The sequence below is a fragment of the Talpa occidentalis genome, unplaced genomic scaffold, assembly GCF_014898055.3.
Source record: "Talpa occidentalis isolate TD23 unplaced genomic scaffold, MPIMG_talOcc4v2.1 talOcc4.6, whole genome shotgun sequence".
NCBI classification, from domain to species: Eukaryota; Metazoa; Chordata; class Mammalia; order Eulipotyphla; family Talpidae; genus Talpa; species Talpa occidentalis.
Window position 1 is genome coordinate 89,974,085 of NW_023604972.1, and position 72,089 is coordinate 90,046,173.

Consider the following 72,089-nt stretch of genomic DNA (forward strand, 5'->3'; position numbering starts at 1 on the left):
ACGAAAGGAATTTACTGGTTCATGTTTAGGATGTCCAGACATGAAGCTGGCTTCAGGCCAAGCTGAATCCAAGGATTCAACTGTAAAAATGAAAATATTAGTGATTACTTTCTCTCCCCCTCTCTCTCTTTCTCCATCTCTTCCCTTTTGTTTTCCATCGCCTCCTCCTATTTCTTGACCTCATTGTTTCCTTCTGCAAATAAGCTTCTTTTTGGGACCAAGAAAGGAACATAAATGGTAACGCTAGACTGACCTGGTCTCACTGAGCATGCATCTATCTTTCCACGCATAGAGATCAGGGAAGGAGTGGCGTTGGTGTTGCCGGGCCATGTATCCAAGCCAAACCAATCACATGTGCATGGAATTGGACTGTAGCAGGGGAAGAAGAAAAGCATACCAGATGCTGTCAGTACCTCTTTCTGTGTTTGGCCTTTCTGTGTTTACCTGCCACACATCCAAGTGTTAGCCCCTGTTTCTCTTTGCCAGAGGACTTTTGTGGCCTCTGTGGAAGATAAGCTAGAAGTGCCTGTATCTTCAACCACGAGTTGGTGCATAAAGATTCCACGGCTTGTGCCCCTTATCTGGGCTCACTCTGAGTCTCGCACTCTCCGTGCTCCTCAGAGTTCCCTGGCAAGTGTAAGTTCCAGGTCCACAGTGGCCACTAGCTTGAAGACACGGCCTTTATTTGATTCCTTTCCTCTCCTGTTTCAGGTCCTCAACTGCTTCACCAGTGTCTACCGGACTTGCCTCACAAACTACTTATGCTTGAATCCAAGCATCAATTTCTGGGATTTCAAACTAAGATGGAAGTAATCCATGAGTAACACCTCCAAAGAATAGTGGCATATCTAAGACACTCTCCCCAAGGAAAGAAGGTGTTGACTGACCAAAGCCACAGAGAACTCCAGGATCAACTCTTCATAATGAGCTCCTGGCTCCTCCAAAGAACTGTTCTTTCTCTCCCAGCTTTCAGAGTTAAGTGAAAGATCTCACTTCCAAGATTCCCATGATCACTTTGTCCTTCTGATGTAGCATCCTAAGTTCCTACTCAAATGGCTTTCAGAAAGTTGGTCTCTACTCTCTTTCTATGACAAAATCTGAAGCCCAGAGTGGCTGGACTACTTACCCTGGAGTGAGCTCGCCCATTATCTTCCCTCAATCAGACAGTCAAATGAACATTTGATTTCTAAGAGTTTCCCCCAAAATTGATATTTAGGAAATCTGTTTTTAATATGCTTTTTCCCCCTCACATTGACCCTTGACACTAAGAGACACTACACACTTGATTGACTCTCCAAACGAGTCAGCAGTAAGACTTGTTGGTAATCCAGGGACAATATACACACATAGTATCTGCCCTTTTGTATTCTATGAATGATCCTGGGTTTTTCTCAGGTTCTGGTTTCTGCTTACGCACAGTGGTTGCAAATCATTCACAGGTTGCTTTTTTTTAACATTAAAATTTCTATGAAATTCCTTTCAAATAGCTCAGCATTTTTCAGAGAAAGCAAAGCCCAAAGTAATAAAAAAGAAAAAAAAAAAAAACAACAACAAGCGAAAAACAGCCAAACTTGTAGCCTAACTTTGGGTAGATTCTCCCATGTCTGGGGCTCTGGCTTTGAAACATCAGCACAAAAAAAAAAAAAAAAAAAGGCAGGAAGTTATTCTATACACACAAAGTTCAGAGAAACCTTCAGAAACCTTCAGTCTTGTAGGGCACAGCACCATTCTATTATGTTGAGCTACATCTATAAAAACATACTGGCTGTGAGGATATAAGAGGATGTGCTCCTTTTGGCCCTAGGCAAGTAGATGGTAGTAACAGTGACAGGTACTCCCTATGTCTTTCTTAATAGAATAACTTTTCTATTAATCTGCTGTCATTGTGGTAAATTATATTCTATAGTTGTGAATGTAGAAATTTAAAATTTAAGAATTTTAGAAAATTTCCAATTAGAAAATTTTACATTAAAAATTTAAAACAACAGTGATCATTGTTTTGGAAAATGTTGTTCATATGCTTGCATTTTCCTTTGCCTTAAAGAAGGGATAATGATTGCTTTTTAATTTCTATTTATTGATTCTAATTTCATGATGATTCAGTTATCATGATAAGCAGCCATTATATCATCATCATCTTCTTCATTATCATTATCATCTAAGCTATAAGAATGTTCTCAAGAGTTTTCATGGTATCTGGAATTGTCTGATGCTACCTTAAATTGTTAATTATTGTGAAGTCCCCTCCTTCTGCTCCTTTCACTACATCTCCTTTTTTAAACTTTTTAATATTATTCCCTAGCAGACTCTCCTAAAACAAAGGGTGCTTTTTTGTTTCAAGGACATTTTAAGGGACAATGGTAAACAGGGCCTACCTGGTGGCACAGGGGTTAAAGTCAGCACTATCAAGCTATTGCCATTCTCTGCAGCACGAGTTCAATCCTTGGCCAGGGAGCTAACCCACATGGTGCAGCAGACCTCTCCTGTCTCGCTTGCTCCTCCCCTCAGCAGTGTATTTCAGTGGATCCACCCGTTTTGCTCCCCATTCTGTCTTTGGTGAATCCTTTCATCAACCCCCCTACCCCCAGCACCTCTGGTCTACAACCCAGTTCTTGTATGCATAAATAAATAAAAATAAATCTTAAAAAAAATCAGTGCTTTCTATTGCTTTCAATAACTAACTCAGCAACAATTTACTTAACAACTACTCTATGGCCAGTAGTATTCTAGATACTAGGACTTTAGCAGTGCACAAAACAGATCAAGTCTTTGTCCTCATGGAGCTTGTATTCTGGGAGAAATGCCAATTTGTCTTCTTCAGTCTTCTTGGTTGCTTGTCAAGTCCTTTTTTCATCTTCCAAATCAACAAAACTTAAAACTAAATAGAATTATGCTTACAACGTGAGTAAATAAGCTCTGGACAAGTGTGCAAGGGTCTAATCCATGACTTATCTCTTGCAATTCAGTGCATGTTCTAAGCAATATGAATTTTTAGATATTGAAACTCTTATTTCTGGTTTCTCAGCAGCGTGCCAGATGGTTTAACTTATGAGACAATGGTCTCTGGAAAATTGCCATTTCATTTGATTCAGATAAATATATGTTCTGAGAGAGCTGTTACCTCTCTTCCCCGTGAAAGAACAGTGATACATTACATAATGAGTCTTATGAACTTAACGTTCAACAGAAATTGTACCGTGGATGATAAGAAGATGTGCATCACGAGGCCAGTTTTGCTGGTGCCTCTGAGTTGGTTTGGTACTGAGCCTTAGTTTTAAAGTAGAATTCCAGACAATAAAAACCAAAAGTCATTTTCTAGCCCTATCCCAACTATGCCTGCATTGCAGCTCAGAGCAGGAGTCAGACCCCAAGGTCAACCCTTACCCTTTGGGTTGTCCCTGATTTTAGGAACAGCCTGGCAGCTGCCACCTGGTCATCCCTCCAGATTCTGTGCTTAGAATAGGGCAGCTGGCCAACCTGCCACATGAACACAGTTTTTCTTTGCTGACTTGATCACTGATTTTTATTTTTTTGTATTTGTGGTTTTCTCATGTGTTCAACTTTGGCCAAAAGGGAAAAAAATATATAGTCTTCAGTTATCCAAGTGATCACACTACGTGCATGGGAGGGAGAAAGCCTGAGTCCTTTTCCTGGCTTCTTACCGATGGCCGTAAATTGTCCTTCAACACGTGTAGAGAGAGTGGAGCCAGAATTCCGAAGAAGGACTCCAACTCGGGAACTTGGGCCTGTCCCACGTCCTAGAGGGCAGCTTGCTGGTTTCAGGCCCCCTTGCCAACTCCACGCCCCAGGAGAGACTTGACTTATCACTGCTGCTTTTAAGGAGACATTGTTGTCTTCAAACAGAAGCCAAATGCAATCCAAAGGCTCAGAAGTGGGCAGAACTTTTGAAAAATGAGTGAAAAGTAAAGGAACTCACACACTCTCCGTTACCAAGGCAAAAAACAAAGGCCTCTGGAAATCATTTTCAAAACCAGACATGACGTTTTATTTCTCTAAACCATTTACCTGTAAATAATGTAAAGTGATCAATTCCCACACTCACCCAGAAAGTATATAGTTTAATCCCACAACCTGAGTATTTGAGGTTTTAATTGCAGAAAGGTAAGAGGTAGAAAAAGCATTCATGGGGGTCCTGCTGTCTTCCCTCAGCACCTAAGCTGCTGAGAGCCCCTCACTGCTTCAGCAGGAGAGACGCAAAGAGCCCCTGCAGAGCTGGCACCATAAGAACTTTTGGTAGCACAAGATATGAGACTCTTCTATGAGAGTTTTGCAAGAGAGAGCATCCACAACCCCTCTACAAATTCCATTACGTTGTCAGACAAGTGTCAGATCCAAACCAGGACAATACCTCTTTCATGTGGGCCAACCCTACGTAGACTGGCAGGAAGGAGGCCCCACTCAGCTAAGTTTATGTTAGGCCCAGTGGCCTTCAGCAGGAGGAGGCAGAGGCTGGTTTGCCTTGAACTCTTCTAATCCCAGCATGGGGTCAACAAAGTAAACAGGAGTCCCTCCTACCTCACAGCAGCACACTGGCCAGAGGGAGATGGGAGAAGCTTTGTTCACAAACTTGAACCCTGGAATCAACAGTAAACTTGAAGATTCAAGTTGAAATTTTCAACTGGAGCATTTTCCCATTTCCCATCCCCTGGGTCCACCTTTGTACCCTTTGAGAACAGGTAAGAGAAAGACAATTGAAGGGTGATAAAGGATGTGCACTGAAGAGAAAAAAGTGTGAAGGTGTGATAAGGACTTGAAAAAAAGCCAGCTGGTCTGTGCGCCTTTTTCTTTGTCCACCTCCACAAACTCAGAAGGATTTTGTGAGGCACCACAGCCCATTGATTAACAGCCTGGGGCTAGAAAACACATCTGTCAAGCCTGAGTCTAGTTGACTACGAGCGTGATAGGAGCAGTCACAGAGCAGGAACGTGAGGACACAGGTTTGTGGCAATCTGGTGAGCATTTGACATGCTGATTCAGGGTCCCCAGGGAGCAGCAGCAACGAGGTCCTGGGAGAAAGGACACAGTTGGAGATCATGAGTCTACTTGTTCCACTCAGTGCTACAAAGTTGAATTCTGTGTTCTCCACATGCATTTGCTGAGGGCTTTCCTTCACCCCAAACTCAACCTTCAATCCCACACAGACCCTATAGGCTATGTCTCTAGTGAACCACACACATACACTGAATGAAGGACTGAGTGACAGGTCAGTGGAGCAAGCAGAAAGAACATGGACCTAAAGTTTCGAAAGATCTGGGCTCAAATTCTGCCGGGTCACTTGTTGTTTGTGTGAGGCAGCAAGTATCAAGTCCCCAAGTCTCACCTCAAACTAGGAATAACAATGCCCACAGGGAAGGCCTGTTGGGACAGTTAGATGAAATGATGGCCAATGCCAGTGCTTCACCACTGCTTCTGCTTCCTTGAGGGTGTCTGTTTGCATCTCAGTTCTCTGAACATCTCCACAGGGATGGATGCCCACTAGCCTAACCAAAACTTCAGGTTATCTAGAGTTTTTGTATACATAGTAATGACACATCCTTAAGTTATCCACTGTCCTAAAGAAATAAAGCTTTAAAAATGCAGTTTATCCTTCTACAAATGATGAGTCATTCCAACGTTGGGATCATGGGAATTTTTTTTCTTCTTATTGCCACTTGTTAAAAAGCTTGTAATGCTTTTCTTGACAGTGGTATACTCACCTTTGCAGTTCTAAACCAAGTTCCACTTCAAAGAAATGCAAAACATCTCCTCCTCCTTCATATACTTAACCAGGTTTCCTAGCACCATTTGTTGAAAAGCTTAACTTTCCCTATAGATTTGTTTTGTCATCTTTGTAAAAATCAGTTGACCATTCACACAGATCTGGTTCTAAGTTCTTTACTCTATTAACCTATCATGCACCCTTATGCCAGTAGCAGAATCTATTGATTACAGTAGCTTTATACTGTGTCTGGAAATCAGGGAGTGTGAGTTCCTCAATTTTTTTTTTTTCTTCAACATTCTTTCAGCTGTTCTAGGTCTTTGCTATTCTGTATAGAATTTAGAAAGAGCACTTCCAGTTTTACCAAAAGTCTGCTGGGATTCTTACTTGGGTTTCATTGACTTTACAAAATAATATGAAGAAAATCAACCTTAAATTATCAAGTCCTGCAACCTATATAGTTTTCAATATAATATTATTGAATATAAGAAATTTTTATGTCTTTTAGATGGGTGGATAAAGAAGATATGGTCTATGTATACTACGCAATACTACTTATTTACCTCAGCTGTGAAAGGAGATGAACATTTGCAACAACCAGGGTGGAATGGAGGAGATTACACTAGTGAAACGAGTCAGAAGAAGAAGGACAAATACCGAATGATCATTCATTTGCAGAATATAAAGTAACAAAACAAGGGAACAGACAAACTGAACACACCCTAGAATTGCAGAATTTAGGCTAGTAGCGGGGGAGGGGAGGAGTGGAGACCCAAGGGGTAGAAGCATGATGAACTACAGTGGAGGACTATGGCTGCCTGCATGGTGGGTGTGGCGTGGAAACATATATCAACATCAAAAGAGGTTTGAGGGCCTCCCTGGTGGTGCAAGGGGTTAAGCACCGCACTATGGGGCAATCCGCAGCCTCTGCAGCACGAGTTCAATCCTCGGCCCACCAGGGAGCAACCAACATGGGGAAGCGGCCCTCTCCTGTCTCACCTGCTGCTCCCCTCAGCAGTGTATTTCATCAGTCTGCGTCTTCTGTTCCCTGCCCTGTCTCTGGTGAATCTTCTCACCCTCCCCAGCATCTGGCCTGTACCCCGGTTCTTGTATAAATAAATAAATAAATCTTTAAAAAAAAAAAGCAGTTTGGACCTAAACCTCTAAATCATATGCAATGTCTAAAACCAATGTTAACTCAATTTTCAAAAAAGAAAAATGTTTAAAATAAAAAGGTGGAATAAATATTGCTCAGAAAAAAATATTGCACATCTTATATTACATTTGAGTACAGCATGCTCCAAGCATGGTGAATTAATCCTTTCTGAGAGAACCCAGTGGCACCTATTAACTTAGCTCTGTCCAGCTTCTCAATATCTGACCAAAAGCAACCTCTCCCTCTTGCCATGAGACAGCACAGACTGGGCAGGGCCTTCCTCCTGCATCACATTCTCCCTTCTAGCCCACGCTTCTCCAGTGAAGATACAGAGTGTCAAGTGCCCATCAGAAATCCTTCTCCAGAATGAGAGTTTAAACAGCTTCATGAATCTATATTTAGAGCTCAAATTTTTATATGCTGTATATGGAGTTCACTAAGCTGGAAAATGGAATGTGGATAAAGAATAAATGAAGCAAGGGGTGAGTAGGAAAGGTCGGTCATCCATTGTTGCACCTGCTCATTCATATCCTTTCGGTATCAAAAAATCTCCTTTGTTCGTCACCCACATCCTGCCTCCCCACTTACACTCGACACACATTCACTCCATTTTTGCCATCTGTTCAGAAATGTTAGACTAAATACTTAAATAGATTAGAAAATCTCTAAAATGCTTAATAAAAGTGTTTAGCTATTGCACAGATGAATAGGACACCTTGTGAGAAAAATATGGCTGGCACGGTACTGTCATTATGTCCCTCACCATCACGATTCCACACCTGCCCATCTGCTCAGGCGGCGCTGCTGACAGTTGGCAATGCACTTGGGTGCAATTTGAAAGACCCACAACTTCCAAGCAGCTTTCTCTCTCGCTTTCCACGCTTGATGGTGCCTTTTTGATTATTTTCCCATCTATTTCTATGGCTTAAATGCAGTCTTACTTCTTTTCCCACCTTGCCAAATGCTCTTTTCTATCAGTATCCATTTACGAGTGATACATGAATAGATTTTATGATGTGTATAAATGAGAAGACACTTCAAGCTGTGTAAAGAGTCAGGGTTAAGACAACTGAGGGGACTATTGTACAGCCCAATGGGCCATGACTTGAAAGCAGTATGGTGGAGTTGTTAACAACAGGCTCTTAGTGGGGCTCCGTGGGTTTGAATACTACCTCTGTCACTGGGAGCATTGTGACTGCTTCCCTTCACCCTAACAGGGTTATTGTGAAATTAAAAGGAACAGGCTGGCTACACAGTTTGCAAGACTTAATGCAAACTGCTAATGCAGGAGCCCTTGCTCAAAGCAGGAAAAAATTTCCATGAAAGGTACTAAAATGCAAATTCCCCCCCCTTTCTTCTGTGGTTAGTCTAAGCACAGGATATGTGCTAGGGAACTATGAGCCCTCACAGATGTCTGTGAGCCCCTCCCTGTGACTTGGCATCTGCATGTGGCCCATTGCTGCTGGGCTGCCCCTCCTGCAAGCTGTTAGCTGGAAGCAGGGAAATAGATTCAGGCTTCTCCCCTTCTCATGGGCCCACAATTCAACCCAGAGCACATGGGTGATTCCCAGGGATGGCAGTCTTTTCAAAAGGACCCACTTAGTACCTGAATTATGGTGAGACTATGTCTATTCCCAGCAGTTACCGAATGGCTATTCATGGGGTTGCTGGCCCAGGGTGGGGATGGTGACTGCCATACTCTTCTCCAAGACACTGTGGAGAACACGCCATAGACCCCACCCCTTTTTGTGCCAGGGAGTGGAAAACCTCAGCAATTTTTGGCAGGGGTAGAGAGGCATGGCAGGTTCCTGGGCACTGGGGAACAAGGGAGTGGGTGGCTGAGAATCCCTTTTAATGGGGAGGCAGGGAGTTGGTGGGAAGCAGGAAGATATTTAAATTGAGTCTTTAAGACCCTGGGGCATGAGCCTTCATTTCATTGGACTCACAAAACACTAATTCAAAGATAAAATTGTAAAGAATTTCAAAGGAATGTAGATCATTAAATTCAAGTACAGGACTCCTGTGAGCCTAGGACTCTGCACAATTGCACTTTGGCACCCCATGAATCCAGCACTTGGTATAATGCCCAGGAGGCAATAAATATATGTTATTATTAGCATTATCATTATTAGCTATTTTTATTTTGGAGTAGAATAAGCATTACATAGGTCAGGCATATCTATGGATGGGGGTGTGTTGCTATTTGAGAAAGCAATGAAAAAATTATGCTTAGGGAATGCAAATCAAAACTACAAGGAGATACTATCTCATCCCTCTGACCAGAATGTTTCTGGTCAAAAAGACCAGAAACTAGTGTTTGTTGATCCTTGTGAAGAAAAAGGAATCCTCATACATAGTGTGATTGTAGACTGGTCCAGCCCTTATGGAAAAAAATGTGGAGGTTTCCCTAATAAACAGATTTGAAAATAGACCCAAAAGTTAGTTTGAAAATAGATCTACCATATGATGCAGCAATTCCACTTCTAGGTGTCTACCGAGGAATGCAAAAACAGTATTTGGAATGGATGTGTGCACTCCTGTATGCACTGTAGCACTATTTACAATAGCCAAGTTATGGAAACAACCCAAGTGCCCAAAGGTAAATGAGTGGATAAAAAAGATAAGCTATACATGCACAATGGAATACTACTCAGGTATGAAAAAGATGAACTCTTGCCATTTGTGACAACATGGATGGAGCTGCAGGGAATTATCTTAAAGCAAATAAGTCAGGAAGAGAAAGACAAATATTGCATGGTTTCACTTACAGGTGAAATATAGAGAAACAAAAGAAAGGATTGTATAAAAGTAACCAAAAACAAATCCTAGAAATCTGTCTGAGGAATTAAGGCTACTAAGCAGGAGGGTAGAGAGCAATGTGTGGAGGAGGCCTGATGGACATGGTAGAGGACTATTGATGCCTTGGTGGTAGGAGTGAGCAGAGATATACATGAGAAGAGGTGTAATCATATACCTCTGAATCACATGGCGTTGTAAAACAATATTACTACAATAAAATAAAATAAAAATAATAAAGAATGCTTAGAGTCCTAGGAGCGTTGTGACTCTTGGTTTCCCAGAGGACTGTTGATCAATCCCCGCATTGGATACCCAGTCACACGCACATGGACCCAGCAACCAGTCAGTGAAATGCTTGCAAATGTTTTAATGATTTGAAAATGCCAGAGGAGCTACATGTATTTTAGGTAAAGGAAAAAAAGAGATTTCTAAAGTCGGATGCTCAATGAAGTACAACCTCAACTTTTTGAAAACCAGGCCCAAGATGATGGGTTAGTCAGCATGGGATTGAGCTAAGCCTTCTCAGTGCCCTCTGGTTCATATCTGCAGCTTCATTCATCCTTGCTGGGGAAGTGACTTTGAACTGCTAATCTATAAAACAAACACATCCTTTGGTAAGAACCATCTCAGCAACGTGTCAATCAAACTCTTGCTGGAAGCCACTCAAGCCCAGGTGAGGGGCAATCATGCACCATCAAAGCCACCAGACTTTGAAGAAGGCAGTCTTCCCATAAGCCTGTGAAAGTGAGTTCACAAGCTTTCTAAGCACATCTTAGATCCGGGTCATCAAAGCAGCAGGCTCATTCTGAAAGCTTGATTCCTCCTTTTTCTGTGTGCACAGATATACACATGCTGTCACAACTGCCCTGGGTGTGTTTGCGTAGGTATTTCAAATGTTTGGCCCAGGATTTAGAGTGATAGCTATCACTCAGACAGAAGGCTGGACTTCCACAGTCAGAAATCAGGAGGCATAAAAGGAGGTATAAAAGGAACTACCAGAGAAGAAAATCCATGAACAATAAGAATTTCTCTTTGAAAATAAGATGGGAAAGGGGATCAAATGAGAAGGAAGACCCTTTGATTCCCTACCCAGTAATTCATTTAAAAATAATTTTCTGCCCCTGTAAATTCCCTCTTTTGAGAGAGTTGGCGGCCTCATAATTAAGTTCAACAACCTATTTCCCTTATGACCAAAGGAGGCCCCAAAATTCTGTTCTGCAAAACAATGAGTGTAAAAAAGTGACGAGTCATTCTGTAGGGTTCTGAATGGAACACCAGTTAACCATCAGAACTGAAGTCGAGCATGCCTGCTGTGTGCCAGGCACTGTCCTTTCTGTGACATAACTCACAACCTCACAACCAGAGGGGGGAATTGGCTTAGGGGAGCTTGCCCCAGTAATGGCAGGGCAAAGACTGGAACCCTCTGGCCTGTCACTACTGGCTTCAAGTTCAAACTCCAGGAAAGTAAAGAGGTTTCATTAGAAGACTAGCTTACTTTATTATAATTAGGTTTTTCCTGGTCCCTTATTTAGGTTTTATAAATTCCTGCTATGAGTGAGATCATCCGGTAATTATCTTTTTCTTTCTGGCTTATTTCACTGAGCATGATCCCTTCCAGCTCCATCCATATTGCTGCAAATGGCATGAGTTTATCTTTTTTGATTGCTGAGTAATATTCCATTGTGTATATGTACCACATCTTCTTGATCCAGTCATCTATTTTTGGGTATTTGGGTCAACAAGCAACTATAAACCAGAGATACACTACAGGGTGGGAGGAGGGAGTAGGATCAAAACAAGGAAGGTGGGAATTGTATGGAGACTATAACCAAGATGAAAATGCATACATTGTGCAAAAATGAAAAATGACATAAAAATGTATAAAATTAAAAAATTTTTTTAAATGTAAAAAAAATAAAAATGAAAAATTGAAAAAAAAGACTAGCTTAAAGGAAGTATTTCTACATTCAAGTACTATGATATAGGAATTATGCTTTGTTGGTCTTTTTACAATAGAGTTTGTTGTTTATATACTTACATATAATTCATGTAATGGTCACTTGTTATAGATGTTTAAAAAACAAAACACTGGGCCTCCCTGGTGGTACAAAGGGTTAAGACACAACCTCTGAAGCTAACAGCAGCCACTGCAGCATGAGTTCGATCCCTGGTCAGGGAGATACCCACATGGCGCAGCAGACCTCTCCTGACTTGCCAGCTGCTCCCCTCAGCAGTATATTTCAGTACATCTGCCTGTTCTGCTCCCCACTCTGTCTCTGGTGAATCCTCTCACCGCCCACACCTCTGGCCTGTACCCCAGTTCTTCTATGCATAAATAAATAACTCTTTAAAAAAACAATACTATGTACAAATGGAATTGCAACAAAAGCTTAAGCCAGGACATACATATTTCCAGCAGTGACGGCACTGGGAGGCCCCTCCCCTTATCTCAGGGCCACCCCTGGGTGATGCTGCACTGGAACAAAAGGCTGTGGGACCACCCGGGCCACTCTAATCATCTTGTGAAATATAGATTGGCGAGAATGTAAAAGGTGAAAGACCAGCAGAGAAATGGTTACAATCACCCAGTAGGAGGATGATGCCAGCTGAGACCATGGCGGTACGGTTAAGGACAGTGCGAGGTGGTTGAATTCCAAACATATTTTAACATTAAAGTCAATAGGATCTGTTGAAGAGTTGCAGTGGGGTATGAAAGTGAGAGAGAAATCCTGAATGATTCCCAGGTTTTTGACCTGAGTAACCAGATGTTGAAACTGCATTGACAGAGAGGGACAAAGCCATGGGAAGGTCAGGCTTGGAGAGAGATTCTCAGGAACTCAATGTTGACTCCATTAATATTGAGTTGCCCATTAGCCATCCAACAAGGAGATAAATTAGGCAGTTAAACGTATGCCTCCGAGGTTAGGGGAGACACCCGCCCGGAGATGTAAATCTGGAAGTTTTCAGCATGTAGGAATATTTAAAACTCCAAACTCAGAATATCATCACCAAAGTGAATAATGATAGAAAAGCTAGGCAGTGTTACTCAAGATACAATCCACTGATCAGTATCGGCACCACCTGGGAAATGGTTAGATATGCAAATTCTTGGGCCTGCCTACACCTATTGGATCAGAAACTCCTGGGGTGGGCCCTTCACTCCACGTTTTAACAAGCCCTCCAGGTGGTAACTTCGCCTACTAACTGCTGAGACACACTGATTTAGAAATTAGGAAGGGAGGAAAAACCTGATAAGGGCCAGCCAGAAAGGAGGAGGAAGGCCAGAGAGTGTGGTGTGTTGGAAACCAAGCCAGTAGTCATGTGCACCATGTCACATGCTCCTGAGCGCTGTCCAGTGGGTTGAACAGCGTGAGGTCATTGGTGCTGTCTGCAGGTTTTGGTGGAGTTGTGTGTAGACGTCATGGAGAACATAATGGAGATAAATGGGGGTGAGGGAGAGCAATTGGAGACCTTAAAGATGGAGGAGGAGTTTTGCTTTAAAGATAAGTGGAGGGCCTCCCCGGTGGCGCAGCGGTTGAGCGCTGAGCACCGGTTCGATCCCCGGTTGCTCCCTGGCCACCTGAGGAGGGTCCCACATGGCGTGCAGACCTCACCTGCCGCCCGCTGCTCCCCTCAGCCCACTGCTCCCCTCAGCAGTGTACTTCGGTCCTTCTGCCTGCTCTGCTCCCCGCTCTGGCTCTGGTGTATTCTCTCACCCTCCCGCGCTTCTGACTGTACCCAGTGCTTGTATAAATAAATGAATAAATCTTTAAAAAAAAAAAAGATAAGTGGAAATAGGCAGAATCTGGAGAGGGACAATCTAAGTGTGGAATTGAAAAAGAACTTATTTTTTTAAGAAGGAAGCAATAATAGTACATTTTTATGATGGTGGAACTGATCCAGGACAGAGGCAGAAAGCATTTACTGAGACTCCCAAACTTGGCTGGGACTTGATCAGGCTGCAGAATGGACCCTGCAGTGGCCCACTGGATTGGCATCTTCCTTCCCATTAGACTATCCTTTCCCTCCGTCTGGGCAGCTTTACTATTCTGAGGGTAAAGGGTGATGCCTAAGGGGATGGAAAATGCTCTAATTAATTAGATATTTATCCAAATCTTTCATTTATGTCCTGGACCTGGGTTTCTGGAAGGTAGAAACTGAAAGTTTGATGTCCTTGTCTTCTTTGCCTGGGAGGTAGCATCATCCTTTCCAGGTGGCAATAGAGCAAAAGACAGTGCACAGACAGTTGCAGAGGTGGGGTGAATGTGGGAGGAATCAGAGCAGCAAAAAGCACCTCAAATTTATCCTGCCACCTGGGCATGGATACCTCATTTTACCCCAAGTGGCAAAACCAGCACAATGACCTACATGCTTTGGTACTTGCACTTGAGTGACTGCATGTTGATGGTAAAAAAGACCCAGACGCACCAGAGGGCAGAAGGAGGGGTCCCGAGGCAGGAGCCTGAGGGCAGCATGTTCCCATGTGACTCCTGGCGTCTTCTCAGAGCACATGCTTGTCTGGGGAGGTTTGCTTGTGCACTTCCCTGTGACAATCTACCTGGGAGGCCTCATCCCACTTGGCATTGACCCACTCCAAAGAGGCCCCACTTGAAAACCTCGTTTTTCTTACAACAGATGGTGGGTTTCAGTCCAGATGCCTTAGACATGTTTCCAGTGTATGTGCGCGCTCTGGTCGGGAGGGAAACAGAGCCAAAAAATGCTGGGAGAGTGTGCAAGTCCCCCAAACCCCCCTCCAGTTCTTTGAACAGGTTTGTTTTCTCCTACACTCTTGGCTGACAGCTGCCAGGTTGCTCAAGTGCAGTGTGTGAGCGGCTGAGACTGGCGTCTGGATCCCTTACAACTTTCTAGGGGGAAACACTCCTCAGTACCTTAGGGGACTCTTGCATCTCTGGGGTGGTTTTAGGTGGAACAGCAATTTCTAAACTTTCCTTAGTCAGAAGTCTATCAATAATGCAGACTTCCAAGTCTTACCCCAAGATCTGGGCTGTGGTCTAAGACCAGTGTTTTAAATCAGCACCTGCCCACGTGATTCTGACACAGGTGTTCCCAGACCACTTTTTGGGAATCATAGTGGTGGGGACTCTGGTGGTTCTTCATGAGGCCAGTGGTGAGGACCCCTGGGTTTCAATCCAGTCACCTGCCGGGTCCCTGTCTAGAGATAATTCCTAAATCCCAGAACCCACCTATTTCTCACTAATAAACAGCCAGTGACTACAGAGGCCTCTTAGATCTGCCTTCCACTTTCCCACGCAGCGTGTGGGCAATGTGAATTGCATGTGTCCACAAGACCTCACAAAACAGGTGTCTGGAAGCTGATATGTATAAACAAGGAAAAAGACACCCCTGGGCTTGCTTTCCCAGTGCCGAGGCACTTACTGGTCAGCCTCACACTTGTTTATAGACTGTCCTGCGTTTGTGTTGCTTCATCTATGTGTCTGTCTCCCAAACAAGCTAGAGTTTCTTTGATTGGGGAGGTGGGGAATGTCCCCACTAGCGTGGGAGTCTGTTAGTTTTGCAGCCCCCATGGATCACGCCTTCTGGAATTCATGCCTCTGTGCAGTCTCCTCCCTTGTGTCTAAGGCATCTGGACTGGGGGGGAATGTCTTCATGCCCCCTCACCTGCCCCATTTACCCCACAGCATCTACTACGTAATTGGTGCTCAATATAGAATGTGTGTTTCTAACTTATAATCAGGTTGCTTCTAAAAGTTCATTCTGAAGTCAGTTATTGGAATCTTGTTTCTCATTAGACACTGTTATAAAGGTAGCTGCATTCCCAGGCCAGCCTCCAAATGTCTATTTAACTGGCAATGGAGCTGAACTATAGTTCTAAGAGCACTACAGAACCTATAATCATCTATACTGTTGCCTTTATGGGAAAATGTGTTCCAGATTCCAGTTGAAGATGCCAGGAACTCATTTTTCTGGCCATGGTTCCAGGACAAGACTTGACCCATTTGCCATTAGGATGCCCCCCATATGTATTATGTGCACACACCCATTGGGCTGTTTTCTCAAGGGGGGCTCCAAAGGTAGGGAAGGGGTGGTGCACACATCTATTGGGGGTTGAATGGGGAGAAAGAGCAAGGCCTATTCTTATCAGAAGTGCTTCTACTAGGTGTGAGTCAGGAGGAAGGATCTGGATGAAAGTAGATGTTAGGGCTGGCAGGTCAGGGGGTGGTCCTGACATGAGGGTGGAGGATCCAGAGGACACTAACTTCCTGGACTGTGGTAGCAGAGGTCAGTCAGGGGGCTCACAAGCTGTGGCTGCCACCTTGGCCAGGGTCCCAGCTCAAGCCTATAGATGTGTTTGGCTATTTATTGCACAAACCACCCCAAAAATAAAACAACCACCATTTTTATTTGCTCATGAGTGTGCAACGTGGGCTCGCTGGTGGTCATTGAGTGGCTGCATTCAGCTGCCAGGAGGCTGTGGTCTGGATGCTGGACTTACTGGACTGTCTCTCTTTTGGGAATTTCAGGGTTTTCTCCTCCTCTATGCGGTCTCTCCAGCAGACTAGTAAGATTCTTACATGGCAGCTCAGAATATTTGGGAAGCAAAAATAGAAATTTCCAGGCCTTCTAAAAGCTATTCTGACCACTGGCACAGCTTCACTTTTGGTTAAAGTGGTCACAGGGTAGCCCAGACACAAGGGAAGGGACTGCACAGAGGCATGAATTCTAGAAGGCATGATCCACGGGGGCTGCAAAAGTAACAGACTCCCACGGCTGGTGCCGTTCCAGATGTGCGAGAGCCTCCAAAACCAAGAGTATTTACTAAAAAGTCTCCATTACAACCACTACAACCATATTGCTGACATTCCTAGAAGAAGTCTCTAAATACTGTTTTTTTAACTTGTCATTGCTCTTCATGTCAAAAAGTGATTTCTGGCTGCAAAATCAATCCCGTCACTTTCTCCTTTACATCTTCTCAGCCTATTCTAGACACAATTACCTATTTTATGGAGGCGGTGTTCTCAGACTTAATGTCATGACACCTTGGCAAATTACAGTGGGTTTTGAACTATCCCCCCATAAAAGTACATAAAACCCCATCGTTTGCAAATGACTATTTTAATGGTCAACTAAAGGAGATTCAAAGTTGGCCCTAGAATAAGGGTCCCCTCAGATTCATGCACTTACCTGAAGGGAAACAGAGAAGGAGTTGGTGTTAGTACTTGGGGAACTATATCAGCCTCCCCCAATCTCCTTTCTCCTTTAAGTAAAACTTGTTTTATTTTGGGGTGTCAATAAGGCCAGCCTCTCTTCCAGCTACTGTGGCTATGTGACTAAATTCTGGCTCGTGAGATAAAAGGGAATGTCTGGGATTTCTAGAAAGATGACTGAAGGACCTTGATTTAAACAGGAAGGGATTCCTGGGTCTTATTTTGGATTCCTTCTTCCTGTTGTCTATATTATGAATGCAATGACTGGATCTCCACCAGGCCTGTGGAATCATGAGGTAATGCATTAAAAGCTCATTTCCTTTTAGTGCTAAATGATATTCCTTTGTCTGCCTGTACCACCATTTATATATACACTTGCCTACTGAGGGACATTTTGGTTACTTTCAAGTTTTAACAAATATGAATAATACCTCTATAAACATCTGTGTGCAAAATTTTATGTTTATGTATGTTTTCACCTCCTTTGGATAAATACCAAATGGCTCAATTGCAGGATGGTGCAGTAAGAGTATGTTTAGTTTTGTAAGAATCTGCCAAACTGTATTCCAAAGTGGCTGTACCATTTGGTATTCCCACCCGCAAGGAATGAGAGTTCCTGTTGCTCCACATCCTTACCAGCATTAGATGTTGACAATATTCCAGATTTTCGTCATCTTAATAGGTTTAAAATTGTATACCATTTTTTAAAATTGGCATTTCTCTTATGACAGATGACATGGAGCATCTTTGCATGTGCTTTGGCATCTGTATGTCTTTTTGGTGAATGATCTTCTCAGGTCTTTGGCCCATTTTTAAATTGGGTTATTTGTTTTCTTATTGTTGAGTTTTAAGAGTTCTTTGCATATTTTGTATAAGAGTCCTTTACAGATGTATCTTTGACAACTATTTTTTCCAAATCTGTTACCTCTCTTTTCATTCTGTTAACATTATCTTTCAAAGAGCAGAAGCTTTTCATGTTTTTGAAGTCCAGTTTGCCAAGTCTCTCTTCCGTGGATCAGGCATTGGTGTTGTGCCTACAAGTCATCTCCTTACTCATATCATACAGGTTTCTTCCTGTGTCGTCTTCTAGAAGTTTCATAGTTTTGCATTTTACTTTTAAGTCTATGATCCATTTTGAGTTACTTTTTGTGGATAAGTGTAACATCTATGGATTCATTTGTTTGCCTATGGATATTTAGTTATTATAGCAACATTTATTGAAGGGACCACTATTTTTTTATCTGTATTTTTCCTCATGTATCTCCATCGAATAGCTAAATGCCTGACAAAGTATAAATTTAATAATTATTTGTTGACTGCAGGAATACATGAACCCTCCTTGAGGTTTTGCACAGTCTGGAATGCCTTTCTCTTTCCTGTTTACAACTACACTTCTCTGCTATATGGCCTGTGTTCACCATTTCCAAGGCTAAGACATATAAGCTTAGTGACCAAACTCCTATTAGAACATGAGCAATACTTGCTGAATGGACAGTGTGTTTGTTTCATATCAAAAGCAATGTTTTACTTGGGTACAGTTAGAAGAATAGTCTTACTGGAAGGGGAGGGGCCATTTGCCACAACCTTGTCATTTTTTAAGGCAGACAAAGGTGGGCATGTGACTTGAACAAGGGGAGAGAGAGGGAGAGATGGAGGTGACTAGAAAGTTGGTTACTCTGGGCCCACCTGGTGGCTCAAGGGGTTACATCTCAGCACTAAGAGGTTATCCATAGCCACTGCAGCATGAGTTTGATCCCTGGCCAGGGAGCTAACCCACATGGCACAGCCGACCTCTCCTGTCTCGCCCGCTGCTCCCCTCAGCAGTGTATTTCAGTCAATCTGCCTGTTCTGTCCCCCACTCTGTCTCCTGTGAATCCTCTCAACGCCCCATACCTCTGGCCTGTACTCCAGTTCTTGTATGCATAAATAAATAAATATTTTTTACAAAAGAGATGGTTACTCGGTAATTGAGGAAAAGGGATCTCTCAGCATTGCCATGAGGGAGACAGGGGCTGAGGGAGCAGTTCCCCCAAATTAGGAAACTGAATGCAATTTCCATATGGATAGAAAACCAATTTGGGTAGTGATAAAATCTATGCCCACCCCCCTGCTACCCCGGAGGCATCTGCAATGGGGCTGTTTCTCCATTCTTCCCATATCACTTTATTGTGGTTATCAAGTGGCCCCGTAACCACGATCTCTCTATCATTCCTGTCATTTCCCCCATATTTTCTTGGTTACAAGGAAAACATCTTATTTCAGTTATTTGAAGCCTGAAAGTAGAAACTGATCATACATAGTAATTTTCTTTTTCATAACCCAGACAGTTAAACTGATAGTCCCTTACTTATTTTATTTAGTTTTTAATCTAGGCCTTTATGAAGACAATAAAAAGGCTTGATGAGAGTAATTGAGCTAATACTCCGAAGTATTAGAAAACAGTTGAGATATTAATTGCATGTCATTAATAAAAAAGTACATCCGGAATTCACTGAGGCTCCTGAATTGCCTCTCACTGAGGCTGGAGACAGCCTTTCACCCTGGGGCTGTGCTGGTCTATCTGGAGCTTCCTGAGGGGCCCTGAGGATTTTGTCTCCAGAAGTCTCATCTGGATGGAATGTGTGTTTCCTGCTTCAGTGTGCTCATAACTAAGTTTTACTTTGGGCTTATAATTTGTCCAAATGCAGGTTTTGAGGATTATGTTTTATGAATTGTTCTGCAAAGTACTGGCTGTCACTCAGGGATGTGGTGACCTTGGAACTTGAGGGCTCGTGATTATTTCACAAAATCAGCATCCTCTGCTCTGGCACCATTTTCAAATCCCGGGAAGAGCCCTTTAAATACTGATTGCCTGAAAAGAGCCTCTTTCTGCTTGAACTTTTAACTAAAAAGGGAGCTATGCATCCTGAGGGCAGGCCTGGTGGGAAGGAAGAGCACTTGGGCAGCTTTTCTACTCAACAGGAGGTGTCCATACAGTGCTAAGACCAGGGGCCCGACGGACAGAGGCTATTCCTCTGAAGCTTGTAAGACCTGTTACTGCTCCTTATAACATATCACAAATGACTTTTGTTTGCTGATAATGTGAATGTTTCTTATAGATGATTGTTTTGATGTTTGTGTCCAAACATGGTTTGGCTGATAGCACATATTTCTTTAATGTTTATCTTTTTGAGTGCTACCCCAAGTTTTCAGTTTTTAGAAAAGTAACTGCTAGTTTGATTGTCCATTATTAAACACAAACAAAAACTGATTTTTTATGAAGATGATAACTCACCAGAAGCTTCAGAGACAGGACTGAGATGAGCTTTGAACAAGGGTAGATTTCAGTATGACTTTCCTATTGGAGTTTTTGCCTTCAGTAAATGTAGGCATTCTAGAAACAGAAGCACAAGGTAAACAAGCATTTAGTCACATTTTCCAAGGGATGAGCTGAACTCCAAAAGTGCATAAGCACCTCACATAGATTCACAATGGTGCTGCTGCTGACAAGGATCTCAACCTTTTACTTAGAGAAATCTGCAAGTTTTTGGAGATAAACACATCTGGATGGGCTGGAAGCTAGTCGTATAACTATGAACAAATCCAATGCTCCTGTCCAAAAAGAATTATAAAGGGGCTGGCTGAGATTTGTTTAAAGAGGCTGAATATCATCTGCCTTTCTTTTTGCTTACCTCTGTTGTTTATTTGATTTCTTTTCATAGGAATCTATATCATCACTCCAACATGTGTAAGAAAAACAACCCTCAGGTCTAAACATATTTACTTCTCAGCTCTTGTCATACAGCTAGGGCTTGGGAAGTGAATGCCAAACACACTGTAAATCCCCGCATGCATGCTGAATGCATACCATCAACAGAGGCTTGGCAGTGACAGTCTGGGACTCGGGCTGGTGGGGCGGTTTTGGGGCAGTATCCACCACTGAAAGGCACTGGCCCCTCTGAGCTTTAACTGCACCCTGAAAAATGACAGCAACATTTGTTTTATGACTTTCTGATTTTTAGAAACCTTTAGAATTAATTATAATCAAGCACTAAAACACAAATTGAGAACTCTGATCTACTGGCACATATGTCAGAATGTAGAATGTTTTTTTCCACTCTGATGATGTCAGTGTTTTTCATGCATTTAAAAATATTTTTAGTTTTAGTTTTTTTTTCAGCTTGTGTTCCAGCTAGCTAGCTTTCAATTATCATTTTCTCCAAGTGGCTTCTAATTTCACAAACACTCTGAATAAACTCATTGCGCAGGAATTAAGGCTGTGAGAACAATCTTGCTTATGGGGTCTCATCTGCGCCAAGTTGTCACGTTCCCTCATAAGAAAACTGGTCTCAGAGGGAACCCTCTACATACATGAGAATAGGAGGCAGCAAGGCTCCGGTTACCAGCTAGGGCTCAGGGAAGGACTCCAAGCCCGAGGGGCCAACAGAAAACAGCAATGAAGGGACCTCGGCCTCAGGGACTAGAGAAACCCCCGCAGATTACCAGAAAAGAATTCAATGTAATGTGAGGCTAACTCTTCCTCCTGCCATAGATAAACCCCCAAATCATAGTGATTCAACTCCTGAGAGTTCTATCTTTGCTCACATAAATTTCAAGCCAGGTATTCTCGATTGATTGACAGTTCTCTCTACATAGTGATTCAGTGACCCCAGAACCTTTCAACATACGGGAAAGGCACTTATCACTTCTGCCTAAAATCCACTAGTCAGGAATTGATCATCTGACCATATTAACTCAGCAAATCTAGTCGCATGTCCAGAAAGCTATGTGTCCAGGAGGAAGAAGAAACAGGTTTGGTGGCCAGTTAGCCAAATCCTGCCACACTCAGCTAAAAGAGAACAAGACAGAACTACAGTTATTATAATTAATGCATAAGAGGAATGTTCTCCACAACCAGTGTGATGTGACCGAATGTTCTGCCTGGGACATTAGCTCACTCAGTCTGTCTCAGCGCTGCCCCAATCCTGCAGGTGGGAGAAGAGGGACATAGAGGAATTGAAGACAAATCTGTAGTCGGGCATCTGATAAAACCATCACCGCTGACTTAAAATATACTTCTATCTTAGAAAGCTGATAATTGCTGAAATGCCTATCCATTTCAAAACCATCAAAGGGGTACTTATTATTGGTGCATTTATTTATTTCCCTCTCATTAAAATGAAGAGACCAAGTACGAATAGTTCTATGCAAGTATGTGGACAGGTCAGTGGATTTGGTGTCGAAGCTCATAGCTGTTTCTAATAGCAAGTAGCCCTCTCTGCAAGGGAGCCAGTTGCTACAGATGCACAATATTACTCATCAGAAAGATAGACCCCTTGTAGATTTTCTATCATTGACATACCCTTGAATAGAATGGGTGGAAAGAAAAGAAACCTGAAAAAGATTTGCAAAACCTTGGGCAACAAAATAAGACAGAAGAAAAACTATTTTGGGGTAAAGAGGCAGAAGTTTATAGGTGAGACTTTAATTTGAAATGAATTCCTAATTTGAGGAGAGAATGACCAGGACTTTGGAAAATAAATAAGGCAGAAGTTAGGGCTTGGTGGCTTATTAGATAAAAGTTTAAAACAGGAGAAAAGCAATTACCTAAGGGGAAAAGACACTGAGTAGACATACTTATTTTAAAAAAATCAACAAGATTCATATACATAATCCAGACTGAGAAGGCCAAAATAGAATCCCTAAAAGAATGAGTAGGTAAGTGCAGATTCTGGGACAGTGCTTTAAAACTGAGTCAGAAAATGTCACCTTGCCAGCTTGTAAAACTACTTGAACTGCGTGCGTGGCTTCTGACTTTAGACCTGAATCCAGGATTCTGTATAGACAATGGGAACTTCAGGTTGAACGAAAACAGGAATGTTAATGAAGATCAAGAGTATTTTGGACATCAAATGATGCTTACAAAATGGCAGTTTGATTAGTTAAGTATAAGTGAATCAAAAACACATGAATAAAATGTCTCTTGAAGCACATGCATGTTGTTTAAGTATAAATGAATCAGAAACACATGGGTAAAATTTCTCTTGCAGCAGATCGATGGTTTTGAAGAATCAAGGCTAGAAAGTGCTGCCATCATGCATTTGGGGATGTGATGGGTGAATGAGATGGAAAGATATTTTGAGATGTTCTGCTCAAACCTAACCACTAATGGGTTCTCATAATCCTGCTTTTGTCATTTACATGGAAGGACTTCTATCTTCAGTGTCCACATTTTGGCAACTTTTCTTCACTGAATGTCACTAACATCAATCTGAAAGAAATTTCCAGACCTCTATATAGGTGGCTACTAATAATACCATTTTTTAAAAAATAATTTTTGTTTAAAGATTTATTTATTTTTATACAAGAGCTGGGTTACAGGCCAGAGGCACGGGAGGGTGAGAGGATTCACCAGAGACAGAGTGGGGAACAGAACAGGCATACTGACGAAATACACTGCTGAGGGGAGCAGCGGGCGAGACAGGAGAGGTCTGCCGCGCCATGTGGGAATTTCCCTGGCCGGCCGGAAATCGAACCCGAGCCCCGCGCTGCAAGGCTGCAGACAGCTTCACAGCACTGCTCTCAACCTGCTGCGCCACAGGGGAGGCCCAGTACTGCTTCTTAATTGTAGTTTGACTCTAGCGTGGCACTGGCCCTGATATCTATCAGCATGGTGTAGCTTTCCTTGAATCTCTTGGAAATAGCACCTACAATGAACTGCACTTACTCCATCCCTCTCAACATGTTAAATGTATAAGTGGATTTTAGTCATGTCTTTGGTCACAGAGGCAGAGATCACCAGATCCTGAGCGCTCAGCAGCTGCTACTGCTCTCTATAGAGATGGAAACTGAGGCAAGAACAAAGTTCCTTTGCCTTGAGCTCTGTCCCCAACAGCCATGGGAAATCCCCGGCCCTGGTGATTTGGGCCATGGACGCATGAGCATGAAGCACTCCTGCACTCCTGAGAAGAAAACCACCCTCTCCAGGCCAGTTTCCTAGAAAGAGAATGTGAGTCACAAATTTGAGCCACATATATAACACTTACTCTCCTAGAAGCAAGTGAAATTAATAATAGTTTGCTTAGCCCAATATATCTAAAATATCACCATTTCAATACTTAATCAATATTAAACTTTTATTAATAAGGTATTTCACATGATAAAATATATGCTGCTTTTGAAATTCTGTGTCTATTTTCAGTCAGAGCCAATCTCAACAGCAACATGGCCACTTCTGGCAAGTGCCTGCCATATTAGACAGGACAGATCTAAACTAGCTGTTAACACTGACCTTGAGGTGGCATCTGATGGCAGGATAAAGATTATGTTGAATTAATGCGAGTAAAGCAGCTAAGGGGAAAGAATCCTCATTGTTGAAAGGAATGTTTCTAACAGTGGAATCTCTGAAACTTCTGTGTCAAAATCACCTGTGATACATTTTATTTTTTTTAAAAAATGCAAGATCCTGGGTTGGACCCTAAATTTACCCAATCGGGACTTCTAAGTTTGACATTTGGGAATCCGCATTTTTAAAGCTTCTGACCCTTCCCTTACACACTTATGCTCTGTTACCCAGAAGGGAAGTCAGCCACAGGGGCCACTTTACTCAGAGGGGGAGAAGCTGTATTTTCTTTGCTCCAATAGTATTTTTTAAATGCTTGAGATCTTGTTTTAGAATTGGGGTATCATCCGTACACACACCCCACACACACACACACTCGCATTCACACATGTGCATAGACCTTTGGAGTTTCTTGAAATGTGAAAAAACCTATAAAGCTGGAGTCTACATTTTGACATGGCAGCGACTGGGTGGAGGTGAATGGAGGGTATTCTCTAGACTGCACAAGGGCTGATCAGTTTGTGACTGTCCCAACCAGCCCATTTCACCCCTCTATGTTACATGCTAGCCTCAATAGACTTTTAAAAATATCTTTTTTCTTAATTTTATAATTTCAGACTTAGAGAAAAATTACAAGGATACTTCAGAGATTTTCCCACATACACTTTATTCAGCTCCGCAAATGTTAAACTCTTCCAGAACCATGGCGCATTTGTCAAAACTAGGACGTGAATATAGGAGGATTACTATTAACTAGACTATGGACTTTATTCAGATTCTCACCATTTCTTCCATTAACCACCCTTTATTGTTTCAGGATCCAGTCCAAGTTTCTGCTCTGTGGCCTTTTGAGGTTCCCCCAGACCCTGGTTAGGGCAGCGGACTTTAGCTGCCCACCACATGCCTCCTTTCTTCTGTTCCTTTTCTGTAGGCCCTGCAGGACCAGGTGACTCCTCCCAAGTGATAGAAAACTCCACACACTTTTTAATTCCCCCAGCCTCACTGACTGTACAACAACAGCTGCAAATTGAAGAACAATCTTCACACCTCCAGTGTGGAAAGAACTCTCCTTTACAGGGGCGGAGGGAGGGACAGGAGGGGAGGGCGCCGGTTAGGCACACCTGCACTCACTAATGGCTATGCCAGTAGCACCATCTTCTAATACATAGGACAGCTTTGTGATTTATCTGTGAAGATTATTATGTGACTACAGCATTCAGGTGGGACGTGAGGTGCTGAACTTGTGGCCGCACAACTTTCTATATGTATGTTCTTTCCAGAGAGCTACCTAACTCAATGTATTTTTGAGAGTATGTGGAAATGCTTAAATATACTGCATCTGACTCTCCCATCATCCTAAGTAGTGAAATTTAGACAGTGAACTTTCACTTTCCTTTCTGGTTCAGCTTAACATGTAAATTTTCTTTCAGTCTAGGAGGACTAGACCTCTTGAGAAAATGCTTTTATTTCTTGGCCAACCTTTCCTTGAGCAGAATCCCAATTTTGCAAGACCTAAAACCACTAACTAGCATATATGCTGATTTGCCTTAACTGCAAGAACAAATCCAATTAACAAATCCGCAAGGAATTGGGCTGGAACTGAGCCATCCTTCCAGGTGGAAACATCTTTCTGTTAGACATACTTCTTGGACTAATCACCCCCAATCCTCTAATTGTCCAGATAAGCCATGTCCTGACTAGGGAATGTAGAGTCTAACGAGTCCATCTTCACAAACTCTGTGGACTGACATCTACCCCATTCAAAGTCTTTCTTTCTAATTTCTGGGGCTGTTTCCTTCTGATTCTTACACCTTAAATAATTCAATGAACCAATTAAAGTAAAAGCTTCTCCGCATGCAGTGGAGTTCTGCAAAGGACGCCAGTAAAGATACATAACACCTTCTTGATCCAGTCATCTATGTCCTTCTCTTGTTTTATTGCCCTGGCTAGGACCTTCAGTATTATATCGAAGAGCAGTGGTGAGAGAGGACGTTCTTGTCTTGTTCCTGATTTTAAAGGAAAGGCCTTCAGCTTTTCACCACTGAGAATAATATTGGCAGTGGGTTTGTCATATATGGCTTTTATCATGTTAAGATATGTTCCTTCTATCCCGAGAATTTCAAGGGCCTTCATCATAAATGAATGTTGGACTTTGTCGAATGCTTTCTCAGCATCTATTGATATGATCATATGGTTTTTATTTTTCTTTTTGTTGATGTGTTGGATTACACTGATGGAAGATGTGGCACATATACACAATGGAATATTATTCAGCAATCAAAAAAGATAAACTCATGCCTTTTGCAGCAATGTGGATGGAACTAGAAGCAATTATGCTCAGTGAAATAAGCCAGAATGAAAAAGAAAAGTATTGGATGGTTTCACTTACAGCAGGAATATAGGGAAACCCAGTAAGACATCAGTGTCAAAAAATAATAACGATACAAAACACAACAAAGAACAAATGGACAATTACAAATGAGAGACATCCTGCAGGGGAGGAGGAGGGAGAGAGATCAGAGGGAGGGAGGGAGGAGCACAGGGGACTGAGGTGATGGTGCATGGGTGCATTGGTATAGGAAACTTTATGGGGACTACACCTGAGGAGGTGGGGGGGAAACAAATATTGTTTAAAAAGGAACACTGATGTAAAAAATTAAAAATAATAATATTGAAAAAAAAAATACATAACAGACAAGATACAAACAAACCTAATAACTCAATGGGTTGGTTTGGGCTAGTGTGAATGGGCCATCAGTGTCCTCTGTTTTAAGTACCTGCAATGCAAACAGAGTACCTCAGGTTCCTAGATTACTGTTTGGCAGTTTAGCCTCCGTGTGTTGCTGTATCTTAAAGGAGATTAAGACTTGCCAAGAATGCTCCCAAGAATGTATACACTATTTACAGACAACACTCTTCCTTTATAAAGCATCAGCTCATTTTCAGTTTATTGGCTGATACTTGAGCTTCCTCAAAAGGTTGGATCTACCTTGCACAAGACAAGGACATTGCCTTGAAAATGAGTTCACATAGGTAAAGGAGTTTCAGCTTTTCAGAATTCTTTTCAACCTATTATTTTCTGCTCTTCTCTCAGTGACCTTGGGAGGAGGATAAGGTATAGGGTAAGAATTATTATGATATATCAGATAGAGAAACTTCATTCCTAAGAGCTAATAGATAACTTTTCTAAGGTTATGTGCCTTTCTGGAAATATTCTGGAAAAAGAAAAAGTAGTTTTGTCTCAAGATTTCCAAAACATGTTCTGTCACAGTGACCTGTGGGCCCCCAGGGGCCAATGTGATTTCTCCCTTCTTCCCAGCAAAATGTTTCACTTTGGAGCACATTAAAAAGTGTTACCCATTCTAGGGCTCTTTATATCGTAATGGAAGTCAGAACTTTCAGCTGAAGCTACAGCAGCAGTAGAATTCACAGCTAACTGTGAGTAGAAGGGGAGCCTGGAGCAATGGCCTCCCCTGATTCTTTGTGTTTGCTTGTTTTATTTGTGTTTGGAGTCTGGGCAGGATGGCATGGAGCTCTGTGAAATCCAAGGCATCAGAGAATGCTGGCCTGGGGCAGACATGCTCCTGTTAATCTTAACAGACTGGTCTTGCTGGGTTCAACTTCCAAAGTCAAAGTTAGTGATGAGGTCCTGATTAGAGACCTTCTTAGACTCATGTAACCAATTAGATCAAAAAAATTAATTACACAAGGAGTCTGTTGATTCCAAGGTAACATTTGCTTTTGCTTTATTTCTACTAACTGGACAAAATCATTACACCAGTACAAAAATAAATAAATAAAATCATTGTTTTAATTCTCTGCTAGAATAAAAAGCTAGTGGTTCTGCCCTAATTCTAAAAAGATGCTTCCCAGTTAAACAGTGTTGAAATAAAAAGAAAAAGAAAGTGCCAGAATTTGAATATATTTTGCTTTCACATCCCCCGATGTCTGCCCAGCTCCCTCTTCCTAAAGTTTCCCATGGGTTCTCATTTTCCCAAAATTTCCCACCAGTATCTTAGAGACTGTGGGGAGAGGTAGTGCCCTGCATTTAGTCTCTAGAAGCCAGTTGCCTTCATGTGGTCTGCATGTGTTCATGATGACATGTCTGCATCTGGGGTGCCTGGAGCCCTGTCTGGGAGCCCATGACAACTCAATCTCAGGCCAGAGGATGGGGAAATATATTGGATGATTACAATTCCCTTTAGGCAAGGAGACTCTGGCATTCGGATGTCCACATCTGTGAAACCCATTACGTCTCTGCTTCTAGTGAATATTACAAGAACAGCCATCAATCTGGCTCAATCATGCCTCCTTCCTGGCTGCTCTTCTCTGGTCTGATCCAGTCTGTGCTTAACAACATATTGGGGTGTGTTAGTCTCTTGTTGGGGCTCTTTAGTCAGCTTTCTGCCTATGGTTGCCGGAAAAGTTAAGCCAGTCCACTTTGTACCGTGAATCCACTGTTCCTGAGATGCCTGAGGTCTGGTATCACACTAAGGGTTAATTGCTGGGGAAGAAACATGTGTTCTAGATTTAACTTATCTGGCCCCTAGCACTTCATGTCTGTAACAGTGCTTCACAATCATTAGAATACGTAAGCATTAGCTGAAGAGTTTAAAACACCCTCCTTGAGCCCCATCCCCATGAATGCAGATTTAGTAGGTCTAGGGAGGCCCCTGAGAATTTATTGATCACACAGTGAATAGCACTGTTCTATTCCCTTTGCATCAAAAAGTGTGGTCCTCATATCACCAGCATTGCCATCTCCAGGGAGTCTGTTAGAATTACCAATTCTAGGACTCCACCCAGACCCGCTGAATGTGAATTTATATTTTAACAAGGGCAGTCTTTGTGCCTTAAAGTTTTGCTTGGGTCTATATGATTCATTTTGTGCTGAACACAGAGTCTATTATGGAGTTGGAAAGATCCTTAATTCAGATGCTCTGGGTCTCTGCTTTCATGATGGTAAATTATTTCTGTATTGTTTTGCATGATCAATTTTCTGGATAACTGTCTTATACCTAAATTGTAATGACCTCAAAAGGTAATAGTTACATCCTAAAATCCTTGCACAAAATATCCTGCATATAGAAAGCATTTGTTGGTCAATTGGTTGACTGAAACTATTGCAAAGACATCTTATAAATGAAAACACAGTCTCTGTTTCATTCATAAAGAAAGCTGTATCATCAGTTTGGATCTGTGTTAAGTTTTTCATGTAAATTTACAAAACAGAAAGCTGAGAACAATCTCAAATTTGCTCTTACTGGCATGATACCCCTATTCTGAGAGTATGTTGCTTATTGTGTCAAGGTACCTACAGTAAATAAAGAGTTGGCTGAGAAGCCCTCATTCCTTCTCATTCTATCCAGTGCTATATTTGAGAAGTTTTACTCCAAGGAATAACATAATCTCTAAATCAGGAGATCTTTCAAAACAAACAAAACTCTACTCAAAAACAGTTACTGCTTATGTCATCAGTGTTTTCAAATTGACTCTATTATTCTTTAGGCATTTGATAAAGGCCTCATCTAACCTTAATGCTTGAATCAGAAATACCTTCCAAAACTGGTTGACTTGCTCTCACCCAAAGCTGGAAACTTGGTTCTTGCAGGCCCATGAGAGCCAGGAAAGGCAGAGCCCATTCAACGACAAATATTTATTGGTTGCTTGGTAGGAGTCAGTATGGCACCTGCTGGTGGCATTGGCATCACTGTAACAGGGTGGTCCCCAAGAAAAGGGAAAGTTTCAGGTTCCCTGCCCCACCCAAAGGAGGGTGGAGCTAAAGAGAAGGAAAAAGCTGGAGAAGAGCCTGAGGAAGGGAGGAAGCAGGATGGAGAGCCATAAAGAGACCTGGAGGAGGCACATGGAGCTGAGAGACATGTTAAGAAACTGCACTTGCCTTTTGGTCGTGGACTGGGTGACACAGATGTGGATGAGAGACCCGTGGGCAGGTGACAATGGAGGTGTTTGTCTTGATTTTGATTTTGCTCTTTTCCTTCCAGACCTTGTCTGGTTGTTTCTGACCCTTTTCTGTGGGTCCATGCCAAAAGGTGTTTTAGATTAGTGGCAGACTTTCAGGTCTTGCTCTGGGCCAATCCCGTTTGGGTGGACTTTTACCCAGGAGGGGACGGGTAACTTTGGGTGCTTGATTTAGAAACTAGATTCTTTGTCTTTCCTGTGTTGTTTACTAATTGCATTAAAGTTCCTTTCCATTAAAGTCTTATATGTTTTGTGTTGATGTGGCAGATGGCAGAACCTATTTAGAGCAGGCAGGTTTAGGGGCTCTGAGATGCCCCTCTCCCTGCCCTATAACATTACCTGGTAGTTTGTCAGAGCTGCAGACTCTCAGACCCCAGCCTGAATCAGAATCTGTATCCTAGCAATTTGGTTGCACATTGAAAGATGAGAAGCACTGGCATAAAAGGTATCTCCATAGACAGGGCAAGACAGCACATTGAAGTTAAGACCTTAGAGATAACAAGAAGGAGCCAGTTATTCGGCTAGTAAAGCACAGGAGATAGAATATACTGGACCAAGACATGAGTGGGGAAGAATAGAAAGCAGGCTGTGTGGTTGGAACACGGCAGAGAGGGGCAGCCTGGTGAGAGAAGAAATTAAAAACATTACCAGGAAACTGATCCTATGTCACATCTGGAAACCTCTGTTGAGAGCTTGGATGTTTCTCTAAGAGCAAGATAAAGCACTGGTAGAGTTCAAGCAGGAAGAATATTATCTGATTCAGATTTGAGATCAATTTTTTTTAATAATAAATTTTATTTTTATATTCCCCATACAATTTCAACCCCCCCATTTTGACCCCAAGCCCTCCCCTCCCTCCACCCACCCCCCCAAAAGTGTCTCTGGTTCATAGATTTTTGTTGATTTTGATTTTCACTTTCTTATAGTTATTCATTTTCCTGGTCCCTTATTTAAGTTTTCTAGATTCCTGCTATGAGTGAGACCATCCGGTATTTTTCTTTTTCTTTCTGACTTATTTCACTGAGCATGATCCCTTCCAGCGCCATCCATGTTGCTGCAAATTGCATGTGTTTATCTTTTTTGAATGCTGAGTAATATTCCATGGTGTATATGTACCACATCTTCTTGATCCAGTCATCTATTTTTGGGCATTTGGGTTGTTTCCAAAGCTTAGCTATTGTAAACAGTGCTGCTATAAACATAGGGGTGCAGGTGTTCTTTGGAATTGATGTTTCTGTGTCCTTTGGGTAAATACCTAGGAGTGGAATTGCTGGATCCTATGGAAGCTCTATGTTTAGTAGGTCAAGAAATCTCCACACAGCTCTCCATAGTGGTTGGACCAGTTTGCACTCCCACCAACAGTGCAGGAGAGTTCCTTTTTCTCCACACCCTCGCCAACATTTGTTGTTGCTAGTTTTTTTAATATGTGCCATTCTCACTGGTGTAAGATGGTATCTCATGGTAGTTTTGATTTGCATTTCCCTGATTACAAGTGATGTTGAACATTTTTTCATATGCCTGTTGGCCATTTGCATTTCCTCTTCAGAGAAGTTTCTTTTTAGCTCTTCTGCCCATTTTTTGACTGGATTATTTTCTTTGCTGTTGTTGAGTCTCATCAGCTCTTTGCAGATTTTTGTGATCAATCCTTTATCATTAGTGTTGTGTGCAAAAATGTTCTCCCAGTTGGTGGGGTTTCTCTTTGTTTTTGTTATTGTCTCTTTTGCTGTGCAGAAGCTCTTTATTTGATGTAGTCCCAGCTGTTTATCTTTGCCTTCACTATCACTGCTTTGGGTGATGTGTCTGTAAAGATGTCTTTGATGTGAAAATCACGTAGTGTTTCGCCTATATTTCCTTCTATGTATTTTATGGTTTCAGGTTTTATGTCTAGTTCTTTAATCCATTTTGAGTTGGTTTTTGTGTATGGTGTGAGGTAGTAGTCAAGCTTCATTCTTTTGCATGTAGCGACCCAGTTTTCCCAGCACCATTTATTGAACAGACTTTCTTTGCTCCAATGCATATTCTTTGCTCCTTTGTCAAATATTAGTTGACCATAAATCTGTGGGTTTATTTCTGGATTTTCTATTCGATTACATTGGTCTGTGTGTCAGTTCTTGTTCCAATACCATGCAGTTTTGATGATTATGGCTTTGTAGTATAGCCTGAAATCTGGGAGTGTGATGCCTCCATTCCTTCTTTTTTTTTTTCAGGAGAGCTTTGGCTATTCGGGGTTTTTGGTGATTCCATATGAATTTCATCAATAATTGTTCTATTTCTTTGAAGAATGACATTGAGATTTTGATTGGAATAGCATTGAATCTGTATATTGCTTTTGGTAGGATGGCCATTTTAATAATGTTTATTCTTCCAATCCATGAGCAGGGGATGTCTTTCCATTTCTTTGTATCTTCTTCTATTTCTTTTAATAGTGTTTTATAGTTTTCTTTGTAAAGGTCCTTTACCTCTTTTGTTAGATTTATTCCCAAGTATGTGATTTTTTTTTGTTTCGATAATAAAGGGGATTTTTTTTTCATTTCTTCTTCTTCAGATTTATTGTTAGTGTATAGGAAGGCTTCTGACTTTTGCATGTTGATTTTGTATCCTGCCACTTTGCTGAACTGATTGATGAGTTCAATTAGTTTTTCTATGGAGTTTTTGGGGTTCTCTATGTATATTATCATATCATCTGCAAATAGTGATAGTTTGACTTCTTCTTTTCCTATTTGGATTCGTTGTATGTGTTTCTCTTGTCTTATTGCTCTGGCTAGGACTTTCAGTATTATATTGAAAAGCATTGGTGAGAGTGGACATCCTTGTCTTGTTCCAGATCTTAATGGAAATGCTTTCAGCTTTTCACCATTGAGAATGATACTGGCTGTTGGCTTGTCGTATATGGCCTTTATGATGTTGAGGTATGTTCCTCATATCCCAAGAATTTCAAGGGCTTTTATCATGAATGGGTGTTGCACTTTGTCGAAAGCTTTCTCGGCATCTATTGATATTATCATGTGGTTTTTATATTTCTTTTTGTTGATGTGTTGGATAACGTTGATTGATTTTCGGATGTTGAACCATCCTTGTGTCCCTGGAATGAATCCTACTTGGTCGTGGTGAATTATCTTATGGATACACTGTTGGATTCTGATAGCTAAAATTTTATTGAGGATTTTTGCATCAGTGTTCATTAGGGAGATTGGCCTATAGTTTTCTTTTTTTGTGTTGTCCTTGTTCGGTTTTGGTATTAGTGTAATGTTGGCTTCATAGAACGTGTTAGGTATTATACCTTCCTTCTCAATTTTTTGGAAGAGTTTGTGAAGGATAGGCACCAATTCGTCTCTGAATGTTTGGTAGAATTCATTTGTAAATCCATCAGGTCCTGGGATTTTGTTTTTGGGGAGGTTTTTGATTACCATTTCAATTTTGCTAATTGTAATTGGTCTGTTTAGGTGCTCTATTTCTTCTTTATCTAGCTTTGGGTGATTGTAGAGTTGTAGGAATTTGTCCATCTCCTCTAGATTGTTGAACTTGTTTCCATATAACTGTTCATAGTAGTTATTAATTATTCTTTTGATTTCTGCTGTGTCCGTTGTGATTTCTCCTCTTTCATTTATTATCCTATTTATTTGTGCTTTCTCCCTTTTTGCCCTTGTGAGCCTGGCTAGGGGTTTATCTATTTTATTTATTTTTTCAAAGAACCAGCTCTTGGTTTCATTGATCTTTTGGATTGTTTTTTTAGTTTCGATTTCATTTATTTCTGCTTTGTTTTTATTATTTCTTCTCTTCTACTGGTTTTGGGGTTTTTTTGTTGTTCTTTTTCTAGATCTTTGAGCTTCGAGATTAGGTTGTTTCTTTGAGTTCTTTCTTGTTTCTTGATGTGAGCATCTATTGCTATATATTTTCCTCTTATTACTGCTTTTGCTGCATCCCATACATTTAGGAAATTGGTGTCCTCCTTGTCATTCAATTCAAAGAATTTTTTAATTTCTTCTTTGATCTCCTCGTTAGTCCAGTGGACTTCCAGTAGTGTGGGTTTCAATCTCCACGAGGTAGGAGAGTAAGTTGCCTTCTTTTTATGGTTTATTTCTAGTTTGATGCCTTCATGGTCAGAAAAGATGGTTGGTATGATTTCAATCTTGGTGTATCTGTTGATGTTTGTTTTGTGCCCCAGTATATGATCGATCCTAGAGAATGATCCGTGTGCGCTTGAGAAAAATGTATACTCAGATTTTTTTGGGTTTAGTGTTCTATATATGTCTGTTAAGCCCAAGCACTCTAGATCCTTATTTAGAGCTTTAGTGTCTTTACTTATTTTTTGTCTTGTTGATCTATCCATTGTTGATAGTGGTGTGTTGAAGTCTCCCACTACGTATGTGTTTTCTCTGATGTCTGTTTTCAGAGATGCCAATAGTTGTCTGATATATTTTGGTGCTCCTTCGTTTGGTGAATATATGTTAATGAGTGTTATTTCTTCTTGAAGTATTGTCCCCTTGATCATAATGTAATGACCACTGGGGTCTCTTTTTATCTTTTTAAGTTTGAAATCTGTTTTATCTGATATGAGTATAGCTGTTCCTGCCTTCTTTTTTGGTCCATTTGCTTGTAGAATTGTTTTCCATCCTTTAACTTTGAGTCTATTTTTATCTTTTGCAGCTAAATGTGTTTCCTGGAGACAGCAAAAGGTTGGGTTTTGTTTCTTAATCCAGCCTACAACTCTGTGTCTTTTTATTGAAGAGTTTAGTCCATTTACATTTAGAGTTAGTATTGATATGTTAGCATCTGTATTTGCCATTGTGTTTGTCTTTCCTTTGATTTTATTTATTTATTCTTTTAATAACTTTCTTTGGCCTTCTTTTGTTGTTATTCGTCCCTCTGAGGTTCTGGCTTTAGGACTCCTTGTAGTATTTTTTGGAGTGGGGGTTTAGTCGTAATAAAATTCCAGAGTTTCTGTTTGTCTGGGAAGGTCCTTATTCTTTCTTCAAAGAGGAAGGAGAGCTTTGCGGGATAGAGTATTCTTGGTTGGCATCTGTTTTCTTGGAGTCTGTTGACTATGTCCTTCCACTCTCTCCTTGCCCGTAGTGTTTCTTCAGAGAAGTCTGATGTCAGTCTGATTGGTTTCCCTTTGAATGTTATCTGTTTCTTCCCTCTTGTTAGTTTCATTATTTTTTCCTTGTCTTGGATTCTTGGGAGCTTTACTATTATGTGTCTTGCTGTATTTTTCCTTTCGTCATGGAAGTTTGGTGTTCTTCTTGCTTCTTGTATATCAATTTTCAGCTCCTTCTTCGCGTTTGGGAAGTTCTCTTCAATTATATCCATGAATATTTTCTCTGTTCCTACATCTCTCTCCTCTCCTTCTGGGATTCCTATAACTCTTATATTTCCTTTCCTCATGGAGTCAGATAGTTCCTGAAGTCTTTCTTCGGTCTTTTTCCTTCGTACTTCTCCTTCCTTTTCTGTTTTAGTTCTTTTTATTTCTGTGTCTTCAAGAGTACTTATTCGTTCTTCCATTTCATCTATTCTGCTTTCATTGCTTTTCCCAGAGTTCTTTAGCGTCTCCATTAATTCTTTGATCTCCTGCATTTCTTTTACTTCCCTCTTTAGGGACTCAATTTCATTCTTCTGGTCATTAATTATTTTCCCCTTATCATTGTTTTCCTTTATGACTTCTGTCAGTTTTTAATCACAGCAATTTTAAATTCTCTATCTGGAAGGCTCAGAAGTTCTTCCAAGTTACTGTCGTTGCAATCTGGTAGATGGTTTTCTTTTTGCGGTGTGCTTTTTTGCTGAGGAGTTGCTGGGTTGCATGTGGTTTTTCTACTCCCTACTGCCTGTTTTCTAATTCGCCGTATTCCTTGTGACACTGTGTTGCTGGTACTGGCCGGCATCTTGGGCGACCTTCCCAGCTCACCACTGGCTCCTCTGGGGAACTTCTGCTGGGTTCACAAGTCTCCAGCAAAGAAAGGTCCCTGCTGCAAAATGGCGATGCGGGAACGTGCTCCCCTGCACGCCCGGTCTGCCCCAGTGGTGGGTGCTGCTACCCTCTGGGCTGGAACTGTAGGCTAGAAGGCGCCCGGCATCGGCAAGCCTCCCAGTTTACCTCTGTCTCCTTGGTGAGCCTTCTGCTGGGTTCACACAGTCTCCAGCAAGAAAGGTCCCTGCTGCAAAATGCCGAGATCTATTTTTTGTGAAAAATATCCCCAGGGTTACTTGATGTATTGGATGTAATGTAAGACTTGAGGGAGTGAGGTATTGTATAAGGGAGAAAAATTGAGACTAATTCCTTGCCTTAGGAAAGAGGATGGTATTGTTTGCCAAGATGGGGACAACTAGATAAGACCCCAGGGTAGAGGCAATGGGGAGGGACAGAATCAAATTTAAATTTCAGATGCCACAAGACATCCACATGAAGAGGGAAATTGGCAACGAGTCACACAAAATCTACAGATGAAAACAAATCAGGCCCAGAGACACAATTTTGGAATTCTAGACTCTTAGAGGCCATTTGTCCTCAATTTTAAGTCACAGGCAAAGGGTCCTTTGGTAGAATATTAGAAACCTCTTTTTCATGGCATTGTGTCATTTTCAATATTATGCTTAGTATTTTATGAGAATATTGGGGCTCCACATTTTCAGAGAGCCATGAGGTCAACAATCTCATTGCTTGGGAATTACTCAGAGGTAACAGAACTGGACTCTGAGCATGCAGCATTATTGGATACTCTTCTTCTTAATTTATGTATAACTCTCCTAGACTAAAGCAAACTAGAACTACCTTGTATGCTGTGGCCTTGTTTGCTCTTTGCCACTCCCACCTGTAGGCCTGTTCGATGCGGCCAGGCCCTTGCCCTGTGATCTCTACTGAACTGTACCCTCTGCTTCTGGAAGCGAGCCTGGTACATAGTGAATGCTCAGAATGGTCCTTGAATAAAAGGGTGAGAGAAGGATGATTTCTAGAAATAAATAAAGCAAGACAACAAGGGCCTCCCTGGTGGCGCAATGGGTTAAGACACAACCTATGAAGCTATCCACAGCCTCTGCAGCACGAGTTCAATCCCCAGCCAGCCAGGGAGCAACCCACATGGCACAGCAGACCTCTCCTGACTCACCTGCTGCTCCCCTCAGCAGTGTACTTCGGTCAATCTGCCTGTTCTGTTCCCCACTCTGTCTCTGGCGAATCCTCTCACCCCCGCACCTCTGGCTTGTACCCCAGCTCTTGTATGCATAAATAAATAAATCTTTAAAAAATTTTTAAAAAATAAAGCAAAGCAACAAGTAGTAAAGGTATGACATCCAGAGAAGGAAAGGAAAAATTACAAGGGCTCCATAAATCTGAGGCCTGAGACATTTATGTAGGAATTTCCCCAGCACAGCTTATAATGCAACAGTCCCTGATGCCATTGCTTATCCACAGAACAGTAAAATTGTCCACATTCATGGTGATGACTGAGTCATCAAGAAGAGCTTGACATATGTTCAGTCACTTGATGGCAAGAAATCTGAAATTCATTTTTAACATCATTTTATCAAAACTAGTTATGATGAATATTTTGGAAGTGAAGTCTTAGACTAATCTGACAAAACCAATAAAATGAAAATCTATCACTCGTTAGTACTCTCTGTACCAATGAGACAAAACTGCATTGTTCTTCACAAACGATTACCTTCTGCAAACTATAGTCAAGTTTAGCAATAGTTTAGTTCAGCAATGAGTATATGGTCCCAATTACCTGTAACATTTGTCTGGAGATTAACAAAATTCTTTTCTGGAAAATTACAGACTCTGTTTCATGCTAACAAGAGCATTTTCCTTGTGAACACAGTTACCTCTGCAAACAGAGGATCACCACAAGTATCTGCCAGAGAGTAAACAAACGTAAAACACCATCTGAGGATAGATAAGCAAAGGAATCAAAACCATGTGTTGGAAGCCTTAGCAAGCCGATTGTAATGGGCCGAGGCTAAGAGTCTCTGGGGAGCACACGTAGGTGCTCCCAACATGGGTGCAAACCTTGTGAGCTTTCACACCATGGGTGCTGAACAAGCAGAGAACAGAACAGATAAAACAGGGATAAACAGAACAGATAAAAATATACTTCCTTTCCACGTCCTTTGAAGGGTGAGGGCTAGAGTCAGAGTCCCAGGCTGCTCCGGTCCTATGAACTTTTTCAAATTTAAGTTATCAGAGGTGGCCATCGCTGAAGAAAATGGCTAAAACTTTGCCTGGTGTTATGGAAATGTAGGTGATGAGTTTTGGGTGATGGTCTAATGTTAGGTCAGGACAATTGAAATGAAAAATGAAATTCCTTTCAAAAGATAAAATTTATTCATTAAGTTATTTTCCTTGGTAGCATTAATCTCTCTCTCGCTCGCTCTCTCTCTCTTGCTCGCTTGCTCTTTCACACACACACACACACACACACAGACTTCAGAGGGTTTGGTCCATGTAGGAAATGTAAGTGGAATTGAGGGGTGAGGAGGGTTGAAATTGAGATAATGCGGGTTTTGAGAAGCAGCTGTTGTTTTCTGTTGATCTGACCTCATGACAGTATTTGCAAGACAAATTGAAAATAAAGATGTTTTGGATTTGGTGGCAACAAAAGCTGTGTTTGTGTACTACAGGGCAATTGGACAGCATTGGGAAATATTTCCACAACATCCTTATGGAATACGAGGCAGGCATTAGGTGCAATCATCAAATAAAAACATGCATAATGTGTAGTTCAGAATGACTCCTTCTCTGGCCAAAGAGACTCACTTAAGTCCAAAATAGGTATTAGCAAACAACTGCATCTAGAGGAAAGATCTGGAACCCCCAACAGAAGAGGCCCATGGAACCATGATCTAAAATCATGATAAAAAGTGATCATAATCCCCAGGAAAACTTTTGCGAGTACTTCTGCACCAGCACAATGCTAAAGCACCTTGATGGGCCATCTCATCTTAGCTTCCAACCTCATATGGGAGGTGTATTAGATCTCCATAGACAGCCAAGAAACTGGCAGACCAGGTGAGAAGTTCCTACAAAATATGATGGTAGCAGAGCAGGCAGTGAGGCTTAGAGCAGTTGTGAGGCTCCCCAGGGGGGTGGTGGTGACAGCGAGTGTCACAGGTACTCCCTAAGCTGGTCTGGCCTTGGTACACGGGTCTGCTCAGTATCTTATGTATCAGATGAGTCAGTCCTCCCAAGTCTATTTCTGGCTCACCAAATCTAAATAAAGTGAAATATGGAAGACAGACAATTAGCAGGGCAAAGAAAGACATGTCAGTTCTTCCTGTAACAGCTGGGCCAAAATGTCCATTTTCATACACATCAGATTACGGTTCTTTGAATATTAAAATACCACCAGATACACAGACGTGTCTTTACAGCAACTCAGAGACTAGAAGTTTGATAACAGAGCCACCACACCCAGGAGGAGGAAAAGGTCTGAAACTCTAAACTTTTGAGAAATTGGCTAAAAGCCAAGTGTCAGCTTTTTCACCTCTTTTCCCATATGGCAGGAGGCATTTCACACTGCTTTCCATAATTTCAATAAATCTGGTACGTGATATAAGTGGTCTTTATGCCAAAAGACATATAATATGGTATCAAAATAGATGTCTAGGTTGGTTTGTGACAAGAACCAGATTTCAGCAACTGAAGGGAACAAATGTGGCCTGGCTTTGGTTCAGCGAAGGGGTGAGTGCAATCCAGGATCACTTTCCGCTTATTTTCTTTTTCCTTAATTTTTTAATGTTTCTTCTACGCTTGCTTATTTACTAAAACCCTTGACCATCTTGATTTCTTCTTCTTAACATCCCTTTCGTCATTTACAGCTTTATAGGCTCTGATGGTACAGAGTTTTAGGACTCGGGAATTCATCCTTCTATTCAACATTTAGTGAGCTCCCCTTCTGTGCCAGGAATTGTTGTAGGCATCGGGGTACTAAAGCAGACAAAAGAAGTCCCTGCTCACACAGAAAGGTGGACAATAAACAAATGAACAAATTCATATGTCACATGTCAAGAGATGAGAAATAATATAAAGAATGGATGGGTAGGAAGTGATGGAGTATCAAAGGTCTGGATGACAAGATGGCATGCATCAGACACCACTATAAGATAAGCCAGACGGTAGTTAGAGGAGTGCGTTCTAATGAGAGATCATGACAAGTGTAAATGCCCTGGAGCATAGATTTGTTTATAAGGAAGGCAGGACAGAAGGAAGGAAGCTGATGGTACTAGAACACTAAGAGACAAGGTAAAGAGTTAGCTAGGCTTATAAGATTTGGGGTTTTATTCAGAATAAGATGGGAAGCTATTAGTGGGTTTTGAGCAGAGAGTGACATTGTCTTTTGTTTTTTGTTATTTTTTTTTGAGATTTATTTATTTATGCACACAAGAGCTGGGGCACAGGCCAGAGTTGTCTGGGTGAGAGGATTCATCAGAGACAGAGTGGAGGACAGAACAGGCAGATGACGGAAGTACACTGCTGAGGAGAGAAGCAGGCAAGTCAGGAGAGGTCTGCTGTGCCATGTGGGTTGCTCCCTGGCCTGGGATCGAACTTATGCTGCAGTGGCTGCGGACAACGTCACAGGTTGCATCTTAACCCCTTGCACCACCAGGGAGGCCCAGCATTGTCTATTTTCAAAGTTTATTCTGGCTTCTTTTGGAGAATCAACTGAAGGAGACTAGGGGCAAGGGTGAAAGCAGGAAGGTTTTTATAAAAATCAGTCAGCAGTGACATGATGGAGAATGTTCTTTGTTTTGTTTTGTTTTCTTTCTTTTTCTTTTTTTTTTTTTGCATAGAAGAACTAAGATGTAGGCCAGAGATGCAAGGCGTGAGAGGATTCACCAGATACAGAGTGGGGAGAAGAACAGGCAGATCTACTGAAATACACTGCTGAGGGGAGCAGCGGGCGAGACAGGAAAGGCCTACTATGCCATGTGTGGGTCAGCTCCCTGGCCTGGGATCAAACTCAGGTCATAGAGGAAATGATAGCACTGAGACTTAACTCCTAGGTTACCAGGGATGCCCAATGTGGACTGTTTTGAAGGCAAAGACTATAGAGACTGCTGATAGATAAGACATTGAATGTGAGAGAAATTAAGAAAAGTTCACATTTGGGTGGAATGTCTTTAGTTACAGCTACAAACTGCTAACAAAATGTACTGCCTACAGCCAGAGATTGTCATGTCCCAGGTGACAACCATTTTGTGTCATATTTTGTGTAAACACATGTTAATGTATAAGCAGGGTGATTGGAGCAGGGTGTGATACAACAGGGCCCTGCTGGTGCCAACCTCTCATCACAGGTGGTTCTGGAACTTTCCTAGGAGACATGTCTCCTCTAAGTTTTCATCAAATAATTATTAAAAGGAAAGTGGGTGGCTCTTCTCTGGAGATATTTGAAAGGGTAACTATATTGAGTGGTCCAATTTTAACACTATCACTACAGAAAATTCAGGAAAGAGAAAACCAATTTTCAAGTAAATTTACAATATTGCCAACTTGAGTATTGACCAGACACATTAAGCTCTCAGGATAAGCTTCTTTTGCTTCTCCAAGGAATGGCACTACTTTATTTTATTGACATGTTTAAGAAATAAATGACCAAAAGAAAAGGAGAAGACCTTTGCCAGTGCGCGTCTGTACTTTAAAGGAATCTGAAGTTTATAGGTGTGTGCATTTTAACTCAAGCAGGTATGGTCACGTGTCACTAAAGGGAATCATTTCTGGAAAATGTGTCCTTAGGGTCAACTGTACCCTACTGTAGTGTAGTCTCAAGAGTTGGGGAAACTGTATCTTTTCAAGCAAATAGGACTTGTTGCTGAAAAAAGAACACAGTATATGTTTTTTTCCACCCCAAGCAAATCTTCATCTAGAGCCTAGAGTGTGACATAGAGATGTGAAGGTTGTCATTTGGGGACAGGGTCCGGTTCATAGCCCCAATCTAGCCCATGGTCTTTGTTTTAGTGTTCAAAGACCTCTCCCACCTCCAGCCAGTTCAGAAAACATCTATAAGAGCTGTCTAGAGACCTACATGGTTTTGTTCATTATGGCCTTGGAGATTTATTTGATTGGGCCAAACACAGTGTTCTCCTACTCGTTGTCATCCTCACTGTGGGTCCCATCAAACCAATCCTCATAAACAAAGAGGCTGGTGGCCTTTTACTGATAAGATTGTGTCCTGGCTAAGTCACAACACAAATGGTCTTGTCTTCTTGTTCTGGGGTTCATATGCTTAAAGGAAGGTCAGTGCCACCGAGAAGAAGCAGCACTGATAGTAATCACCAGACATACACTGATAATGCAAGCCAAGCACCTGCTTTCTGGATAATACCCAAGTCTTTTAGTCTCCTGAGAGCACACCCTTAACATTCAGATAAATGGGTGGTTTCCTCATCTAGCATACTATTAACAGCCCAGATCCACAATAATTTCCTTTCCTTCTTTTCTCTGGTTCCTTTCTAGAAAGGGGTTAATGTGCCATTCAGTACTGAGAATGGCCTGATGTTCTGTCTCCCCAGCTCCCAGGCATCCTTCTTAGCTCCTGTCATGACTGTACTCATTCACTACCATTTCTACTAATTCAAGACACTGCTACTCTCCCTTCATTCCTTAAGACACAACTCAATAAGGTCTCCTGAAAAGCAGACATGTACCAAAGTTGGTGGGGGCGGGGGAGGGGAGAAAAAAATTAAATGTAGAAAACTGTTGAGAAAAAGAAGAGAGTCAAATACTTAACAAGGGACTTCTTGTGAATCATTCTGTTTTTAAGCTCAGTCTCCTTGTCCTAAAGCTGCTTGCTCTCTCCTGAGAACATTCTCCAGAGAACGTTCTTCTCCATTCTATAGCCCATGGAAAAAAACAAATTTCTGTTACTTTTATAAAAGAAAAAAAAAATTCAGTCCCTTTGTTCAACGTGGATCTAGGCTCTGGCCCAGGAAGGCCAGGAACATCCTTTGCCCGTGACCACGAAAGCTCATTAAGCCATGGGGGGTGTGGGAGAAAGCACTTGTCTTGCCAGACTCACAGCGTGAGCTCTGAACCATTGCCCCTACTGCTTTCTTTTCCTCTATTCTCCAGCATCAGCAGGGAAACGCAGAGACAATAAAGACCAGGGAGGAAATTCTCATCCCCCTTCTCTTGCATGAAGGCAGAAGTCATCGATGACAGTTAAACATTTCATCCACAGAAACCCATCTCATGAGGTCTCTGCCCAGAACTTTATTTGCCATGACTCCAGTCTTGGTCAAGCTACAGACCCAGTCTGGCTCTCACATTCCCTGTGTGAGCACACATCAGCTGAGCGTTAACACCACAGTTTAGCAGTCCCAGAGCTGCCAACAGTATCTTGCTGCTTTGCTCCCCGGACTCTCTTTGCTCAGTCCCCTGTGCTCAGTTCTAAGAGTTTGTAAATGTTCACTGTACACAGGCTGGGCAAACATTTACAGTGACCCCTCACACAGAACCCAAAGAAGTCCCCTAATTCATAAAAGTTTCCTAGCAAAAACAAGCCCACTGAGTTCAAGGTGTGCCCCGGCAGCAGGCCGCATGCTGAATAGCTCTTTTCAAAAGGCCAGGAGGTCTGGCTACAGCAAAGTGTCCATGTTTGTGGTCTTTGTGGGGTTTTCACAGAGAGGACCTTCATTTAGATAGAGTACAATAATCTTTCATGCCTTCCATAAATCAGAAAACTGCATATATCAAAGAGGGTTAGGTCACTCTGGGGGCTCCTGTCTGGAGTTTAAGAACAAAAAAAGAAGGCATGTTATATGCAGTGAAAGAAGCAGAGGGAGGGATGTTATGAATTGTGTTCTGAAAAATTCAGCTCAACAGTTCTAATAAGGCCAATATTTAGGCTACAGTATTTGGCTGGATGTAGTATGCAATTCATCTTCCTACAAACAGACACAAATGATCTGACTCAGTGCCAGTTTATTTTTATGGTATTAAATTAGTCACTATTTATAAGCTCAAGAGATTTCAAAAGGGTTATTTAAGGAGGGTACCCTTACTTTTTCCAGTTATAGGTTTGCCTTTCAATCATTCTGGATTGCTTTTGCTTGATTATGCTTTTTGAGTAATAGGGGGGCACTATTTATAAAATGGGACAAGATAATTTCAGTAGTCTGAGTACCTGGATCATTCAGCCTTAAAATGGGGATGTCAGACTTGGAAGCTGACAAAGATAGGTGGGTTAGAGACCTGAGGCACCTGTTCAAGAACAGGCCAATGTTACCTGGCTGCAAATGTTAATTAGTGGGGAGGAGAAGGAGGGAGAGATAGAGGAGAAGAGAAGGGAACTTCATTTTCTACCATTGTTTAAATCTCTTGCCCATATTTCTTTTCTTCATGGAATGAGATACAAAGAAAGATATATTGAAGAATTACCTGATCAAGACTCTGCTAAAACAGAGATGACAAAGTAACACAAAAACCCTCTCCCAGGCCTCCTACCCCCGATTTTCCAAAATCACCCAGCCTTTCCTACAACCTCATCATCAGCAAACAGTTTCTGGTGACCCCATGGAAAAAACAGCATCGCAGCATTCATCTGAAAGATCTTTGTGAGCACTTATTAAGCAACCACCTTTTACAAAATGAAAGGAAACATAAGTAGAAGTTTGCCAAAGGCTCTAAGAAGAGCTTCAGAGTCAGGGCTAGAAATCAGCTCTCTGCGGCTTCCCTTAAGTCTACCCAGGAGGATACAACCCAAGGGATAGCATTGGTTGAGTTGGTGGAGCTGGATGTGACAGGTCGGTCCCACCACCCTGACAGCAGACCGCCCATTCTTCCTCCTCACCATTCCTGGACAAGGGGGAATTCCCTAACAAGGTCACGCCTCTACCCATCTTCACTTGAAGATCAGGCTGCAAAGCTTCTTTCCCAGACCTAATCTGCTCTTGGAACAAGAGTTTCTGGAACATTTCTCCATGCTTACTTTCCTTCCATGTCCTGACTGGATGGCATGCTGCCCTTCTAGTGCCCAGTAGCCAGAAATCACTTATGCTTCTATCAAAATGCCTGCTTATTGGACCTCCCGGGTGGCGCAGTGGTTGAGCGCTGCACTGTGAAGCTGTCCACAGCCTCTGCAGCGCAGGTTTGATTCCTGGCCAGCCAGGGACATACCCACATGGCATGGCAGACCTCTCCTTCCTTGTCCACTGCTCCCCTCAGCAGTGTGTTCGGTCCATCTGCCTGTTCTGCTTCCCGTTCTCTCTGGTGAAGTCTCTCACCCTCCCTCACCTCCGACTGCACCCCAGTTCTTATATAAATAAATAAATCTTAAAAAAAAAAAAAGCCTGCTTGCTATCTAGATTTTATTCTGCCATACATGAGGCTTTTACCCTGATTGAGCAAGAATCTCCACGGGAAGTGAAATCTTACAAAGAAAATGATGTAATTTGACACGGTGATGTCAGGAGACGGAGGAAGGAGTCAGGGCTACAGCTGTCAGGAAGGGTTATAAGTAGTGGCTGTGGCCAGAGAAGTCAGCAATGGCCTAAAATAGGAACTGAACCTCTACACTGGTAGGTTATGGATGACTATGCAAGTGAATGACCTGAGGCAAAGTGATACCTTGGGGGAATGGGGAGGGGAGAAGCAGATAGTGTTTATTTATTTATTTATTTTTAATAGAGGCATGTTTTTATTTATTTATTTATTTGTTTTGTTTTGTTTGTTTTGTTTTTACATGCACTGGGTACAGTCAGAAGCGCGGGAGGGTGAGAGAATTCACCAGAGCCAGAGCAGGGAGCAGAACAGGCAGAAGGACTGAAGTACACTGCTGAGGGGAGCAGCAGGCGGCAGGAGAGGTCTGCACGCCATGCGGGACCCTCCTCTGGTGGCCGGGGAGCAGCTGGGGATCGAACCGGCGCCGCAGAGGCCGCGGGCAGCTTCACAACCCAGCGCTCAACCGCTGCGCCACCGGGGAGGCCCAGATAGTGTTTAATATGTGCACCCTAGTGTCTGGTCCCCTCTTATATTTTCCCCACCACTCCCCTCATTGCTCACCACAGTCCAGCCCTGAGGCCTTTATACTATTTCATGATGATCCCAGATTTTTGTCTCAGAGCCTCTGCACTCACTGTTTCTCTTCCTGGATTCCTCATCTTCAGTATCCAGCTGACTCACTGCTTCCCTTCTTTTAGATCCTCCTTAGACTGTCACCTTCCTGAGACACAATCCCAGTCCAGTCCCACCTCTACCTCAGTGCTCCCCCCACTTCCCTGCTGTAGTTTTCCCCACAGCATCTATCACCACTGACACACTCTATATTTTATTTATCTTTTTAATTGCCTGTCTCCCCCTCCCAGAATGTGTGTTCTATGAGAGTAGGGATTTGTGCCTATTTTGCTCGCTGCTAGAACACTATGGGCACATCGTAGTATTTCCCTGGGTATTTGTGGAATTGATGAATGTTGCTCTCTATGGAATTGGAAATAACCATCAGCCTTCTTCTAAATGTTTTCAGCTCAGCATACTGATGGATTTTTTCCATGGCAACAGAGCTCTGATGATCATAAAAGTCAACTGGAAAATATCATCTGCTGCACCAACATTTGCTCTATTTCCAAGCTTCCTAGGCAACATCTATTCTATAAATCAAGAAATACTCCTATTTGTAGAATTTCTCAGAATAATCACTAAGAATATCACCAGCCATGTAAAAGTTCCTTATTGTGCAATCATTCTAAAAGGAGTGTGATTTGCCATTGTAGAAATGGCCTTCATTCCTAGGCAAGTTGTTAAATAATGCACTTTTTTGAGGAAGTAGAAACTTACCCTTTGAAAAAAGTCCGGCTTGCAATATGATGGTCAAGAATTCTGGCAGTCTAGGCCCTACATTTCTGTAATGAATGTATTTTCCTCAAGGAAGCGTATATTTCTTGGGACACCCCCACCCCAAGTAAGCACAGATAAGTCTCCATGGAGTGCTTATATCAGGAAAAGCATTGCCCTAAATGGTCAAAGTGTCATAGGTACAGTTTACAGAGGATGTAACAGACCTCTGACATGTGACCCTCACCACCAGAACCAGACTGTTTTGGTGGGAAAAACCATCGGTTAGTGTCTCTCCACTTGGAAATATGAAGATTCCCTGGGTTCTTAGCTTAAGGAAAATGTAAGAAAAAAAAAAGAAAAACAGATGTATTATATTAAAGAGTATGGCATTTGTTTTATAATTCTAGAATCAAAGGTACCCTGAAGTTTCCTCTTGCTTTCCCCAAGTCCTGTTCCTATTCCTTTCTTCACCATCTGAAATCAGGAGAGAACCAGCATAAGAATAACTTTAATCTCTCCCCTTGAGATGAGGCAATTCTAGCACAGAAGAAAATCTCCCCAGGAATTAATTCTCTCCTAGATCTATTATAAATCTCATTCTAGGCTGTAATTTCAAAGACACTGTAAGCCTTTCTAAAGGATTTATCTAAACATTTATCTAAACCAGCTAGTGACCTGTTTTCTTGACAAAAACTCCCAGACCCCAGAGGTAGGCTAGCACAACTGGGCACACAGCAAGTTCTGATCTCATCTGCTCAGCAACAGCGAAATCAAGGAACCCTAACAGGGCTTTACCAGCAAAAGAGAGCTGTTAGCCTCTTGTTGCCCTTTCTGGGTCCTGCCAAGAATGACATCATCTAGCTGGATTATTAGCAGGCCCTATCAGCAAAAACCATCCCATCAGTCACATCAAAGCTGCCCCACATATGTTCATGCTGGTCAGGGGGAGAAAGTTTCCATAAGCTTCATGCCCTCCTTAAAAGATTCCTTAGATGGTGTTTTGGGCTGAAAGTCACTGCTAGCATTATTTTTTAAATGTGGAGGGAAGATTCAGCAGGACAGCATGATGACAGACCTAGAATATAAGAGATTTGGATATACCTGTTCTTCTTGAAATTAAAAACAAAACAAATAGTATCTTTGACGAGCACCTTTGATTAGCACATCAATAGCAAGGCCATATAGATGTGCACTTGACAGAATCACTTTTGGAGTCAGGCTACCTGATTTTGTGCTCTGGCTCTGCTCTTACTAGCCATGTGACCTTGGGCAAGTTACATGACCTTGCCATGACTCCACTTCCACAATTCTAAAATTTGGGTAATAATGGTACTCACTTCATAGGGTTGTGAGAACGGAATTAATTAAGTTACTAATGTAGAGCCCTCAGAGCAACATTGAATTCAGAGCATGAATGCTATGAATATTAGTTTTCATTATTAGACTCCATTTTAGTTGCAATCTTCTATGAGTTGAATCACATTCTCTTCCAAAAAGATATGCTAGTCTTAACCTCCCAGTACCTCAGAATGTGACCACTGATTCCAGAGATAATCAATTAAAATGAAGTTATAAGGGTGGATCCTAATCCGGTATAACCAGTATTCTTATAGAAATGGGAAATTTGGGTACCCTCGAAGGAAAGACAATGTGGAGAGACACAGGGAGGAGATGGGCACCTCAGCCAGGAGACATCCTGGAACAGATTTTTCCTTCAAGTTCTCAGAAGGAAACATCCCTTCAACACCTAGATGGCAGACTTCTTTCTTTTCTAAATTATATTATTTTTATTCCTATAATGTTGGCTAACCCAATTGTATATGATTTAGGGGCACAGATACACACCCTTTCGGATGTCTGTTACTACACCACAGATCGTAGACTTTTAGCCTTTATGACCATGAAAGACGACAGGCAGACCTAGGAGCTGTTGTGGGTTCAGTTCTAGACCACGACAATGAACCAAATATCACAATAAAGTAAGCTGAACAAAGATTTTGTTTTCCTGGTGCATATAGGAGTTACATTACACTACACTGTAGTCTATTAAGTGCACAATTGCATTGTGTCTAAAAAGCATTCATAACCTAATTTAAAAATGTTAAAAATACCATCATCTGAGCCTTCAGAGAGTCATAATTCTTTTGCTAGTGGGGGGTTCCTACTGAAAAAAAAAATGCAGCATCCATGGAATACAACAAAGGGAAGTGAAAGGAAATCAGTTCTGCCTGTACCTTTCTGTTCTCCCACACTCCCACCCGCTTCCCCACCCTGTCCGCGGCACTTTGTTAGGGTAGCTCCACAGAAGACACGTGTGGTCCATTCTCAAAGTCTAAGATAGGTCCTTTCTGACAGTGTTGAGTGAGAACACTTGCCAAAGTGGAGCGCTAGGCCCTGACCCAGGGGACTACGCTCTTGCAGCATGTCAGCCTCCAGGCTCTTCCAGTGTCAAGCCCCAGCAGGCCGCCCTCCCTCCCCGCTGAGCCATGCCCCTGCGTGTGGGTTCACACCCCGAGGGGCAGAGCTGGCGCCTGGTTGTTATTTTAGACCATGTACAATTTAACCCACAGTGGCAGGCTTGGAAACGGACATTTGCCCATAATTGCTGTGACCTGGCACCGGCATTGCCAGAGAAGGAAAATGCCCTGCTGTATCTGAAACGGATGTTCCACAGAGTGAACACATTACTAAACTCGAGATGAAGTTTTCGGCAATTTCTCGTGAGCTCACTCTGAAAACATGTGACCAAATAAATTGGGTTCATACAAGACATTTGGGGGAATTTTAAACCCAAGAATCTCGTTTCTTCATCTAATCTGCTATGATCCTGTTTCATGGGAACCATTTGCTCCAGCAAGAAGGCGTGGGAGTGGGGGTGAGCACAAAAAGGCAGACATTGAAAAATAATAAAGTTAACATTTATGGATGTATAGGCAGTTGTCTGAGTGGAAGCAAACTTCACGAGCTGCAACCTACTTGATTCTGTCCATTGTCTACATGAAACAGGCTGCTCACTGTGCCTCATACCATTTAGAAGAAGGGCCCGTCACCACCCTATGTTCACAAGACTGGGAACTCGCAGAAATGTCTTAACAGAGGACAGAGAAAGAACCACCTCCAGGGACTCCGGCTGGGCTGGACATCTCCTGGGAAAGCCTGGGAGGGCCAAGCAGTCTGTAAGCAAGACTCAGCATGCGGGCAGAGCCAGATGTCCACTTCCGAGACAACTCCTGACCTTCTCCTGAGTGGCTAAGCAGATGCCACTCAAATGTATTGTGGGGGGCAAAGGGGGAAGCTAGTCCTAGTGAGGTGATATTTTTAAAGTTTGATTTTCTAAGAGTTTGTGGGAAGAACTGAATGCATGAGCTTGGAGCGCACTGGAAATTTCCAGGGTAAAATAAATGCCTATCAGAGCAGAATCTCAATTATGTACTCTTGGCTAAGAAAGGGTGAGGCTTGTGGGTACAAATCTTTCTTCCCTCCCACCTTTCTGTCTCTCCTGGCTGGCATTCACATTGGTAAATTTATTACTTATTTTATCATCTGATGTCAGTGAGTGGTGGAGTTAGATCAACCCCTATGTCTGAACAGATTTAGTACAGAGGGTGTGGAATAGGGAGAGAGTATATCATTGGTTCTTAACGCTGATTGCACATTAAAATCACCTAGAGTACATTTAAAAATATCTTTCCCAGTTGTAACTACAGATATTCTGATTTAAAGGGGCTAGACTGGGGCTCAGGTAAATAGCAGCTTTTAAAAGCTCCCCAGGTAATGCTAATGTGCAGCCTGGGTTGAAAACCTGTGAAGTAGATTCTCACCTACTTGTTGTGATAAAGCAGCAACCCAGAAAGATGGTTTCTCAGCCCCTGAGTGCAGCCCCAGCCCTGCTGCCCTCTCTTAGTGCCTCTGCCAAGTTGTGCTTGGTGTGGCTGGAATTAGGAAGTCTGCAGAGATTTCCTCCAAGGACAGGCATTGGAGTTAAAAGGGCAGCGGAGACCTTGTTAAACAAGACAAGAGAGTTCAAAGGGTTTCTGTCCAAAAAAGAGGAAACTAGAAATGGTTGTCAGAGAGCTTCAGTTCGAATCTATAGAGGCAAGAGGGTGTGTAGGTCTTTCTGGAAGTCTGAGAGGAGAGAAGTTGGGGCAACTGCCTGTGCTGTGAGCCTTCCTTCCGTCCCAGCACCACCGCCCAGGTAAATGAGGGGGTGGATCACAAATCACAAGGGTGCAGAAATGGTGGCCTTCTTCCCTAGCTTGAGAATAAATGAGGACGTTTAACACTGATGCTTTTGCAGCTTGTGCTGCTGACCCTTGAACAACAGGAATTTGAACTGTGCAGGCCCAGGGAGGTGTGGCTCTTTTTCTAGCTCAGCTTTCTGCATTCATGGGTCCAACCAACCATGATTTCAGTTGGTTGAAGTCCCATATGCAGAGTCTATCCTATGGAGGCCCAACAATACAGCTATGCTCGGATTTTTGACCGTATGGAGGTCAGCACCTCTAACCCTACCTTGAGCAAGGCTCAGCAGTGACTCCCTCCTGGCATCCCATGCATGTGGTTGTTTATCTGAAGTTGAAGAGTGTGGATGTCATTGTCAGCAATCCATCAGTTAAGCTTATGCTCCCCACACTTTGGGGTCTCCAAGGCTGGCTCTTCTTGAAGTGTAGTCACACTAGCTGAGCGAGAATGAGGACAAAGGCAATCATGGGGGGGGCAGGCTCCATATTTGGTGCAGGGTCTATATCTTGCCTTGGAGATGCTCTTCCTCCTTCTGATGTGGGATCTAAGTGTACACATAAACAATTAATGTCTCAGATGTGATAGGAGCCATCAGCGGAAGTCTGGGATTTCAGCCTTTACTTTTGAATTGCATTTAAGCCCCATAACTGGGAAATAAAACCAGATTGGCTGTTAAGTGCTCAAAGAAGGATTCCTGAGGAAATGCCTAATCCCTTGCCTTTGTCAGCCAAGCCTTTAATCCTCGAGCATCTCTAGCCTGTGAATGAGGGGAGAGGGTGTCCTTCAATCCCAGGCCATGGTGTGTAAAAACACTAGCACTGGAAGGGTGGCTCTTCCCCACTGGCGTCTATGGGGAAGAGAAGCTGCATTTTCTTACCTGCTTACATTTTGCTTCCTGGCATAGTTCCTTCAAATTCCTCAAATTAAGAAGTGCTTTTGCCACCTGGCACGTCAAGGCAGTCTACCTCAGAGGGAGTCACCACAAAGAATTGTGTGTGTGCCTCCTGGCAGCCCTCTCAGTCACAGGGAGAGAGGCTGAGCAGCACGTGGGCCCCTCACCAGACCATCACTTCTCCCAGGGGGTTGCAATAGCCCATCTTCTCTGTAGTGAACTGCAAGCTAGCATGAGCTACTGAGGGAAAACTGGGGCCTGGGTGCTGCATTCAGGGACTTGCCACTTTAAAGTGGGAGCATTTCTTCTAGCTGGCTGGCTGTGACACTTGGGAATAAATAAAAACTATATGAGACTTGAAACTTCCAGTAGCTAATTTTCTAAGGAGCTAAAATTGGTTTTGCTGAATTATTGAGCTCTTACTGGCTGTTCCTAACTACCACTCAAAGTGGTAGAAATTTCAGAGGGGAAAGAAAAATCATGTAAATGACAACTCTGGAGAGGGTGTGGGCCAGGAGGGGCTGGCAGAAGCAGCCATCTTTCCTTCTACTTCCCTGTAGTCACAGAGGAAGCCACAGAGCACGCCATGCTCTGTCCAGCCACCCGTCCTGATTTCCTCTGGAGTCTGGTCTGGAGAGATTCCCTTCTATGCCCTGTGTCCTCTTCCTTCAGATCTCAACTCAAGCCACAGTTTTTCAAGAAACCTGTCCTGGGCGCCCTGACCAGGCTCAGCTCCCCTACACATGCTCTCATTTAAATGGAATTCATCTCAGAGTGAAACAAAATCACAGGTTTCCTTTACTGATTATCTCTCTCAGCAGACCAAAAAACTATTCTGCTTATAATTTGATTCCCATCACCACTCTGGCACATAGCAGGTATTCAATAGTCAACTGAATTACTACTTATAATGAGATTTGTGTGCAGGCATACACTTTCTGAAGACTTTCTCCCTGAAAAAATAACTGTAGGTTTGACAACTATGGTTCCCGTCAATACTACTTCCTCCCACCCAAACATACACAGACCCACATACACACAGATAGGCTGGCAAGCCCTGATCTGTGGGTGAGTATGGGTCATAAATAGAACTACTGCTACTGACTTCAGATATTATGCCAGGAAATCAGCCAGCTCTCACCCACCTGGCCTTCTATTCTAAGGCTCACAGTCAGTCAATAAAGCTTTAGGGCCACAAAGAGACTGGAAAGGAAATGGTCTCTGGGGAAAGGAAAAGGGACATGAACCCACAGAACTGTGCTTTGGGTTGCAATGTATTAGAATAAATCCTTAAGGATCTAATCTCATCCTTCAGAAGTCTGAACCATAAAGGCCCCTGACACATGTTGGTACCAACCCTACTTATTAAAGCCATCCACTGGCCTTTTAAGAAGAACAACTCCATTCTGGGATTCTGTGTCATTTGGTTAAAGGCATAGAAAAATGCATTAAGAGATGGGCAACAGACTATTTCCAGATAGTGGAATCTTATGGAGCTGACTCCATCCAGATCCTCCTGAGAGGGAGGGGTATGCAGAAATGCCAACAGTAACTCAATGCCATTATCTCTGATGGCAGGGAAGGTTGGTAGGCTGACTAGGGCTGATGGTTTCCCACTCAGCTGAGTGTTTAAAAATAGGAACTGTTCATTTCAGCCATTGTATTTATTTGATATTCATGAGTAAGCAGGTAAAAGAGGTCAGTCAAGTTAACTGCATTTTGTAAACAAAACTCCACGTGAACGGAATGGATGGATGGATGGATGGATGAACAGGGACTCAGTCACAAAGACCAGAAAATGGTCTGGCTTCACAAATTAGAAAGTAGACAAGGCTAATAACTTCACTTTACCACCTATAACAGTCTCAATCTCATAGAGCTGCTATAAGAATTAGTGAAGTAATCCATGTTGAACACTTGGCATAGCACATAGAAGGTGCTAAATAAATACCTAGGTGTTAATATATTAAGACAGTATTATGAATAAGGCAAATGTCAGAAAGGAAAATCTATACATTTCCAAAAACCCAAATCAGCTTCTTTCCAGTGATTACAGAAATGAAACACTGCAGTATTATGTACCTCCTCTCATTAAAACATCTTTCCTAAAATATGTTCCCACCCCCATGCCCACTGTTTCCTCTTATTTTCTTTTAAACTCCTTGGTAAATGAGGTCTGCTTGCATGGTTTCAAAACTGATTTTGCTTTGAAATCATGCACTTAAGAGAATTATTGGTAAGAAACATTTTGAGTAGTTTGGATACCATGAGTCAGGAGAAATTTGAGTTCCCAGGATTATTGCCTTTTGTGCTATTGAAAATTTCAACAATTCATGAAAAAGTCGCTTTAAAGGTATATTCAGGTCTGTAGGGACTAAAGCAGGGTTCCTCTGAATGATATGTCTTTTAGGACATTCCTTAAATGATTTGCTTTGTTTGTGACTCTTTTATGAAACCACATGTAATTACATTCAAGTATTCAGAAGGTTAAGCCTCAAACTAGCAAAATGCCAAGAAATTCTAAGTTCTGATTGCCAGTCCATCTCTAATTCAGCAAGCCTTTGTTCCTCTTTTAAAGCATGATGCCTTCAGTAAGGAATGTGAGCAGCAGTGTCCATGGCTTCTGGCTTCTCTCTGTAGCATTCCTTTCTGTTATTTGGGTATGTCTTTTGATATTAATGAAATCTAGTGTTATTTATAAATAGTCTTGTCTAGAGAAAGAAGTGCATACATATCTGAAGGCCGTCACTACATGCTAATGAAGGGGTGTCGTGAGGTTTTTCAACATCTAAAGATGAGTCAGGTCTAAAAAACCTACTTCTCAAGGGCTTATTATTCCTTATTTTGACTAACTCACTTCTGACATGTGTATTCATGCCTGCTGCATGCAGAAATGCTGCTTTTGTTAATCATGGGATAGATCTCTGTTGAATTCAATTCTTCTAATTCTTTCAGACCATCCAGATCTCAGACATTTTTCTTTCCTGCTGTTGCTTAAATTATCACCAGTGTATAAACCAGAAGTTGAAAGGCCAGCCCTAAAGGAAATAAGACTTCACACAATTGTGATTTGCAATTAAAGACATGATGGGTAACTCTTCTCCATGACCAGTCTCTACGCTGTATTTGCTCGAGTTTTGGTGCATAGGAATCCTAGATGAATACCTGCAAGATGAGTGGAAAAGCAAAGAAAATGCTGCTGAGGAGCACTTCATTCATTCATTCATTCATTCATCCATTCATTCAGTAAATAATGAATAATGCCTAGTCTAAACCCAGTCCTATTCTAGCACTGAGGATACAGACAAAAAAGCCTGCCCTTTGGGAGCTCATGCTATTGTATTGGGAAACAATAACTAGTGCCTGGTGTGTATGGTGTTCCAGTGTATGCTATGGCAGTGGAAATGACATGGAGAAAACTGCAATGAGGAAGAAATATGGACAGTTTCGGAAGCTGTGGACAGGTGACCACTACCATTTATAGAAGGATGACCAAGGAAGCCCAGTATTTGAGCAAAGACCTGAGAGAACTAAATGAGTAATCCATTCAAATATTGGAAGAAAAAATTATTCATATCAGTCAGAGAAATACACACACACACACACACACACACACACACACACACACATAGAATGTTAAAGACTTGGACCAGAGGTCTGAGAAACAGCCAGATCCTGAGTTATTTTAAAGAAGAAAACAACGGTACTTCTAATGGATTCGATATAGGTTGTGAAAGATAGGCGTCAAGGGTAACTGACTCCAAGATTTTTTTTGGCTTAAGCATCAAAAGCTAGATTTTCAGTTTTTTAAGACAGGAGAGAGAGAGTGGGAGGGGGTGAGAATTTGAAGACTGCTGTGTTAAGCTTGAGATGCTTATTAGACATCCAAATGTAGATGTTGAGTAGGCAGTTGGAGAGACAAATCCGGAACTCAAGGAAAAAGTCCAGACTTGAGACATATTTTTAGGTTTTTATCAGCATTTGGATGATATTTAGAGACTATCTGAGATCACTCAGGTAGTGAATATAGATGGAAAAGAGATGTCCAAGGACTAAATCCCATGGGATCCAGTGTTTGGAAACATGGACCTTGATACAGCTCCAGATAATTATGTTATTCATAAGTGTCTTAATCTTGTGCAGTTCAGAAAACCCTGTTTTGTCAAATCAAGTAATTTAACATGGTCTTTCTCCAAATATTCTCAAGAGTTCCTGCAATAAAATAATGCTTAACTTGAAAATTATGGATTACTCTAATGTCTTCTGCCTTCTCTGTGCTGAAGGAAATTTAGTAACTAAATTTCAGAAGTAAGTTTCAAAATGACTTTTCAATGATTCAGTTAGTGCTGCCTATGAAAGCAAAGAGAGATACCCATACATTCTTTTCAAGGGGATACTTTCTCAAAGCTAAGAGTGCAAACTCCAGTCTAATATTTCATTAGAAATACTCCATTAGTTTTATTGCTGCAAAATAAATTGTTCCCCAAACTTACTTGCTTAAAACACCCACTCATATTTCATAGCTCCTGTTGTCAAGGAATCCAGACATGATTTAGCTTGGATTCTCTGACTCAGGATTTCATACAAGACTGCAACCAAGTGTTTTGCTGGGACTATGGGATCTCATCTGAAGGCTCAGCTGGGGCATGATCCATAATTGATCAAAGACACTTCATGACTTGTCCAGCTTAGTTAATTATATAAAGCATGTGAGAAAAGCCAGAAAGAAAATGGTAACCACAGTGTGAGTAAGAAGGTAGCCATTGTCGTTGATAAAACAATTACAAAAATGGCATTGCATAGCTTTTCCTGAATTTTGTCAACTAGTACAAAGTCAGTGGGCCTGGTCTATATTCAAGAGGTAAGGACTAGTGAAGAATGTGAATACCAGGAGGCCCATTGGGGGTCATCTGAGAACGGGGTTCTATTGCAGCATGGGTAATTTTTGTACCAAAGCATTTAAATTGACACCATCACTTTTAGTAGGGTAGAAACATTATCTAATTCAAAAGAACTATTTGCCCTTTGAAATTAATTATACTATCCCAATGTGTTTAAAATTATAAGTAGCAACTCCCTAGTGAAATAAAATAAATTTAGGGGTCATGACCAGTATATTTTTAATAAACCAGAGTATATTACATGTAAAATGGTTGAGAAGATGTACTAGGTTGTATTATAAATTATATATTTCTTTTTAAGGGTGATAATCAAAATTAGTGATTTCCATAATACTCTTAAATATGGTTGTGCCACCAAAACATAATTGTCACTGTGCAAATGAAGAATGTCAGGAGTAAGCACAGTGAGCTCAGATGAGCTAAACATACACGAGCTTGCCAGTTCGTGCTTACAGACCTCAATTCCCTCATGGGGACTGTAAAGAGTAATCAATAAGAGACAGAAAACCCTGAACAGACATGACAGATACAGCTTGCCTCTGCAGAAGCAAAGCAGACACACGACAAACTAATGAAATTTTCTGCACAATATTAACCATCATGAAAGGCCAAAAGTGATATTATTTTTTTCTTCAGAAAAACCAGTTGTGAGTGGCTAAAAACAGTAGGCTTGCTTAAGATGGATGAGGCCATTTTTCAGTAGAAGCACCCCTTCCCACTCTAGAGAGACAGGCACCGCTGACAGACACTTGTTTCCCAGCCACAGAGAGAATGCAATGCACGCTTTTCCCGGGCCTGGACCTGTTGGGAGCCTGAGATAGGGTCACTCTGTGCCTGCCTCTCCCTACCTCCAGCTCCTGGCCCAACTAGATGTCCAGGCAGCTCCATTTTGGCAGTGATTACTAATAGGTAGTAAACCAAAGATGTCCAGTTTAATCAGCACTTTCATCTGAAATGTCCCCTTTCACATCAGCCCTCAGATGCTGCCATGGAGACTGCAGAGCGAAGTCTTCATCTCTCATCCATCCTTATCAGCCAGACAGCAAACAAGCCAAGTTTCGGTTACAGAGTCCAGATTTGAAAATCACATCATATGCCTGATGTTTCACATTTTCCACAGTGCTGCACTGCAGATCTTCCTGGTTTCATGTGAGAGCACTTCAGATCCCATGAAACCAAAGCCAGGAACTGGTGATACACACTGAAAGTCAGAGTGTCTTGGCAGTGTTGACTTTGGGGGGGAACAGTGGCTCAGCTAACAGCATGTGCAACCTATTAAATAAATCGGGCTTTGAGGGGGAAAAAGCAAGGAGAAGGAAGGAGAGACTGAGATGGAAGTGCTCACTTGGTGGTTTTAGTCAAAGACTTAGATCTCCCTAATTCCTAAAGATGAAAAGCACTAGGGATTTTGGAGGCTTTGCAATAAAGTGAATTTGGAAGTACTTTCGCATTTTCATTTAGCATTTAATAACCTCAATGTAAACAATTTCATTTATAGAGGATATGGTCATAAGATTTATTATCCTGCCCATCTTATTTGTTATAGATACTTAATCATAGCAAAGGAGTCTGAAAGTAAACATGTTAATGACATAGCAGGTTATTTTAATAGATTCTTAAAAAGCTCTGATATTAAATTGAGGGTAGTGTTTAGGTCTTAGACCAACCAGAAGTTGGGAAAAAGGATATTTCTACTTCTCTTAAAAATAAGTCACATTCTTAGAAGTTTTTAATGTGATAAAATCTGGAAAATACAACATGAGGTTTATGTTTTTACCATGAAGATGGAAGGACCAAGTCATCCTTAGATTGATGATATCTGACTTAAAGTCACAAATTGTTATTTGTGGGCTCATGAGAAAAACAAGATATGCAGACAAAAAAGACCCATTCAATTTGGACCCCTTCTTGAATTATATAGATTTAGATTAAGGTTAGATTCTTATTTAGATGAAGAGTATATTTAGATTTAGATAAAGAAACAGGCTAGAAATAGCCTATTTACCTCTATGGGTTACAAATGTTTTTGGACTGCAAGTTATAGCAACTAACGCATGCTTAAACCAGAATTTACCACACTCACATAGCAAAAAAAGCCTATGGTAAGTGATGTTCAGAGCTGGTCACTATGTTACAAGAACCCAAGCTCATTTTTACCATCTGCTTCATTTATTGCTAACTATTACAAGATGATCTCACCTCATCATGTCCACATTCAAGTCCTGAAAAATAGATACGTTGATATTAGCAACATCTGTCCCTTTTATCAAGAATGCCAACAACTGATGGTATATCTCTATCCCAATTTAGCCTCACGACAAAGGCTAGCTTTGAGGAATACTGAGAAAGTATTTAGCTTTTCCTTTCTAGAGTGAAGGAAAGTAGGCAATGAGTTTTGGGAATGGTTTTGGGGTCAGCAGGGAATCCATTAAACAAATGCTCTTGACCTGGGGAAGAGCAGAAAGGAAAATATTTCCTTTCTCCTTATTCTTTTAGCCTCTATTGCCTTTAAGAATAAATACATGTCCTTGAAAAGGCCGTTGTTTGCATTCAAAGCAATACCAGCTAGACAAGAAGAAAACTAAGATCTGTATCTAACTCACATTGATGGGCACACCTCCATGAAGACTGGATGAATGATGCCTGAATGAATCTATGAGAATTAGAATGCCAAACTTCCTTCTGAAAAGATTTAAGGAATCTGGAATGGCCAAACCCACCAAAGTATATGTTGCTGGTGTTCTCATGGGTGTCCCCTTGGGCTGAACAACTCAAACGTAAGGAAATATACTAGTAGAGAAAGAAAAATTGATCTTGGGGGCCAAAAATCTTCATGGATACATTTGGGATTTCTCAAGAAATGAGTGGTTAGCATGCAAATTTTAAAAGGGAGGTTTTCTAAGACATAGGAGCAGAAACAATTGACTGACTTCTTTGTTGACTCCTTGGAGACTCTGCATTTGTAATCTGGGCAAAGTCATGCCCATAATGTAGTTTTAAATGACTTTCTTCACATATTGCTGTTCCTTTTAGTTCTCAGTCTTTTACAAAGGCTGATGAATGCACACGAATGTGGACCATGATTTTGCTAAGGGAAGTGAGAATGTGTTGCCTCCTCTCTTCACAGAAACACTATGGAGGGAGACGGATTGCAATATTGAAGCCACTTTGGATGCCAGGATCCTCAGCAAGGGAACCAGTGACTTTTCAGTGTAGTTGAGAACACACACTATGGAGATGCAACTGGCTGTTATGTGGACAATTTGGAAGCTGAATTGAGATAACCTCCCTTTCCCAAGCATACCACGGGGAGATGATTCTTATAGGAAAGAGAAAATTGATCCTCCATGTCACCTTTTTGGGACAAGGCCACCAATTCCTGGGTGTTCCTCCCATTAGAAAATGGAGTTCCTGTCTTCTCCCCATTCATCTCGGTGGACTTGTGCCTGCTTGGGCCAACAGAGTAGGATGGAAGTGATGTTATGCAACTTCCCAGTTTAGGTCATGGAAGGTCGTGGGACTTCCATCTTGCCGCTGGCTTACTCTTGGAATTTCAATCCATGAAGAGAGGTCACATGTAGGTGCTCTGGTTGACAGTCCCAGCTGAGCCCACCCTTTAAGTCATCCCAGCTGAGGCACCAGTCATTTGTATGAAGAAATCTCCAGATGATTCCTGTCCCCAGCTGTCCTCGTCAGTCACAGATGAGGCTCTGGATATTGAAGGGTAAATACAACCCATGTGCACTGTGTCCCATTCAAATTTCTACCCCATAGGATCTGTGAGCATCATAAAATATTCTTGCCTGATGCCACTAAATGTTAAGATGATTTGTTAGGTAACAACAAATAACTGGAATAGTTGGATTACAAACATGATTTCACTACCTGCCCTGTACTAGTTTCCCATGGTTCACATTCTCTGCTCTATTAATTTATTCAAGCCTGGTAAATGATGCCTGTCTTAGCCATTGTCTCTTGTAACAATCCTTGCTAAGGGCAATTTGATTGCATCAATTTCCAGTGAGTGTACGCTTTGCCAAAAGCATGTTAATAAGGTTTCAAGTCAGTTTGTTGAAGGGCGGAATTAGTATATTTGTCACACCAAAGCTCAAAAAGCCTGGCATGCCCATAATAACCTTCTAAGGAGTTACTTCAGCAAAAATCACCCCAAATGAGCACCGTTATTTTGACCAATAGCAATTAAAACAGGAATAAGTGCCTGGCCTATGAAAAGCTAACAGCAAACAAGTTGGCTGACAGTCTGTGAGCTAGGGATGGCTGAGAAGAATGAGGATGAGATTCTCTCCCTGGGAGTATCTGAACAAGGCAGAAAAAGATGGGGGAGGGGTTGTCACTTGGGAATTTATAGTAGAAAGTAAGTGTGTAAAGACACACAGAGAATGCGATAAGCACAAGTCCTGAGATATTAAGAATCATATGAAAGAGAGAATGGCACATATTAAAAAAACTAGCAACAACAAATGTTGGCGAGGTTGTGGAGAAAAAGGAACTCTTCTGCACTGCTGGTGGGAGTGCAAACTGGTCCAGCCACTATGGAGAGCTGTGTGGAGATTTCTGGACCTACTAAACATAGAGCTTCCATATGATCCAGCAATTCCACTCCTAGGTATTTACCCAAAGGACACAAAAACAGTAATTCCAAAGAGCACCTGCACCCCTATGTTTATAGCAGCACTATTTACAATAGCTAAGCTTTGGAAACAACCCAAATGCCCCAAAATAGATGACTGGATTAAGAAGATGTGGTACATATATACCATGGAATATTACTCAGCATTCAAAAAAGATAAACACATGCAGTTTGCAGCAACATGGATGGAGCTAGAAGGGATCATGCTCAGCGAAATAAGTCAGAAAGAAAAAGAAAAATACTGGATGATCTCACTCATAGCAGGAATTTAGAAAACTTAAATAAGGGACCAGGACAAAGACTAATTAATACAAAGTAAAAATCAAAATCAACAAGCAACTATAAACCAGAGACACACTACGGGGGGCCAGGGGAAAGGGGAGAGGAAGGATTAGGGTCAAAATAAGGGGCGGGGTACGATTGTATGGGGAATATAACCAAAATGGAAATAATGCATACATTGTGCAAAAATGAAAAATGATGTAAGAATTATATAAAATAAAATATTAACTTAAATTAAAAAAGAATCGGGCCTCTCCTGGTGGTGCAGCGGTTGAGCACTGGGCTGCGAAGCTGCCTGGGGCCTCTGCAGCACCAGTTCGATCCCTGGCTGCCGGCGAGGGTCCCACATGGCGCACAGACCTCTCCTGCCACCCACTGCTCCCCTCAGCAGTGTATTTCATCACTCTGCCTGTTCTGCTCCCCACTCTGGCTCTGGTGAATTCTCTCACCCTCCCGCGCTTCTGACTGTACCCAGTGCTTGTATAAATAAATAAATAAATAAATAAATAAATCTTTTTAAAAATTTAAAAAAAAAAAATCATGAAAAAGATACCAGAGTAGACCAAAGTCATGAATAAGCACAATGTATAAGACAAAAAATGGGAGCCAGGTCAGCTGCTGGGTCAGGAGCTCTGGAATCAAGCAGTAAAGTGACATGAGGAATCAATTTTGCCCATTTCAAAGGGGGTTGCAAGACACAGAGGTCATCAGAGTTGCATTTTATCTCAGTCTTTATTTGGGACATACCTCTCAAATATAAAATTATTCTTATGCAAAAATTTATTTCCATCTGATCATTTAGTGACGGGATATTTTATACCATTTCTAGTAGTCACTCTGAGTATAAAGCATACACAGTACCTAATTTCACCATTTTCCCAATTACGAAAGTCATGTGGCAGAAGGATCTGAGCACTGGTTTGATTAAGATACTGCAGGGGTTCCCGAGCCCTGTCTTGTTGACACCATTGCCAGAGCTGAAAACCTACAGGGCTGCAAGCTCTAAGCAGCTATAACCACATAGTCCTGTCCTGGGAGGATCACCGAATGCTCACATAGCTGGTTCCTTCATCTACCCCTGCCTGGTTTTTGTAAGCCCAGCACAGGATTGTTGCAAAGTAACCCAGGGAGGGCTATGGAGGTCCCTGGACAATACCCCAAAGCCAGCCAACAGCAATGGTCAGCAGAGCAGAGTTGGGTAAATGCCACACAACCAGCCAACCCCACACACATCAAGAGACGGCATCACTGGGATGCTGTGGAAACACTTCTATGAGACTATTATGGAGACACTTCAAGGAGGCTGCGTTTCCTGAGCTGAGCTCACATTGACACCACAGAATACAGATCAGTTCATGGCCAAAGATTTCCCCTAAGTGGTATCCCAAGGAACCCTTAAAATTCATAAATAGGCTGGCTGTCCAACAGCAGCTTTAGAATGAAAGCTCATGGATTCGAGCTGGAGCAGAGTAGTCCAGTTCCCACCCTGAGGTCTGCATTCCAGTAGTGCTGGGGAGGCCTGGGCATTCTCCGGATGACGCCACAGGAAGAAACTCCACCCGGGAGCTCCCTGCACCCCACAGTAACTAATGGAGACACTGATTGCATGAGACGGTGCCGTGCCAGCTTCCTGCTCACTGTTGGCCTGGGCATAAAATAAATAATGGGGCCCCTGTGTTCAGGCCCCGGTTTTTGGGCAGCCCTCCACCCCTCCTAAAATGCCGACTCTTTCAGTCAGCAGACAACACGGGGTGTGTCTATAAATGCTCAATTAATAGATAAGAATTATTTGCCCAGACATGTTGTTAATCAAACAGCCACTCGTGCCATCAGGAAAAAGATGGCTCAGAGCAGAGCCAGCCGCTGTTGAGTGCGTTCACAGAAGCCCAGGAGCAGGAAGTAATCCCTGCCTACCACATGCCATGTTTCCATGAAAAACATAATTTAACAACAACAAATAGTGCCCGGGGAAATGAAGTAGGGTGGGGCTGGATAATGCCTGCCCAAAATACAGGATTAGAAGTGATTAGACAACCAAGGAAGGGCCAGTTAATGTTTTGGGCAAACAGGATGGCTTGACAGGTGCGGGGAGAGGCGTGCAGCCGCAGCGGAGAGGGCTGTGACTGCTCCATGCAGCATGGGATTTAGGGACATGAGATTTGCTTCCAGGACTTACTGACCTTCATTATATATTCTCTGGCAACAGAGCCCCCTTTATTGATGACCTTGGAGGAAATAGAAAACCTGCTTCTGGTTTTGACTTTGCTTTCATTGACCCTTCCCTGCCCTGAGTCTAGTGGAGGCAAGGTGGTGTGAAGCTCCGGTGCCCTTTAATGTTTGCGAGCTGAAACTAATGCTTAATCCCCCTGGAGCAGAGGAAGGAGAATCATGCTGAGGGTTTGGAACCTTTCGCCAGAGCACGAGGCTCTGATGTCAGTGGCTCGGGGGTTGTCAGAGTTCTCTGATGCTGTGGGTGCCTTGTGCTCTGGGCCCACCTGAATTTCCGTGGGAATAAAGCCCCCTCCCCAACTCCTCTGCCATTTTCTTTTCTACTGGGAATGCCTGGCGCGCTCTCCTTAGGGGACAAAAACTTACTTTACCGAGGTGAGAGGAATTTGGAGGAGTTCACACTATAGAGATAACAACCCCATGGAGAGGACTGTCTAAAAAGAAAATTCTTGGGCCTCCCTGGTGGCACAAGGGATTAAGACACAACCTATGAAGCTGTCCGCAGCCTCTGCAGCACGAGTTTGATTCCTGGCCAGGGAGCAACCCACATGGCGCAGCAGACCTCTCCTGACTCGCCTGCTGCTCCCCTCAGCAGTGTATTTCAGTCACTCTGCCAGGTCTGCTCCCCACTCTGTCTCTAGTGAGTCCTCTTACTTCCCGCACCTCTGGCCGGTACCCCAGTTCTTGTATGCATGAATAAATATTTAAAAGAAAAAAGAAAAAGAAAATTCTTTCAATTACCTTGTCTTCAAATACCTCCACATAGATATGTATTAGTTGTAGGAGGGGGGCGAGTAACTTTACAATGGAGAATTCTGGAAGAGACCACATTCATCAGCGATCCCAGGGAACTCCATCAGTGATAGGACCATGAAAATTGGGTGTTGCCCAATAATACACAATGAGAACAGCGTCACAATTTTGAGATTCCTGCCACAGATGTATAACCTGAATCAAGTCATGAAGAATCATCAGACAAATCCAAATGGAGGGACAGTCTATGAAACAATGACCTGTAGTTTTCAAAATTTCAGGTTATGAACATATTATTAAATGGTTGGGAATACGCCTCTCCTTGATCTAGCAAGTAAGAGAGCAAAACCATCTCCGCAGACTTGCAGTGAAGCAACTATGCAAAAATCTGCTGCCAGTGGATAAACCCACTTTTCCATCCTCACTAATGACCAAAGATTTAGGCAATAGGTTTCCAGTCTTTGTAACTCCACTTTTTTTTTTTTTTTTAGAAAATCAGGGATGTGATTGAAACCCAACAATGCCTTCCTCAGCACACTGATAGCATAGACATGTTTAGGTCAAAATAACTAGGACCAGAAGCCCCCCCATTGAGAATAAATTACATTTTGATGTCAGTGACTCACTGTTCCTTTCTACATAACTAAACTCAAACTTGGGCTTGTTGGAACAGTTCTCACAGAGTAAAATCTGTCAGGCTGCTTCCTGGTTGGGAGTCCTCACTCTGATTATCTCATAAAGTCTTTGTCTAACTAACCATGCCAGTTACCAAGGTCACGAGAAAAAAGAGGAATTGTCACAAACCGAATGAGGCTATGGATGCATGGAAATAAAGGCGCATGTGACTCAATGAAAACCCTGATTGAGACAATTGGTAACAGCTGAATGGGGTATGAGCAGTCGATGGAACATCAATATAAAGTTTCCGATTTCAATGGTTGTATTGTGGTTTTGCTGGAAAATCCTCCCATTTGTAGGAAATGCGCGCTAAAGTATTCAAGAAAAAACAGAAAGAAAAGGAGACTCTAAATGGGAGGAGCCCATTGTACTAACTCTTGTCTATTTGAAGCTTTCCTTCCAGAGATTGCTACTGCTAAAACATGAAACTTTGTTCTGGGGAGGAAGCCCAGCTTTGGAGAGAGCCCCCGGTCATGATGTGTCTCAGCGTCAGAGAAGTCCCTCTACTTTTACTTCTCAGCGCTCCTCCCAAGGACTGCCCTGCCAAGGGCTGCTCTTCTTAACTGTTGGCTCTTGCGCAGCAAAGCTGCCAGGTGCTCTGCAGGCTCTGCTGCCAGAACAGAGTTGAACTGCTGTCGGGACTCTGGCTCAGGTCCACTCCCCTGCTGCCCTCACTGCCGGTCCTCAAGCACCTTCTCCCACGACCTGCCCAGCCCAGCCTCTCTGCAAGCGCCATCTTATCTACCCAATGAGAGGATTTATCACGCCATCTCTGACTCACGTTGTTATTTATACCATCTGCATTTACAATGAACAGCAAAGGGGAATTCTTTGGGAGTGGAGGTAGCAACCTGAAACAGATGTTTGAGACCTCAGAAAGTAGATGCTTAGGGCAGTTGACCCAAGAGAATTATATCCTGTGTCTAGTAAGAGTGAAGTAAGTGAAATGAAGGAGACAGAGAATGAAATGGTTGGGGACCGAGCCTAAGGATGGATCTTACAGCTTTAGGTCCCTATAACTCTCTGACTTGAGAAAATGAATCCCGTGGGGTTTTGTCTATTTGATATTGCACAAAACATGAGAAATTGTGATAGATTCCCGAATATCGAGCTACCTGCCTCTCATTCTGGCCCAGACCTCCCCTCTACCACCACGGGAACCCTGGCCCTAGGAGCTTATCACCAACTCACAGGCCCCAAAAAGGCTCTAGAACATAGTGACAGACCTGAATGAGGCAGGACCTCTCTTGTCAGAGTAAACCCTATAAAAATCTACTCAAGATTCCCATGGGCCAGGATGCAATTAAGATCAAATCCTGAATCTTCTCCAGGTACCCACACCCCAAATCATGTTCTTATATCCGGATTTTGTGTGAAAGGTTTAAAAAGGCTCAGAGCTGAATTACTCAGATCTATTTAAATTGGAAGGGCCACAGCTTCGGTCCTCCGGCAACAGCTAACTGGACTTGCTTCTCTGTCCATCCCCTACAGTCTCTGCTTGCTCCAGCTGTGAAGAATACTGCTCACTACAGAGCAAGCAAGTCAGGGGCCCTGGGAAACTAGCTAATAACAACTGACATCCACTGCAATGGAGTCTGTGCCAGATATTTTAAATGTACTATCGCTAGTATTTACAATGGCCCTAGAAGTTTGGGATGTCTACCTCAATTTTGCAGATAAAGAAAAGACTCAAATCACACCAGTAACTTGTCCAAACACAGTAAATAACAATGTTAAGTCGCTATCCTAGGTTGATATCCCCAGAAGCAGATAGTGAGACAAAGATTCATGGAAAGCGCTAGTAGGAGAGGTTCCTCAGGAAGCTCCAGAGGGAGCAGGGAAGCAGGACTGGGAAAGGAAGTGGGCCAAGTACAATGTCAACAAGTCTCCAAAGTGATCTCAGAAGACATTATTAGTCACACAGTTGATCCAACCGGGGGTAAGAGAGGTGGGGTATATATACCCTAACCAGTCAAATCTTGCCTAAGATCTGCACTACTGGGATGGCAACTCCCAGGTATTTCCCTGATCTTCTGCTGCATTGTCCCAGCAGTTTGAGGGGATGCCTCCAGCAAAGAGAAAACAGGGGCTACTGCTGAGAAGAGGGCAGACAGAAAAGTAGGTGTTTGCAAACAGTAAAAGGACCAGGCATGGGGCTGGTGTCCTGCTTCTCCTGTCACAGGCACAGGCATCAAGCTATAGGCCGTTTGCTTCCAGAGGCTGCCACACCGGGCCTTGGCTGCAGCACTGGAGGACACTGGGCTGGGAGAAGGAGGAAGACCAGACACCCCACAACACACAGTCACAGAGTCTAAACTTTAAACTCTGGCGTATACTGGAGAGAAAATGAGAAAATGAAAAGATGTCATCATTCAACTTTAAATTCCCAGACCCAGACTATCTCTATTGTATTATAAATTAATTTTTCTATATTTCCTGTAATTATCTTATAATTAGCACATTAATATTGTGTGACATCTCCTTCTGTGATGGACTATTACTTGGCCTATTTTTAGAATTTAATCAATAGATTATGAATAGAATGTAGCAATTATTTAAATCATAATGGCCATGATATTCTTATAATAGTCATGATATCAATGGTGTTAAAGTCACATTATTTTTCTATACAAGTTTTGATATTTCACATCAGTCAAGCAGTTTTTGTGTATCTAAGTAATGTGTGATGTTTCTTATTAAAAGTATTTTCTTAAATAGAAATATAAAAAATAGGTGTCATTTTTTCTTAGCATATTTTAGCATCTTTGTTAATATATCGGGGAGCCACCTTCCCAAACAGAAAAAAGAAACCACCAGGGTGGCAGCCTCAGTTGTAGGAGGTCACCATCCACACAAACGCCCACAGCCCTGACCTGAGCTTCTTCAGGAGTCGGCCTGGCTGTCCAGGGAGGTAACCCTGGTAACGTGCTCAGTAAATGCTGGATGATGAAGTGAAAGACTGAGCACCCTAAAGACCCAAGGAAGGGGGGGACAGTTGCAGATGTGGCAAAGGGCCTTTGAATCTGGAGGGGCTGAGCTGGCAGCTTCAATAGCTGGAGGTTAGAAGGCAGCAAGAGGGGGCCCCTGCTGCAGCCTGGGCAAGACCCCTGTGATTCCCGCCTCACACCCAGCTCATAGTGAGCTGCCCCAGAGCTCAGAGGGTGGAGAAGCCATCAATCTGAGGGCAAGAGTCTATTTGACAAAATTTATGGCAGTGGTCTCCAAGATTGCTCAATATACGTATTGCTTTTTTTAAAAAAATAATATAACCCTATTATACATAGAACAGAATTTTGACTAGATCTTTTACTTGCTGGCTGAAAAGGTGGTATATGTGTTATGGCACCCAGAAGGTTGTATCAGATTCACTTTATTTCAGTTCCATCCAACACAAGTCACTGGTCTCTGACCGAAGAGTGTCAATACTATGCTAAGTGCTAGGACCCAGAAATGATTAGGGCATACTTCATGCCTTCCAGAAACTAATGATCCAGTAGGCAAACAGTCCACTGGCCGGTGCCCTCTGGAAAACAGGGTCCAAAAGCATCAGCAGAAGTTGCAAAGATGGCAGAAACCCCACTCCTGCTAATTCCCGTGGCATTTTATAAGTCTCTTCACACAGGAACTTGGGTCCCTTAATCTATTGAGTTGAATTGGGCAGGCTCAGCATTGCTCAGTATGAAGAACAGTTAAGCAGGCACAGGTTAAAGTAGCATAAAAATGATGCAGCTCCTCTACTCTATTTTTCAAAATCCTCTCTCTTTAAACTGTCAATTAACTTCAAATAATGAGCTTTTATTGCACTTTTGATATGTTTGCCCCACAGAAAGTATAAACCACAGTGCAAAGAAATGCTGATTACTGCTCTTTTCTGACTGTGGCAAGAGCTGTGGTTTAATGGAGCCCTGCAGATGAATGGTTCTCCAATCACATCATCAGAATGTTTGGGGGGCATGAACTATCCAGATACCTATCCCCACCCCCCAAAAGGAGCGTAGGGGAGTGAGAGCAATTCTGATCCAGTAAATCAAGGTGACACTTAGGAATTTACATTTTATAAATGTCCCTGACGATTCTGATACATGGTCAAATTTCGGACTCATTACTTCACAGAATATAATTGACTAGTCTTCCCAGGTCAAAAATTAGCTAGTTTTCTTAAACCCCATGAAATCTCAGACTGTGTGAAAGTCTGGGTTTTTGCTTTAAAGGGAGCCGCACGTTGGCTTTGCGCTTCTCCCCCGCTCTCCTGCACACACACCTCCCCTCTTTATTCACAGCCAAGCACATGGCTCACTGCCCAGCTGGTGGGCAAGATCTGGCTGCCCAACAGCTCCTCACTCATCTCTTTAAAATTCATTATCCAAATGTGCAGAAATGACCATTTGGAGTCGCTATCTTATTTCCCTGCCATGTGACACTCATCCGAAGGGATCATGTGTGGAGAAAACGTGCCCCTTTGACAAAGATGATATTTCAGTGGGTTTCCTTTTTCAAAGGGTTTCCACTTTATCTGAACTATCAAATTGTTCCTAGCTCCATAAAAGCAGGGCAGCTATTGTGATGGAGATTTATATTCACAGGCTAAATGTTGAGCTTGTTTGTTGCTTGAAAGAAGCTGCTAGAGACTAACTAGATCAGGTGAGTTGGCCCTTCATTGAGGTGGTGGATTCAAAGACTGGTCTTAAAGAGAGTCCCTCCTCCCTCTTCCTTATTCAGGTTACAAAGGCCACTGAGGAGGAAGCACGTGCCTAGGGCCAGCAGAGCTCAGAGCAAAGCGAGTCCCGCTGCCCTCTCGGGATGCAGGCCTTCTGCCCAGCACTGGGCGCCAGGTTTCTGATACTTTGGGGTAATAATCTCACACTTCATTTCCTGGAAGAACTCACTCATTCTTTTTCAAGTACTTTTTTTTTTCTGTATTTACTTTTCCCACCCCATAGCTGGACTTCTGTTCTCATACACAACATTTCATAAGCGATTAAGAACTACTCCTGGTGTGGTTGAGATTGGATACATAAATTCTGGTCTGTGGGTAGCAATCCATGAGTCACTCTTGATTGAGGAAGTTTCTGTGTGGCTACCACAGAAGATATAAGAGAACATTTCTTAGTTTGACAAAAACTTAAAGTCACAATAGGAATAGAGGTAGTAATGCACGAAATCTGAGTATCCTGAATATATTAAAAATATGCAATGACAAGCACAATCACAACCTCAAGAGATTTTTAATTCATGTGTCCCTGTCTCCAAAACTTATAATTATACTTAAAGTCCCAAGCATAGGCCACACTGTCCAGTAGCTATGAATAAGGTGGCACCATCCATTTTTCTCATTACATACAAGTGGGAAAAAATCAGTGGCAGGTCATATGGTATAATGAACAATGCACTAGAAATTAGGGATTCTGAGTACAAATCCCAGCTCCATCAGTGCTTGTGTATAATAACACTTCATTTAAAAAAATAAAAAATAAAATATAATGGGTTATAGGCAAGGATCAGTCCAGGCAGAATATAAATCAGTCATCAAATAGTAGGATTACTAGAAAAAGTGATCTAGTAATTCAAAGAAAGGATCAATGCACACAGGCTGGAGGAGAGTTTCAACTCTGTCCCTTTGGGGGAGCATTAAAAACATGGTGTCCATTTCTGGGACTAGTTTGTCCAGTATACTGTAAGTCACTGAGCAAGGTTTGAAGAGACAAAGACCTGGAGTTCTGGACATAGGGATCCTATTGAAAGAATGCTAAGGAGGCTGTTGAGACAGGCGTGAGATTAGGAGACAGAGCAGGCAGCTTGCAGGAGCCAGACTGGTTAACACTTTTAGGTCAATGTAGTAGCTTTGTTTTTTACTGAGTAACATGCTCTGGCTCTAGTAGGGTGTCAGGTTCAGAAGGAGATCAGTTAGGAGTTTATATGCAATAGCCCAAGTGAGAGGTGATGATGCCCCAGAAGAGGGAATAACAGCAAGAGAGGGGAGAAGTGGTCAGATTATATATGTAGTTTCAAGGCAGAGCTAATGAGCTTTGGTGATGATTAGAAATGGAGTATGAATGATAAACTCAAAGATGAATCCAGAGAAAATGGGCATGGAGTTACCATTTACTAAACTCTGGAGTAGTCTGGGGGGACCATGTGAGGGTAGAAATCAGGACTATGATTTTGAACTTGTTAGCTTTTAAAAGCCAATATAAATGACTAAGAGAAGGAGGTAAAATAGGCCACCTACTGTGACTAGAGCAGAATCCTTGGGGGCTTGGGAAATAAACGGTTACCTGAAGTATCAGGCTCCCAGTGACCTCACTGTAGCTCACAGGAATTCTCAGAAGCCCAGGAGAGGCCACAACAAAGCAGATTCAGTCTGTTGAATCTTTTGGTTATAGTCCTTATGGATGTTTCTTGAGATCTGTCCAAGTTACACACTGATAAGCACCCATCCTAAGACTATTCTTCATTCTTTATGTGGTCATCTTATCTAAAATAGTAAAAAGATTATATACACAGTAATTTGCTATGATTTAAGATGTCAGACTCC

The 72,089-nt window shown here is 42.2% G+C and overlaps 1 pseudogene; it reads left to right on the forward strand.

Moving 5' to 3' along the window:
- The first annotated feature begins 12,288 nt into the window (after positions 1–12,288).
- LOC119260419 (uracil-DNA glycosylase-like) lies at positions 12,289–42,419 on the forward strand (annotated as a pseudogene).
- The last annotated feature ends 29,670 nt before the right edge of the window (positions 42,420–72,089 follow it).